The 72,089-nt window shown below is 38.8% G+C and overlaps 3 protein-coding genes and 1 non-coding gene across 4 annotated transcripts; 3 read left to right on the plus strand and 1 right to left on the minus strand.

Moving 5' to 3' along the window:
• The first annotated feature begins 16,193 nt into the window (after positions 1 to 16,193).
• MIR159A (microRNA MIR159a) lies at positions 16,194 to 16,362 on the plus strand. Its single transcript, NR_120868.1, has one exon. It is a non-coding gene; the product is annotated as a microRNA MIR159a (primary transcript).
• A 14,553-nt stretch (positions 16,363 to 30,915) lies between these two features.
• On the plus strand, positions 30,916 to 34,294 carry LOC103421086 (BTB/POZ domain-containing protein POB1-like). The gene is made up of 6 exons (XM_029105724.2): positions 30,916 to 31,505; positions 31,947 to 32,072; positions 32,459 to 32,580; positions 32,679 to 32,742; positions 32,865 to 33,144; positions 33,255 to 34,294. The coding sequence occupies exons 1-6, from the start codon at positions 31,241 to 31,243 to the stop codon at positions 34,066 to 34,068; spliced, it is 1,671 nt and encodes a 556-aa protein (XP_028961557.1). The 5' UTR covers positions 30,916 to 31,240; the 3' UTR covers positions 34,069 to 34,294.
• Positions 34,295 to 57,917: 23,623 nt separating this feature from the next.
• LOC103420682 (protein CURVATURE THYLAKOID 1A, chloroplastic-like) lies at positions 57,918 to 60,893 on the minus strand. Its single transcript, XM_008358733.4, has 5 exons — positions 60,274 to 60,893; positions 58,926 to 59,023; positions 58,666 to 58,773; positions 58,436 to 58,507; positions 57,918 to 58,168 (listed from the first exon to the last, which is right to left on the minus strand). Exons 1-5 carry the CDS (start codon positions 60,416 to 60,418, stop codon positions 58,103 to 58,105), a joined length of 489 nt encoding a protein of 162 aa, XP_008356955.3. The 5' UTR covers positions 60,419 to 60,893; the 3' UTR covers positions 57,918 to 58,102.
• Positions 60,894 to 68,684: 7,791 nt separating this feature from the next.
• On the plus strand, positions 68,685 to 69,840 carry LOC103410192 (uncharacterized). The gene has a single exon (XM_008348936.3). The coding sequence runs from the start codon at positions 68,824 to 68,826 to the stop codon at positions 69,724 to 69,726; it is 903 nt and encodes a 300-aa protein (XP_008347158.3). The 5' UTR covers positions 68,685 to 68,823; the 3' UTR covers positions 69,727 to 69,840.
• Positions 69,841 to 72,089: the final 2,249 nt, after the last annotated feature.

Below are 72,089 nucleotides of genomic sequence, written 5' to 3' on the forward strand. Positions count from 1 at the left end.
GCCTAGGCAGTCTAGGTGGGCACCTTAGCAGGTCTAGGCACAATTTCTTAATTTTCAAACATCTAAGCATTAATCGGAACGGTGGCCAACCGCCTAGCTCCTAGGCAGGGGCTTAGGCGGCCCTAGCCAGAGATTTTTAGAACAATGCTTGTAAGTGAAAAGTTATAAATTCGATTCTCGTCAAAAGCAAATTTTGAAACACATTAATATGACTTGTTAATTGTAATGCTTAGCCTACTTTCCCACTCACTTTAATGTAGATACTATTGTTTTTTAAAATGAAAAAAATTATATAAAAAAAAAACTAAAAAATTTCCGTATTTAAGGCTGGAGAAATTGGTCATTGTCACAACTCACATCCAAGAAAAGTAGTACCTTCATATGATTAATATAATAGAAAACTAATGAAAAGGGCTTGAAAACTTTGAGTTTTAATGATAAGGACAAAATAAAGGGTAAAGTGAATAGTACCAGGATTGATTTTTTAGTGTAAAAATGTGGTTTTTCGTTAAAGTGAACAGTACCGGGTGCTTTTCGTTAAAGTTCCCTTAATATAATGTTATAAACATCAAGATAAACAATCACTTAAACCAAACAACGAAATTTCTTGAATGCAAGTGCTATACGCCCATCGTCATGTCAGGCTTTACTCGAAAGAAATACAGAAGGAACTTTTCTAGCTTCGACTTCCAATTATGTCCAGGCCATGGCTGATTTTTCATACGCACGTCTCGATCTGTAGAGTCAGTGACTCAATGCTTAATGAAGTGACAATATGTTTCTGTATTTAGTTAGACAGCTAAATACAAAGCAAAGCAACTCATCAGTAACGTTACATTTACACGACTTTTAACTTGTGAACATATAGATATGCATCTAAATTAAAGATCATGATAGAAAATAAATAATTTTATAAATTATATCATCTTTAAAGTGAGTATAAATGTCCAACAATGAAAATTAAATCACAGTTTACCTCAAAAAATATACCGAAAATATGACTTTAGCTCCTGAAATTTAATTTTCTCCACATAAAACCAATCATAAGTTTTTTATTCAAATAAAACTCATTAACTAGATTTCACATCGGCAAATTCATTAATTATATTTGACTTTACACATTTAAAAAAAATCGATGCCCAAAACACCCATATTTGAATGTTTGATGTACACAATTAGTTCCATATAGATTGCAAGGGATTATTAATTATTTTACGAAAATAATAAATAATAAATTTATTGTCTAATATATAATAACAACAAAACATGCCTAATATATGTAATAATACATGCTTAGTTAAGTCAACAAATTATATTTTACATATAAATGTAGGTAAATTATTTCACACACATATATATAACAAAAAAAAAATATGCCTGGTATACAAAATATATGGTCATTAATGCCATTAATTTGAAAGATATCGTGATATTAAAGAACAAATCTTAGAAGGGGATTTTCTTGTTCAACAAGAGAAGCGTTGATTGATCATCTTTTACTACCTGTTTTTCTATCTTTAGGCTTTTATAAGTAAATTTCCAGAAATCCAAGTAGAATCTAGACGAATAAAGAAGCAAATTTTCCTTGAGTAAACAATAGTAAAAGCAAATATCAGGGGCAGTGACGAAGCTAGGAATTGTCGGGAGGAGGGGCGAATTTTCAAAGGTTAATTAAAAGGTCCCAATAAAACTTAACTAAAAAGAAAGTGTTCTTTACAACAACAGGCACAAGAAATACACAACAACAAAACCAAAAGAAATTATTTTTCCATTTGACTGCCACAAAAAACCAGAAATGCTATTCCCAACAGGGTTCAATGACTAGAGAGTATTGACCAAATGGAGAAGGGCATACAAAAGCTGAAAGATTGGTTTGCTACTAGACCAAGACTTGAATAACAAACATGTGAATACACTTGAAATAAACACATGAAACATGATGAACCATACTTGAAGCATTCGACACTAACTTAAGTTAGTGACTTACGCCAAGGCGTCAACTTCAAGACCCTCAAATGTTCAAGTTTTTCTGAAATGTGAGCCAAAGTTAGAAAATCATCTCCATATGACCTATTCTAAAAATTGAAAAGATTTCATAAATTCTACGTTTCAGATAATCAATCATCAAGTATAACTCTGCAAAATGCATTGCCCATCAACCAAGAGCTTAATAAGTTTCACAAATGAGGAGATTTTGAGATAAATAAAGCCAAATATTCAATGCCAATCTCAACCACCAGTTATAAGATTAAATGAAAGAAAAAAAAATCTCTTTATATGTGGGGTGCTTATTCAAGACAGAGACAAAGACTAAAGAGAGGGTTAACGGTGGAGATCTAATATCAGGCCTCAAAACAAAACGCATGTTTCATTTATTTCTTTTCCATCGGTCTAAAACCACGTCGTTTTGGGTTTAGGTGTTTTAATAAAAATTAAAAACACAACAGCTTCATCGCTGTAGCGTAGCACCCCAACCAAATGAACCCAGATTCCGGCAAAGCAAAGGGGCGAAATTCTTACTCTCAGTGGTGATTTCCAACGAGCGGAGGGGCAAGAACCCCTCCTTGTGCCTCTGTAGCTTCGCCACTGATCAGGGGTACATTTTTGTTCACCCCTTAAAGTGAGGGTGATCTTATATGTCATTAATTCCCGTTAGATTAGATGTATCTAAATAGAATTCATAGAATGTGTCAACAATGTTTTTTATTATATGTATCTTAATAGAATTCATAGAATGTGTCAACAATGTTTTTTATTATATGTATCTAAATAGAATTCATAGAATGTGTCAATAATATTTTTGATTATATGTATCTAAATAGAATTCAGTAGTGTGTCAACATTGTTTTTTATTCTATGTATCTAAATAGAATTCAGTAGAGTCAAGAGAGCCAAAAACTCTTGCCGCATTGAAAGAAGAAGAACTCTAATCGCGTTAGTGGCGAATGACCCGGCCCAATCTACTCCATCCGACGACCCTTCATGGTTGAACTCCTACCATCTCTTTTGTCTCGGTGAGATTTTTATTCTCTTGATTTCTATTGATTCCTTGTCTTCTTAATCATGATGTCATTCATCATTTTTGTCTCTCCTTTGCAATATTTGAGACCACACGTTTGAATCCCGAGCACCAAAATTTTGCGAAAAACAAAGCTAGGACACCACGCGTAGAAGAAAACGGTACGTTTTCTTACTTACTCTGTGAGGCATGGTCTCTAGGTAACTACCCATCTTCAAGGACAACAAGTCTTTTCAAATGTCTATTTATGAACAATTGTGGGACCGTGATTTTTCCAGGACTAGAGTAAGGTGGATTGGAATACGCCTACCTCAGAAATCACGTCATAGACTTAACATCCTCCATTCCAGAGCTAACTAAATGGATTGGTGATGCCACCATCATCTTGTTCTCGAATCAGGTGGCGAAGTTCGTCGATCTCGCTGAGATAGGCCATGCTTATTCCACAAGATTCAGGAACCTAATCCAATAGGAAATCAATAGGTTTCTTATAATCTTAAAGTCCTTACAAACTAAGGATTGGTGTGAGCTACACGTAATCACACTCCTCAAATAATGCAATATATACTTCCTAGATATACCTGAGATTCTTCCGGTTTCATAAGGATTCTACCATCCAAAAAGGTCTTCTCCTCAACTGGTATAAATACATTCTTCTAGGGTTCATCTCTAGTAATACAATATCTGCATACTTATTCTCTTGCCCACTGCTTGAGTCTTAATATCGCTTACTAACTTGACCATCGAAAAACCTTTGATCGGCACACCCCCTCGAAAGTTTTTTATCGTTGGAGTGTCTTTGCATATACTACGACGGTCAAGTTTTTCTTTGGTCGGTTCTCCGACTGACCGACACACCCACCCCTCCCCCCTCCCCCCTCCCCTCTCCCCCTGGAGACCAAGATCGCGTACTTATTCTCTTATCCACTGTATAAGTCTTTTCATCGGTCAAATGCACAATTATCCCCACATTTTTGATCAAAAGTCAAATTTTCCACCAAATAAAATGGTTTGCTTAACGAAATACTATAAAATTTGTTGGGCAAACTTTATTTCCCACAAATTTTTTCATCAAAAATTAAACTGGCCTGACATGTTTAAGTGACCTTTGGTCGACAAAATGTTTTAGTTTGCCTGATGAAATTTTAGGGTTTAGAAACACATGACATAATTTCTAAACCTTTGCTTGATGAAACATTCCACCGGCAAAGGTCCTAGATGTTATAACATAGAGAAAATATATGTACAAGGATAATAAATAATAATTAAAAATTAAACCAATGAGGGTATTGTTGTAAACATTCCTAGTTTAAGTATGATTGTGTAAATCCTAGATAAGATTTGATTCTAGTTATCCTTTCCTATTACAACTTGTATTACTTGGAGAAGAAGGAATATCTTCTCTCCCTTTACTACTATAAATAAAGGCACAATGTAGGAGGGATAACAACACACACATTCCCCTACAATTCTACAAACACACATCTCTCTCCTCTCTCTCTCTCTGCCGCCGGCCCTAGTCCATCTGTCAGATAAAATAGACCACAACACGTTATCAGCACGCTCCTACCACTGCGCTTAGGAATCTGACGTTGGAGATTTTTTCTGCATCAAACCAGTTCATCCATATCATCACGCAATCAGGTTCTTTCCAAACAACGGCTTTTAACTCGATATTTTGCAAGCCCTGATAGCATGAACATTCACCATGATGCATGACCCAACTTTACGTTTTACGTATTTTAGATTCTACGTAAATTATGTATGCTTCATAATCAAAATTGCTACAATTATGTGAATTTGATATTTGTCATGAATTGAATCCTACATATGTACATGCATTGAAACTATTATTTGCATATGCATCAACGTAAATATGTGATTCATTAAAATTATACATGCATATAATATAATTGAATACAAAAAAAAAAAAAAAAAAAAAAAAAAAAAAAAAAAAAACGAAAAAAAAATTTTTAGGGCTGCACACAGCAGCCCATTCCCCTCTTCTCACCCCGTGGGTCTGTAATCCCACCCGAGGGTTCTTGGCCTATATTTTTAGGCCCCGAGATTTTATTATTTAATTTTTTTTTAAATAATATGGGTTTTTATATTTTCACCCACACTTTAATTTGGCCCCGAAGACCAAAAATAAATTAATTCACTTATCATTATACAATATTTCTGCATATATTCTTTGCATATTTGTTTGCATATATATTTGTGTTTGCCTGCAGGAATATATGAACCTGAAGTTCATAATTACTTTGAAACCCGAAGTTTCTTATACACATGCCTTGTTTGAAAACCCGAAGTTTTCACTTAAATATATCACCCATGAAAACCCGAAGTTTTTCATGCAAAATTAAACCAATACATGTCTATTAGAACCTGTATGTTCTACTCCTATGTGAATGGATTGATTTTTCTCCATTACACTAACCACATCTTGTTCATCCATTTTGTGATAGGAACATGTCGAATTTGAACAAACTCGACTTCACCGCTTTGGAGGTTTCTGGAAGGAACTACCTCAAGTGGGTTCAAGATGTGAAGCTCCACCTCACTGCAAAGAACTTGCGTCCTGCTATTGAAGAAGCAACAGATAAACCTGTTGGCGAAGCTGAAAAAGCCACTGCTATGATCTTCATCCGAAGACATATCCATGACGCTCTACAAACTGAGTACCTTGCTGAGGAGGATCCACGTGCATTATGGGTCGCTTTGGCTGATCGTTTCGATCACCAAAAGGACATATTCTTGCCTGAAGCAAGACACGACTGGCAGCACTTGCGCTTCCAAGACTTTAAGTCTGTGAATGAATATAATTCTGAAGTTTGTCGAATCCGATCACTTCTCAAGTTTTGCAATGAAACTTTGACTGAAGAGGATCTCCTGGAGAAGACCTACTCGACCTTCTCTGCTTCTAATATTGTCATGCAGCAACAATATAGAGCTCAGAAGTTCACTAAGTTCTCGGATTTGATCTCTGTTTTACTTCTTGCTGAAAAGCAGAACCAGCTGTTGATGAAGAATCATCAAGCTCGACCTACTGGGGCTACTGCTGTGCCTGAAGCACATTATAGCACTAATCAGCACCCAAAACGCCAAAAGAGGCGTGGTATGGGCTGCCAGAAGCCATCCCACCAAGGTCAACAGAGCCAAGGCCCATCCAAGGGAGGAAACAAAGCCCAGAAGCGCCCAAACCTCGCTCCCAAGGCCCCGAACTTCAAGAATAAGGGCAAAGCACCTGCCACAATGAATGACGATATGTGCTATCGTTGTGGTTCCAAGGACCATTGGTCCCGTATTTGACGTGCTCCCAAGAAGGTTGTGGATGCATATCATTCTCGTCGTACGAAGTTTGAATCAAACTTCCTGCAAGTGGACGAACCAGAGACTACAAAGATGGAGGTTTCTGATTTTCAGGAGGATACCACTCCTATGGAAGATTAGAATCTTAGACATAGACTTATTTTTCAGTTAAAATAAGACAATTGGGGCCGAATTCCACCTTGTGGCCGAACCCCACCTTGTTTTTTGGTTGATTTTGAACAATTTTCCTTTATGTTTTGGATTATTAGTTGGCGATTTATTTTGGATATTAAGTTTTTTCCTTGAATAAATGAAATTATTTTGAATTGATACTTGTTTTTATAAACTTTTATGCATGTGACCGATTCAAATTAATTTTTCATTCTAGGTATGACTAGTGGGAAAGTTAGTTGTCTGGCAGATAGTGCAACCACGCATACTGTTTTGCGTGAACGCATCTATTTCACTAACTTCGTACCTAAGAATGCACCTCTGACAACCCTCTCAGGCCCATCCAACCTGATCGAAGGATACGGTAAGGCACGTATAATGTTGTCCAATGGTACAATTTTGACCATTGCTGAGGCACTCTATTATCCACGTTCCGGAAGAACGTTACTAAGTTTCAAGGACATTAGAGATAACAATTACCACGCTGAAACCCACGTAGAAAACGGAGTTGAATTTCTGTGCGTAACTTCCTACGAATATGGCCAGAAGCGTATTCTAGAGAAGATGGAGCGTAACCCGAGTGGTCTGTATACTACGACCATACGCCCCATAGAATGCCACTATGTGGCCGGCCCTACCACAGGGACCGCGCACGAAATTACACTTTGGCATGATCGTTTGGGACATCCTGGACGAATAGCGATGCGCCGTATCCTCAAAACTTCACACGGGCATCCACTAACCCGAAGCTTAGGTTCGATCCATGAAATTGCATGTCAAACATGTTCTATGGGAAAGCTTATTACTAAGCCTTCTTATGACAAGATTCGTTCGAATCCTCCCATTTTTCTACAACGGATTCAGGGGGACATTTGTGGACCGATTCAACCTCCCTGCGGACCATTTAGATATTTTATGGTTTTGGTTGACGCTTCTACACGTTGGTCACACGTGTGCTTGTTGTCCACAAGGAACGATGCATTCTCCAAACTGTTGGCTCAGGTTATCAAGCTCAGGGCTCACCACCCTGATTATCCGATCAAATCTATTCGATTGGATAATGCTGGAGAATTCACATCTAAAACTTTTGATGACTATTGCATGTCGGTTGGGGTTGAAGTTGAACATCCTGTACCCCATGTTCACACCCAGAACGGCCTGGCAGAGGCTTTCATTAAGCGTTTACAAATGATTGCTCAATCGTTGGTCATACGTACCAAGCTCCCGATCGCTGCTTGGGGCCATGCAATATTGCACGCAGCAAAGTTGGTCCGCCTGAGGCCTGTTTCGACACAACCATTTAGTGCCTTTCAGTTGGTCACCGGATGCGAACCCGACATATCGTATCTGCGCGTTTTTGGTTGTGCGGTCTATGTGCCGATCTCGCCACCCTTACGTACAAAAATGGGGCCTCAGCGAAGGATGGGAACCTATGTCGGATATGATTCTCCTTCGATTATTCGTTACTTGGAACCTTTGACAGGCGATCTGTTTACCGCTCGTTTCGTGGATTGTCACTTCTATGAGACAGTCTTCCCGTCGTTAGGGGGAGATAAGAACGTCAACGTTCCTAATGAACGACGCGAATTATCGTGGACGACTCCCACTTTGTCTCATTTAGATCCCCGCACCGCTCAGTCTGAAGCTGAAGTGCAGCGCATATTAGATCTCCAGAGCATAGCTCAGAGCATGCCAGATGCTTTCACCGATCTAGCGCGCGTGACAAGATCACATATTCCAGCTGCGAATACGCTTGCAAAGATGGATGTACCAAATGTACGACGGACTACCCTCCTGGAAGCCCGGGACGCCAATTCTGGTGATCCACGTACATTAGCGGCTAGCCAATCATCTGCCCCTACACAAAAGCGTGGCAGACCCCTTGGTTCAAAGGATTCACACCCCCGGAAGAGGAAAACCACGGCACAAGGTCCTGAAGAGCCTACCGTGAATCCGACTATCGCTTACTCATTTTACCCAACTCATGAGGAAATTCTAGATTATGGAAGCGTCCTTGAAGAGACGAATCCTCCTCCTGAGAATCGTGAGATTTCGGTCTATTATGCTAGCTTAGATGATGTGTGGCGTAGAAATGAGATGATTGTCGACGATGCATTAGCATTTGCAGTAGCTACTGAGATCATGTTGAGCGATGACATTGAACCGCGTTCCGTTGATGAATGTCGACGTAGAGCTGATTGGTCAAACTGGAAACAAGCAATCCAAGTCGAACTTGATTCACTTGCGAAACGTAAGGTGTTTGGACCTGTAGTTCCTACTCCTCCACATGTGAAGCCCGTTGGCTACAAGTGGGTTTTCGTTCGGAAGCGTAATGAGAAGAACGAAATTGTGCGTTACAAAGCTCGTCTTGTAGCACAAGGTTTCTCACAACGCCCCGGGATTGACTATGACGAAACTTACTCACCCGTTATGGATGTGATTACTTTTCGATACCTTATCAGTTTGGTAGTTTCCGAAAAACTGGATATGCAGCTGATGGACGTAGTAACCGCGTATCTCTATGGGGATCTTGATACGGAAATTTATATGAAAGTTCCCGAAGGACTTACATTGACTGGTTCAAATATTTCCAAACCCCGGAACACGCTCTCAATTCGGCTGAGGCGTTCACTATACGGTTTGAAACAATCCGGAAGAATGTGGTATAACCGTTTAAGTGAGTATTTGACTAGTCAGGGATATGTGAATAACGAACTATGCACTTGTGTGTTCATTAAGAAGTCACATTCCGGATTTGCGATTGTTGCAGTATATGTCGATGACATGAATCTCATCGGAACTCCTGAAGAGCTCACGAGAACTGCTTCGCACCTGAAGTCGGAATTTGAGATGAAAGATCTAGGTAAGACTCGATACTGTCTCGGCCTCGAGATAGAGCATTGTTCGGATGGAATCCTAGTACATCAATCGAACTACACCCAGAAGGTGTTGCGCCGTTTTAATGAGGATAAAGCGAAGCCTTCGAGTACTCCTATGGTCGTTCGTACGCTAGATGCAAAGCGAGATCCCTTCCGTCCGAATGAGGATGATGAAAAGATTTTGGAGCCTGAAGTTCCTTATCTAAGTGCGATAGGCGCTTTATTGTACTTAGCTCAATGCACTAGACCCGACATCTCCTTCGCTGTTAATCTTTTGGCAAGATACAGCAATGCACCAACACGCAGACATTGGACTGGCGTGAAAGACATCTTCCGTTACCTTAAGGGTACTACGGATTTGGGCTTATTCTATCCCTACGAATCCTCGAGTGATGCCGCACCCTATGCTCATCGGGTTGATTCTCGCCTTGTTGGTTATGCCGACGCTGGATACTTATCTGATCCGCACAAGGCGCGTTCTCAAACGGGTTATGTCTTTACCGTTGGAGGCACCGCAATATCTTGGAGGTCAACTAAACAGACCTTAGTTGCCACTTCGTCTAACCATGCTGAAATTCTCGCCTTACATGAAGCAACTCGGGAATGCTTTTGGTTGAGAGCAGTAGTGGGCCATATTCGAAGCTCCTGTGATCTTCATCCCGCCGTTAATGCCCCGACGACGATTTTTTAAGACAACGCAGCTTGCATCGAACAGCTCAAGAAGGGTTACATCAAAGGAGACAACACCAAGCATATTGCGCCGAAGTTCTTCTTTACACATCAACAACAAGAGCATCAGAAGATTGAAGTCACGCAAATCCGATCACAAGACAATCTGGCCGACCTCTTCACCAAATCACTACCGAAGGCGACGTTTCAGAAGCTTGTTCATGGAATTGGTATGCGTAAACTTTCTGAGTTGTAACTTTGCTATTTCTCTTTGGAATTATGTCAAACTCAGGGGGAGTATCTTCTAGATACTTGCTTGATCTTAATGTACTCTTTTTCCCTACGATTAGGAGCATTTTTCCCACTGGGTTTTTGCTACCTAACTAGGTTTTAACGAGGCACCCACCTTGGGCTGGTCATATCCCTGATGACGTCCTGTAGACGTTTCTTTTGCCTTTGCATTTCTCACGCATTTTTCCTTAGACTATGGATTTTGTCCCTACTTGGGTTTTTTGCCATAGCCTTAGGGTTTTTTAGTGAGACTTACTACTTATGCAAGTTCCTACCTTATTAAGAATAAGCGTTGTTCCTTGGAATCAGTGCTAACGAGTCGACTTCCTCAACTTCTGCATGATGCTGAATCTACCTTGAGTATTTACACACTCAAGGGGGAGTGTTGTAAACATTCCTAGTTTAAGTATGATTGTGTAAATCCTAGATAAGATTTGATTCTAGTTATCATTTCCTATTACAACTTGTATTACTTGGAGAAGAAGGAATATCTTCTCTCCCTTTACTACTATAAATAAAGGCACAATGTAGGAGGGATAACAACACACACATTCCCCTACAATTCTACAAACACACATCTCTCTCCTCTCTCTCTCTGCCGCCGGCCCTAGTCCATCTGTCAGATAAAATAGACCACAACAGGTATTACATAAATTAAAAATATTCATTAAGGTTTAACCTCCGCTTTTTAAATAATGAGCTTCTAAAAGCAAATTACATGCTGCTCTTAAACAATGTTTGTTGGAACTCGCTAACCTATAAAAGAACAAACAACGGTTAGAAATGAAAAATCACGATTAAACGGTTATTTTAACTCCGATTTTGATGATACTTTACAACTACACTCCTCGGTCTTAGAAAAATACAATGAACGAACCTAATCATCAATGCAAAACATTTATTGTCACAGCCCGTTCCGGGATTTTATTTATCGAGGACGTGAAATGACGGAATTACCCTTGATGAGTGTTGAGGTATGTGTGTGTGTGACATATTATTTGGACTAAATACACATATTCCATAAACTTTTGGAAAATTATTTAGGTTGGATTAAAATTTGGGTTGTAAATTTGTGTGGTTAGGGAATGAAGTTGTGACTTGTTTTTGGGTGGACCACACAACACACACACGGGACAACCCTCTCCCTTCCCCCGTGCTCTCTCTCTCTCCCTCTCGAAATTGTACGGACAAAGGGCTAAACCCTTGAACTTTAACGGATTGACACCAAAAAGGTAAGGTTCTTCATCCTTTTGACCTCCTGAGTTGAATGGTACCAGTTTTAGAACGGGAAACCTTAGAAATCACGTTGAAAACCCGAGGTCCGATTTGAGTACTGTTCATGCATTCGTGATGTGTTGATTTTCAGGGAATTCTAAGCTTATAGTGAGCTTAGTGAGGTCCTAAGGAAGCTCGGAGTACTTAGTTTGAAGGTTTTGGACGTCAGGATCATTGAGTTCGAAGTTGGCCGGTTTTCTTGGAATTTCTCCGGTGAGATTTCGTAGTTTTTAGAGCCTTAAAGTAGTGTAATGTGAATCTACATGCTTAGGGCTTCATTTTGATATAAAATACGTGAAAAATGGTTGAGAAATGACGGAGAACAAGGAGATTGAAAAATCTCCAGTTTTCTGGCCACCGGAAAAACCACTCTGGCGAGCCCAAGGTAGGAGACGCGTGTGGGGGCGCGTGGACCCGTGCCTGTCCCGGCTCGTGGGGGCACGTGACAAGCCCAAAAATTATTTTAAAAATATGTCGACATCTGTGACGTCGAGTAGGTCACTGTGGTATATTTATATACCCAAATTGAGCATCGTATGAGAAGTTATTACGAATTGTCGGTTATGTGCTTTAAATAACGTTGTTTTAGTTGTTTCGCATATAGGTGATACATATCCCGAGGACGAGCGCATCCAGGGACGTCACGGGGGTTACGACCCTTCGACTTATCAGTGAGTGGGCAGTATTTCTGTTTATACCTATATACTATTGATATTTTTCCCCAGAAATTGAATTTAAATGAAAGTACGTTTTAAAATGTCATGCATGCATATTATGAGATATATGAATTGATAATTGATGCATATATATATGTGAATTGGTGTTGTGGACGCACAAGTGAGTATCAAGTGAGTTTTATGTTATTTATGTGAATTGTGTGGAGAGCTCATAACCTGCACCCCTGGTGTTAGTGCTTATAGTATTCACCGCACCGCACGCTCATCTTGGATCCAAGTAGGTGCATGTCGTACAGACCATGAGAGGGTTCCGACATGCTAGTCATATAGATCACTAGAGGTGGTTCCGACTGGTAGGTGACCTTAGATTATGCGCGCAGATGATTGATGAGAGAAGCACTATAGCGTATTATTTCACCATTCTTGTCGTACAGACTACTTCAGGTAGTTCCGACTTATGTGCAGAGTAGCGTCGTACAGGTCACCATGGTGACTCTGGCTGGGTTGGATATTGAGCTATAGAATTAACCGTACAGGACCAACTGCAGGGTCTCTGGTTGATTTCTTATTTCACCTGTTATATTGATGCATCCATATTCTGTCATTGACATTTATAGCATGGCATACTTACTGGATTTTGATAAAGATTGATGTTTTGAGAGATTTGAACAAATATTATGCTATTATGTTATTTTCTGGGAAAGTATACAGGTTTTACAGTGAGGGGTTAGAAATGTTTTAAATGAAATGTTTTGGAAAACTTTGGTTTTATTGACCTACTCAATTTTGTTTTGCGCCCCTCCAGGTTCTAGTTAGCAGTTGGTGGCTCACGAGGTTTTCTTCGGCGTTCTGACAGACTTTTTGCATGTAGGACTCACCTGCGGGTGTTGTAATTTAATTATAGTCCTACTTGACTGCACCTAGTATTTATGCTCTGAAATTGTGTACTGCACACTTAAACTCACTCTAGCATGCTAGTTGGATATTATTGCTAGTAGTTGGTTTTTATTCCTTTGTATTTCTCATATCTTTTGCTTCCGCATCGCACTTTTGATTACGTCACGCTCACGTGACGGCCAGCACGCCTTGATTCTAGGATCGGGGTGTGCCATTTATAATAGTGGTTACCAAAAAAACTTACATCATACTCAATGGAAGTCCAAAAACAACTCTTAGTGTCTGTTAAATCTATTGTTTTGACGGGATACGTAGTTTATGAAACTAATTTGAATGATCCAATCGACAAACTTGTTTGCCTATACTCCAAGATCACATACACTAAAAATCACAAAAAGAATAATAAAAAAAATTTGACCTTCGGAGAGTGGACGATGTAAACATAGTTTGTCAGGCAAACTTAAATTTTTTTTCGTATTTTTTTATTTAGTTTCAAACGATTAAAAGATCAGCAAATTTGATTATCAGGTCCCTTTAATATGTGATTACTCTCAATTAGCGTCCTTAAAAAAATTAAAATCGCAGCTAAAATAATCGTTAAATTGTGATTTTTCATTTATAACCATCGAGAGAATTTGTCCCTTCACCTAATCCTTGAAAAAAAAAATTTGGTGATTTTTGGCATATGCGATATTTGAGTATATGCACAAGTTGCCGGTTCGACCTTTCAAATTAGTTTCGTAGATTGCAGATCCCGTCAAAACAATAGATTCAACAAACACTCAAAGTTTATTATGTACTTCCATTAAGTAAAACATAAGCTTTTTTGGTAACCACCAGTATAACTATCATTTGCATGGATGATCAGGTTCGTTTCATTGTGATTTTTCATTTCTAACCGCTAAAAAATTTCGTCCCGTTACCTAATCCTTGAAAATTTGTTTTTCATGTGGCGTATGCGGTCTCAGAGTATATATGATAAGTTTGATGGTTGAATCGTTCAAATTAGTTTCATAGACTGCGTATCCTGTCAAAATAAATAGATTCAACAAACATTTAGAATTTATTTTATACCTCTATTAAGTAAAACATAAGATTTTGTAGTAACTACTAGCGAAAATATTTTAAATAGATGATCGGATTTGTTCATTGTAGTCTTCTAGGATCGAGGAGTGTAAATGGGTTAACAAAGTAAAGAATTAACGGAATCATAAATTTGGGGTTTGTTAAGCTATAGGTGTTAATTACGTGTTATGATATTCTTAATTGATGTAAAATCTCTATAATTTAACGCTGCACAATGAAGTTGGTGGTGATATATAAAAGGCTTATTATATTGAAACTCCACATATTGTTAAATACATCTCACATACTTAATATGCTTTACATTTACTTTTTTAATTAAAACGTATTGTAATGCACTCACATTTACTTTCCTATAATATCTTCACATCCCACACTCTCGAGTAATTTTTCCTTATGACCGGAACACAATGTGGTACATCACGTGTCATTATACAAATGGTGAGATATGTGTGTTAAAAAGTTAATAACTTAAAAAATACAATTTCTCACCACTTATAAAAACACATGATGTACAACCCGTGTTCCGGTCATAAGGAAAAATTACTCAAGAGTGTGGGATGTGAAGATATTATGGGAAAGTAAATGAGAGTGTATTACGATAAGTTTTAATTAAAAAAGTAAATGTGAAGTGTATTAAGTATGTGATATGTATTTAACAATATGTGAAGTTTCATTATAATAAACCTTTTATATATCACCACCAGCTTCATTGTGCAGCGTTAAATTATAGAGATTTTACATCAATTAAGAAAATCGTAACACATAATTAACATATATAGCTTAACAAACCCCAAATTTATGATTCCGTTAATTCTTTGCTTTGTTAACCCATTTACTATTATTCACATTAGCAAAAGCTAACTTCTTTTTTATCCCACTTATCTTCTTCTCAATCAGACTTATTCGTTCTATATACTGGGCTCTATTTCTTATTTATAATGTTGCACGTATATAACAACGTTACTTTTTAATTCATCCTATAAAGATTAAATTTGCCAAAAAAAATAAATTATTTAACTATTCGATTTACTTGGGCAAAATTTTAGTGCTTATTTGATTTTTTATTTTTTTTTTATTTTTTGAAAAAGATGACTAGTTAGTGGTTTCGTCATTGTAGTTCATCATTCTAGAAATCGAGAAGACTCATAAAAGTATTTCAACTTTCTCTCACAAAATTTTAGTGCTTATTTGATTTAAGTAACTGTTAAATGGCTACATGATTTTATATTTAGTTGGTTTTTTTTTTATAAAATCTTTAAATACTAAAAAATGATTTAATTAAAAAATAAACAATGACGAGATAGAAATCTCAAACTAAAAGTATTATCTATTTGTAAAGCTAGAATCGGCCTTCTCTTTCAGAATAGCTAAAAGTATTATCTATTGAATCCCTGAGCCAGATTTTTCTGACCTTTATCAAAAGGAGAAATGTAGAAAGATGCCCTTGTCTGCCATGTACCAGTCTCTGTTTCCAAAATCGAGAAAATTTTAATTGTGACGAAAATACAGATAGTACATTACATATTTTTATACAATTGTTATTAACCTTTTAATACATATAACCTATAATTTCTAAAAAACACATATTGTACCACCTAATATAAAAGTAATACTGAAAAATCCCTTCCCAAAACCAACCCAATGCATCCAACTTTGTCAGAAACTAATAAATAGAAAATCTAGCTCTCAGATTTTCTTCAGACCCCCCTTCAATGTCCATATTTACTTCTCAGTCCTCTCCTGTGGTCCTCTTTCACCACCCATCTCTATTTAAAGGCCCTTTAGGACTACCACCCTCCTTCACAACTAGAACTAGGGTTTCTATCTCATTACTCCCATGAGTCCCCTATCTCTTTTAGTATTTGTTTACTATTGGGGTGTTGGAGTTTGTAGATCTGTAAAAAGTGTGAGTAAATGGGAGCTCCTTTTGATTCAAAAGCAGGAGGGAGAGAGGGTTTTACACTGCTGCTGGTTCATGGATGCCCCTGAGGTGCGCACGATAAGGAAACTGCGCAGCTTAAGGGTTTGCATGGCCCAGGAGATGTGAATTCCTTCTCCTCTCCTTTCTTGGATTGAAGGGAGCTCCAATACTATTTGACTGTCCTGTGTCTCTCATATTTTATTTCAATTTATTCTTTTAACTTTATGAAACTTCATTTATTTATATGTATGTATGTATCTATAAATATTTCTGACCTGTAGTGTGCTTTGCGAAGGTTTTTGTGACTGCAGGATTCATCAGAAATTTAACCTGAAATACGTAGAAGAGCATGCATATCCAGATCCGGACGGAGCACATTTTATTTAGTTTCTCATTTTCTTGTGTTAATCTACGAAATCCAGATTTTTCTGTTGTCCAGATATGCCAGGGGAATATTTATGGCGCTTTTTCTGACTGTATAACTCTGTAAATTAATTTAGATAAATAGTAATCATGTTTTAACAAAACACCATATCCATCGTTCAGGTTTTGGATCTGATCCCAGATGACCGTAGAAAAGTACCATCTCTGGCGCATTCTTCTGTTTTCCTTTTTATAAAATGAATATCGGATTTCGCCGCAGTTAATATTTGAATGCGTAGCTACATATATACATATATATATATATATATATATATATATATATATATATATATCTAAGATAGTCACAGCTGCCTGGATAATTTAGTCAATAGCCATTTGCCTGCCTAACTCGATTAAAAAATAAAAAAAATAAAAAAGCCCCTTCATTTTAAAGTAATCACGGGTATACAGTTCATGTGAACTCTTCATACGCATTTTCATCATTCAATCGGAACACAATTTTTGGTCGAGTAATAATGCTGGAGATTAATTTGAAAATAAAATTTACAAATTAAATGATGTGTCATTAATAGCAATAAGTATGTTTATTAATGTTTAAATAATAGATCAATCAATTTTCATGTTTTTTAATTTTTTTAAAATTTTATCATCAAATTTAATTTTTTTAACATTACCTTTTTTTTGGTCTAGACATATATCATCTTTATCTAGATTTTGAGTACCTTGGTCCATGCTTGTGAACGCTGGCCGTCCATCTCTAAATGTGTCCTTTTGCAACCTTTGAGGTAGTCAACGTACCTTTTCCGAATTTTGAATAAAAGGCTCATTTTATTGAATTAATTTATTTCTCTCGTCTAAAGTTTGTAACTAATTTATTCTCGATAAATGATTACCATAAATTATTTTTAATTTTTTTTTAATGCTAGAAAGATTCAATTTGTAGACTAAATTTTAAAAATTAAAAGACATAGAAGTTGATGATTGATTTATTACTTAAGCGTTAATAAATGTGTTCATTTTTATTAATGATCGCATAATTTAGTTTGTAAATTTAGTAACATTACCTTAATTTTTTACGCACTCATGTTTAATTTTGATTTTTGACATCATTTATTTATTCAATTCGACAATCATAAATAAAAAAAAGGTAGAAGTTAAAAAATTATGTGAAGGTCACTTTTTTTAATTTTCTCATTGTAAATGTATTATAACATTTATATTCAGCTCATTGAGTTATAGATTCAAATCATTTCCCCTCTTAAATTAATATAGAATATTACTTGTATAGAAATAAAGAACAATTCACTGTTTCGTGGCATCCTTTCAGCCATCTAACTAAACCGATTGTTGGTCGCCCATTAAACAACGGTAATTAAGCAATTGAAGATTTTTATTTTTATTGTTAAACAATAGATTTTGTTAGATTAGATGTTAGATTAGTTATGGGTTTGAACCCACACTGTTATGTAAGAACTAAACATCTTTCCACCACTGTGATAAAGATAAGAAAATATAAAAAAATTACAATAAAATATAAAAATTATTATCGACACCTTAAATTTAAAATATTTTATTTTCTAAACAAAAATTTTGAAGTGCATAATTATTCTATAACTATTGCATGTAGACCATATTTTTATCATTTCGTGTACAACTTCACACTATCACATCCCGATCCGGGCTCCACCATATCACGGGCTCGATTCTGCCGTAGCACGATATTGTCCATTTTGGGCCCTGACCACGCCATCACAGTTTTGTTTCTAGGAATTTACACGAGAACTTCCCAGTGGATCACCCATATTGGGATTGCTCTCGCTGCAATCTCGCATAACTTCGGAGTTCCTACGAAATCCGAAGTCAGTGAGCTCCCAAAAGGTCTCGTGCTAAAGAAGATGAGCATGTACATATAAGGCATAGAGGATCCACTCCCCTGTGCGATATGAGATCTAACAATTCATTCCCCTTAGAAGCCTGACGTCCTAGTCGACATACTTCCGGCCATGGATTGAATCTAATACCAAATTGTCACATCCCGACCCAGGCTCCACCACATACCGGGCTCGACTCTACCGTAGCACAATATTATCCGCTTTGGGCCCCGACCACGCCCTCACGGTTTTGTTTCTAGGAACTCACACAAGAACTTCTCATTGGATCACCCATCCTAGAATTACATTCGCTGTGATCTCACTTAACTTCGGAGTTCTTACAGAACCCAAAGCTAGTGAACTCCCAAAAGGCCTCATGCTAAAGAAGGTGAGCATGTACATATAAGGCATAGAGGATCCACTCCCCTGGGGCGATGTGGGATCTAACAAAGACTTTATCTACATATCACTAGAATTCGGAAGTGAGAACGGCTTAATTCGACCTTTGAACACTTGCACAATGTTGTGACTAAATCCACAAAATATGTATGGCCTCTCGTAAAGCACAAGTCCAAACCCTAGCATGCACAAAGCATACTTACTTTTAATTCTAATAGTGTTAGATCCCGCGTCGCCCAAGGGAGTGGATCCTCTATGCTTTATATGTACATACCCACCTCCTTTACCACGAGGCATTTTGGGAGCTCACTAGCTTCGGATTCCGTAGGAACTCCGAAGTTAAGCGAGTTCGCGCGAGAGCAATGCCAGGATGGGTGACCCACTGGGTAGTTCTCATGTGAGTTCCCAGAAACAAAGCCGTGAGGGCGTGGTCAGGGCCCAAAGCAGACAATATCGTGCTACGGCGGAGTCGAGCCCGGGCCGGAATGTGACAAATAACATGTTTACGTAGCCGTATCAAATGGCAGAGTTGGATTTCGATTACGAATTACTCTTGCATTTACTAAATATTAGGGAATAAAAAATATCTAGAGTTCACACAAATTTAGGAATTCAATTCCGGGTGAAGCCCGGATAGGGAATCAACTTTTCTTGCCCATTATGCCCTTAAATAATTTCTGAAGTTACAGTTTCCCCGCCCACCGCTTCCCACTACCCAGCACCATTTCGTCTCCATCTCTTTTCTCCCTGCATCAATAATACCATGCCGAGACAAAAAAACTTGTCACGCCCCAGGCTCAAAAATATTAATTTTGGGAAATGATATTGGTGACAGCCTGAAAACTTTGCTTTATTTCGCAAAATTTTAAATCACGATTCTTTATTTAAATTCCTTAACTCCCTTTCAATAAACATAAACATAAACATAAACATAATTAATTTATAAGACATGTGCCTAGGCTTTCTATTTAGTCAAAATTTACTTCTAATAACTCAACTTCTTAACATAAATTAATTCTTGATTATTTAATCTTACTTGTTTTATGGTTGCATCTAACATCTCATTAGACTGCCTACGTACCCTAAACAGGGATCAAGCCATTCATAGTTCACATTTCCAAAATTCAAACCAAATCCGAATATATTCATTCAATCCAACATATACCACAATTGTATTAATATTCAAACCACAGTAGTTAAGTCTCAAAAGCATAATTAGAATAACAAAATTCACATAAAAACACAATACCGGCTCCCTGACCGTACCCCACCGCACTCGATGCACCCGCCGCCCCGGCTCATCTGAAAATTTCAACTATTTTAAAAAATTACCAAATTTTACAAGAAAGTATATCTTAATACGAGGAATAACTATCATACCTGAGCTGAAGCCTAGTTCGAGCGGGAAGTGACTGGAAAAACCCATGAACCGCCGGAAACCCTAGAAATGGATATTCCTCAATTCGTCAAAATCGTAGCTCTGCCGCCCCAAATCTTGTTTGGGCATTGCTCTAGGCCTCAAGAGGAGTTGAACAAGGGCGGTGGTGGACGGTATCACCTGCAAAAACAGCGGAATTCCCGCCAACACCCATAAAATCCCGTTAAGGTGTTTCCCACCAAATAAACCCAAATTTCTTCTAATTTTAGGTGTAAATGGAAGAGGGAATGCTAAGGAGTTGTTTCTAGGTAGTGGTTTAACTTCATTTTCCGGAAAAATGATCGAATTTGGCCATGGTTCTCATCGGGTCACGCGGGTCAAGGGATGACCCGTTTTCCCCCTCTTTTTTTTTTCCTTTCCTCCTTTCCCTCCTTTCCTTTCTCCCATTGGTCACCTTCCCCTCCTTCCTTCTTCCTTCCCTTCCTTTCTTTTCTTTTCTTTCAATCTCAGCCGCCCATCATTTATTTTCCTTTCATCATAGCCACACACGTAGCACAACTTATTGCTCCAGATTTTTAGAGTCTTCTAAATGGAATTAAAATTACCAATATATCTTTGACTTTAGACGTTAATAACTTCTTCATTATAATTTCCGCTTGTTAATGATAAGTGTGGATAGAAATGTTAAAATGTATGGGCAACGATAAATGTGGTTGGAAATGTTAATATTTATGGAAGATATGGTGATTTGTTGAAAGGGGGAATGAAATTATAAACTATGGTTGTGGTTTGCCCGTTGTAATTAGATTGGTGGATGGAGATGAATGAAATTTGAGTTCATTTAATATAAATGATTTTCCAGCTGAGTTTTTTTTTTTTTTTTTTTTTTTTTTTTTTTTTTTTTGTCCGTTTGATGAAAAGAATTGACGAGAAAAGTTTACAATTACAAATTTGATTGGTTTAGTTGGCTATTGACGAATTATGGCATGAAATTATGATATTTTGTTAGCCACAACAATAGTCATGGCTTGGAATTTGACTTTTGATTTGTAAATGTTAGAGGAAATTATTGGACCACTATTAGTTAAAGGAGATTCATTGATGCTCCATTTCCACACAATTTGTTGTCTCTTGACATGCCAAAGTACGTTATGTGGTATCGTGACAAAAACTTTGCAACGCAAATCACTCCAGATTGACGGATGATAGAACCTCTTGTGCTGGTTATGTTATCTTCGAATTTCTTCCCTCTTTAACCAGCCCATAAACAAAAGATTACAAATTTTATAAGTGTTCCAACAAAATCAAGTCTATTAAAAATTAATATTGTCATGTTCCTGATCATAATAATATAATTAATTTACTTTAAAAAAAATCCAATTAATTATTATATAAATAAGGGTATTTTAGTCATCACATTGATATTCATTCCGATTTATGTGAATTAGTAAACTACACAAATGAAATCAATATTATTTTTATTCCGATTTCATAACATTCAAGTAAACAGATTCAACATGAATCTGATTCTGATTCCTCCCCAATTCAATTCTTCCTATTTTGATTATGGTCACTAAACAAGTCCTAAGAGCATTTCACGAAGTAAATGGAAACTACGCAAGTAGCACCACTTTTAGTACTCGTTGTCACTGTTTATATTTCATTTTGGGGATTGGGTGAAAATGAATCTACATATACAATATTTAGCTGGAGTATTGTTGATAGTTTTTTACTTGACGTTTGTAAGAGCAGTTCCACCCTTGTGGATTGCTCGGGGGACAGGCACCAGGAAAGGGCCCGAGGCCTAGTGGACAACCCTCCAGCCTTGGAGAGCCTGAGTGAGGGTGGGAGCCCGAGCACAAGGGGGTGGGTAATTGACAGGCCTGCAGCCTGAGGGCCAGGCATTTTTTTATTTTTTTTGTGTCAGCTCGAAGGCCTACAGCCCCATTTCCATGTTTTTTTCTATTTTATATTATTTAAACAAACAAAAAAAATTAATATTTTATTACCTATTGCCAGGAGGAGGGCTTCAAGGGTGGAGATGCAAAAGGTAATTACTGTTCATTAATGGCAGTTACTATTCATTAAAGGCAGTTACTGTTCAATAGGGTGGATTCAATAGTGAATTGCCGGGGGGGAGGGCTCCAAGGGTGGAGTTGCTCTAATAATATTATTGGACCACAGAAAATGGTCTGGATTTCTTACAGTTTAAACATCTTTAGTACTTGTCTGTATTTTTTTTATTCAACTAATTGTGAGTAGTAGTTAAGCTGTAAAATTCACTTATACGCATTTATCTTTATTTGTAAGTGAGAGGTTTTAGGGTTCGAATATTGTACATGGAAAATTCGATACCAAATTAGATTACCCATATTATGTGGCTTGACCGAACTCCTCCTCTCCTTAATGTAAAATAGATCGTTGTACTCAATAAAAAAAATATCTATGAAATCTTTAATTAAACTACTATAGCCGATATACTACCCATCCTTTAGAATATATTACTATTCCTTTTTGGATTTTGGTCACTTAACTAATATTCTCTTTTATCCTTTTCCCCTCTACATAAGAGAACCCCTTAAAATGGTAATTACAGTTCATTAGCAAACAAAAAACTAAGTTTAACAGAAGAAGATAACCCCTATACCATTACTCTCAGCTATCTAAAATATCAAATTTCTTTCTAGAAAAAGCCTCACCATTTAAAGATGAAACGTAAAACTTGATATAAGTCTAATTTTATGAGCCAATCCCTTTAATTTAGGATTATTTTATTATTAATAATCTCTTTAATGATAAAATTTACTATAAAACTAAATTTTTTTCTTAATTTTCTCTTTAATTATTTCTTCTTCATTTTGTTATTTTGTCTTCATTTTGTTATTTTGTCTTCATTTTGTTATTTTGTCTTTCTTCCTACTTTGAACCTCATTTATAGATTTTTTTTTAATTTTATAATCAGACTATATCACAGATTATTGTGTCTGTTGTGGTCTATTTTATCTGACAGAGGGACTAGGGCCGGCGGCAGAGAGAGAGAGGAGAGAGATGTGTGTTTGTAGAATTGTAGGGGAATGTGTGTGTTGTTATCCCTCCTACATTGTGCCTTTATTTATAGTAGTAAAGGGAGAGAAGATATTCCTTCTTCTCCAAGTAATACAAGTTGTAATAGGAAAGGATAACTAGAATCAAATCTTATCTAGGATTTACACAATCATACTTAAACTAGGAATGTTTACAACACTCCCCCTTGAGTGGGTAAATACTCAAGGTAGATTCAGCATCATGCAGAAGTTGAGGAAGTCGACTCGTCGACATTGATTCCAAGGAACAACGCTTATTCTCAATAAGGTAGGAACTTGCATAAGTAGTAAGTCTCACTAAAAACCCTAAGGCTATGGCAAAAACCCAAGTAGGGACAAAATCCATAGTCTAAGGAAAAATGCGTGAGAAATGCAAAGTCAAAAGAAACGTCTACATGACGTCATCAGGGATATGACCAGCCCAAGGTGGGTGCCTCGTTAAAACCTAGTTAGGTAGCAAAAACCCAGTGGGAAAAATGCTCCTAATCGTAGGGAAAAAGAGTACATTAAGATCAAGCAAGTATCTAGAAGATACTCCCCCTGAGTTTGACATAATTCCAAAGAGAAATAGCAAAGTTACAACTCAGAAAGTTTACGCATACCAATTCCACGAACAAGCTTCTGAAACGTCGCCTTCGGTAGTGATTTGGTGAAGAGGTCGGCCAGATTGTCTTGTGATCGGATTTGCGTGACTTCAATCTTCTGATGCTCTTGTTGTTAATGTGTAAAGAAGAACTTCGGCGCAATATGTTTGGTGTTGTCTCATTTGATGTAACCCTTCTTGAGCTGTTCGATGCAAGCTGCGTTGTCTTAAAAAATCGTCGTCGGGGCATTAACGGCGGGATGAAGATCACAGGAGCTTCGAATATGGCCCACTACTGCTCTCAACCAAAAGCATTCCCGAGTTGCTTCATGTAAGGCGAGAATTTCAGCATGGTTAGACGAAGTGACAACTAAGGTCTGTTTAGTTGACCTCCAAGATATTGCGGTGCCTCCAACGGTAAAGACATAACCCGTTTGAGAACGCGCCTTGTGCGGATCAGATAAGTATCCAGCGTCGGCATAACCAACAAGGCGAGAATCAACCCGATGAGCATAGGGTGCGGCATCACTCGAGGATTCGTAGGGATAGAATAAGCCCAAATCCGTAGTACCCTTAAGGTAACGGAAGATGTCTTTCACGCCAGTCCAATGTCTGCGTGTTGGTGCATTGCTGTATCTTGCCAAAAGATTAACAGCGAAGGAGATGTCGGGTCTAGTGCATTGAGCTAAGTACAATAAAGCGCCTATCGCACTTAGATAAGGAACTTCAGGCTCCAAAATCTCTTCATCATCCTCCTTCGGACGGAAGGGATCTCGCTTTGCATCTAGCGTACGAACGACCATAGGAGTACTCGAAGGCTTCGCTTTATCCTCATTAAAATGACGCAACACCTTCTGGGTGTAGTTCGATTGATGTACTAGGATTCCATCCGAACAATGCTCTATCTCGAGGCCGAGACAATATCGAGTCTTACTTAGATCTTTCATCTCAAATTCCGACTTCAGGTGCGAAGCAGTTCTCGCGAGCTCTTCAGGAGTTCCGATGAGATTCATGTCATCGACATATACTGCAACAATCGCAAATCCGGAATGTGACTTCTTAATGAACACACAAGGGCATAGTTCGTTATTCACATATCCCTGACTAGTCAAATACTCACTTAAACGGTTATACCACATTCTTCCGGATTGTTTCAAACCGTATAGTGAACGCCTCAGCCGAATTGAGAGCGTGTTCCGGGGTTTGGAAATATTTGAACCAGTCAATGTAAGTCCTTCGGGAACTTTCATATAAATTTCCGTATCAAGATCCCCATAGAGATACGCGGTTACTACGTCCATCAGCTGCATATCCAGTTTTTCGGAAACTACCAAACTGATAAGGTATCGAAAAGTAATCACATCCATAACGGGTGAGTAAGTTTCGTCATAGTCAATCCCGGGGCGTTGTGAGAAACCTTGTGCTACAAGACGAGCTTTGTAACGCACAATTTCGTTCTTCTCATTACGCTTCCGAACGAAAACCCACTTGTAGCCAACGGGCTTCACATGTGGAGGAGTAGGAACTACAGGTCCAAACACCTTACGTTTCGCAAGTGAATCAAGTTCGACTTGGATTGCTTGTTTCCAGTTTGACCAATCAGCTCTACGTCGACATTCATCAACGGAACGCGGTTCAATGTCATCGCTCAACATGATCTCAGTAGCTACTGCAAATGCTAATGCATCGTCGACAATCATCTCATTTCTACGCCACACATCATCTAAGCTAGCATAATAGACCGAAATCTCACGATTCTCAGGAGGAGGATTCGTCTCTTCAAGGACGCTTCCATAATCTAGAATTTCCTCATGAGTTGGGTAAAATGAGTAAGCGATAGTCGGATTCACGGTAGGCTCTTCAGGACCTTGTGCCGTGGTTTTCCTCTTCCGGGGGTGTGAATCCTTTGAACCAAGGGGTCTGCCACGCTTTTGTGTAGGGGCAGATGATTGGCTAGCCGCTAATGTACGTGGATCACCAGAATTGGCGTCCCGGGCTTCCAGGAGGGTAGTCCGTCGTACATTTGGTACATCCATCTTTGCAAGCGTATTCGCAGCTGGAATATGTGATCTTGTCACGCGCGCTAGATCGGTGAAAGCATCTGGCATGCTCTGAGCTATGCTCTGGAGATCTAATATGCGCTGCACTTCAGCTTCAGACTGAGCGGTGCGGGGATCTAAATGAGACAAAGTGGGAGTCGTCCACGATAATTCGCGTCGTTCATTAGGAACGTTGACGTTCTTATCTCCCCCTAACGACGGGAAGACTGTCTCATAGAAGTGACAATCCACGAAACGAGCGGTAAACAGATCGCCTATCAAAGGTTCTAAGTAACGAATAATCGAAGGAGAATCATATCCGACATAGATTCCCATCCTTCGCTGAGGCCCCATTTTTGTACGTAAGGGCGGCGAGATCGGCACATAGACCGCACAGCCAAAAACGCGCAGATGCGATATGTCGGGTTCGCATCCGGTGACCAACTGAAGGGCACTAAATGGTTGTGTCGCAACAGGCCTCAGGCAGACCAACTTTGCTGCGTGCAATATTGCATGGCCCCAAACAGCGATCGGGAGCTTGGTACGTATGACCAACGATCGAGCAATCATTTGTAAACGCTTAATGAAAGCCTCTGCCAGGCCGTTCTGGGTGTGAACATGGGGTACAGGATGTTCAACTTCAACCCCAACCGACATGCAATAGTCATCAAAAGTTTTAGATGTGAATTCTCCAGCATTATCCAATCGAATAGATTTGATCGGATAATCAGGGTGGTGAGCCCTGAGCTTGATAACCTGAGCCAACAGTTTGGAGAATGCAGCGTTCCTTGTGGACAACAAGCACACGTGTGACCAACGTGTAGAAGCGTCAACCAAAACCATAAAATATCTAAATGGTCCGCAGGGAGGTTGAATCGGTCCACAAATGTCCCCCTGAATCTGTTGTAGAAAAATGGGAGGATTCGAACGAATCTTGTCATAAGAAGGCTTAGTAATAAGCTTTCCCATAGAACATGTTTGACATGCAATTTCATGGATCGAACCTAAGCTTCGGGTTAGTGGATGCCCCTGTGAAGTTTTGAAGATACGGCGCATCGCTATTCGTCCAGGATGTCCCAAACGATCATGCCAAAGTGTAATTTCGTGCGCGGTCCCTGTGGTAGGGCCGGCCACATAGTGGCATTCTATGGGGCGTATGGTCGTAGTATACAGACCACTCGGGTTACGCTCCATCTTCTCTAGAATACGCTTCTGGCCATATTCGTAGGAAGTTACGCACAGAAATTCAACTTCGTTTTCTACGTGGGTTTCAGCGTGGTAATTGTTATCTCTAATGTCCTTGAAACTTAGTAACGTTCTTCCGGAACGTGGAGAATAGAGTGCCTCAGCAATGGTCAAGATTGTACCATTGGACAACATTATACGTGCCTTACCGTATCCTTCGATCAGGTTGGATGGGCCTGAGAGGGTTGTCAGAGGTGCATTCTTAGGTACGAAGTTAGTGAAATAGATGCGTTCACGCAAAACAGTATGCGTGGTTGCACTATCTGCCAGACAACTAACTTTCCCACTAGTCATACCTAGAATGAAAAATTAATTTGAATCGGTCACATGCATAAAAGTTTATAAAAACAAGTATCAATTCAAAATAATTTCATTTATTCAAGGATTAAAAACTTAATATCCAAAATAAATCGCCAACTAATAATCCAAAACATAAAGGAAAATTGTTCAAAATCAACCAAAAAACAAGGTGGGGTTCGGCCACTAGGTGGAATTCGGCCCCAATTGTCTTATTTTAACTGAAAAATAAGTCTATGTCTAAGATTCTAATCTTCCATAGGAGTGGTATCCTCCTGAAAATCAGAAACCTCCATCTTTGTAGTCTCCGGTTCGTCCACTTGCAGGAAGTTTGATTCAAACTTCGTACGACGAGAATGATATGCATCCACAACCTTCTTGGGAGCACGTCAAATACGGGACCAATGGTCCTTGGAACCACAACGATAGCACATATCGTCATTCATTGTGGCAGGTGCTTTGCCTTTATTCTTGAAGTTCGGGGCCTTGGGAGCGAGGTTTGGGCGCTTCTGGGCTTTGTTTCCTCCCTTGGATGGGTATTGGCTCTGTTGACCTTGGTGGGATGGCTTCTGGCCGCCCTTACCACGCCTCTTTTGGCGTTTTGGGTGCTGATTAGTGCTATAATGTGCTTCAGGCACAGTAGTAGCCCCAGTAGGTCGAGCTTGATGATTCTTCATCAACAGCTGGTTCTGCTTTTCAGCAAGAAGTAAAACAGAGATCAAATCCGAGAACTTAGTGAACTTCTGAGCTCTATATTGTTGCTGCAGGACAATATTAGAAGCAGAGAAGGTCGAGTAGGTATTCTCCAGGAGATCCTCTTCAGTCAAAGTTTCATTGCAAAACTTGAGAAGTGATCGGATTCGACAAACTTCAGAATTATATTCATTCACAGACTTAAAGTCTTGGAAGCGCAAGTGCTGCCAGTCGTGTCTTGCTTCAGGCAAAAATATGTCCTTTTGGTGATCGAAACGATCAGCCAAAGCGACCCATAATGCACGTGGATCCTCCTCAGCAAGGTACTCAGTTTGTAGAGCGTCATGGATATGTCTTCGGATGAAGATCATAGCAGTGGCTTTTTCAGGTTCGCCAACAGGTGCATCCGTTGCTTCTTCAATAGCAGGACGCAAGTTCTTTGCAGTGAGGTGGAGATTCACATCTTGAACCCACTTGAGGTAGTTCCTTCCAGAAACCTCCAAAGCGGTGAAGTCGAGTTTGTTCAAATTCGACATGTTCCTATCACAAAATGGATGAACAAGATGTGGTTAGTGTAATGGAGAAAAATCAATCCATTCACATAGGAGTAGAACATACAGGTTCTAATAGACATGTATTGGTTTAATTTTGCATGAAAAACTTCGGGTTTTCATGGGTGATATGTTTAAGTGAAAACTTCGGGTTTTCAAACAAGGCATGTGTATAAGAAACTTCGGGTTTCAAAGTAATTATGAACTTCAGGTTCATATATTCCTGCAGGCAAACACAAATATATATGCAAACAAATATGCAAAGAATATATGCAGAAATATTGTATAATGATAAGTGAATTAATTTATTTTTGGTCTTCGGGGCCAAATTAAAATGTGGGTGAAAATATAAAAACCCATATTATTTTAAAAAAAATTAAATAATAAAATCTCGGGGCCTAAAAATATAGGCCAAGAACCCTCGGGTGGGATTACAGGCCCACGGGGTGAGAAGAGGGGAATGGGCTGCTGTGTGCAGCCCTAAAAATTTTTTTTTTTTTTTTTCTCGGGCCGTTCCAGGCGAGCCCAAAATTTTTTCTTTTTGTTTTTTAATTAGATGCATATATAATTCAATGAATCACATATTTACTTTGATGCATATGCAAATAATAGTTTCAATGCATGTACATATGTAAGATTCAATTCATGGCAAATATCAAATTCACATAATTGTAGCAATTTTGATTATGAAGCATACACAATTTATGTAGAATCTAAAATACGTTAAACGTAAAGTTGGGTCATGCATCATGGTGAATGTTCATGCTATCAGGGCTTGCAAAATATCGAGTTAAAAGCCGTTGTTTGGAAAGAACCTGATTGCGTGATGATATGGATGAACTGGTTTGATGCAGAAAAAATCTCCAACGTCAGATTCCTAAGCGCAGCGGTAGGAGCGTGCTGATAACGTGTTGTGGTCTATTTTATCTGACAGAGGGACTAGGGCCGGCGGCAGAGAGAGAGAGAGGAGATAGATGTGTGTTTGTAGAATTGTAGGGGAATGTGTGTGTTGTTATCCCTCCTACATTGTGCCTTTATTTATAGTAGTAAAGGGAGAGAAGATATTCCTTCTTCTCCAAGTAATACAAGTTGTAATAGGAAAGGATAACTAGAATCAAATCTTATCTAGGATTTACACAATCATACTTAAACTAGGAATGTTTACAACAGTGTCTTAATTGTAAGTATATTATGTTTTTGTACCTTTTAGTTAGGTTTCATATCTTATTTATGAGCATAATATACATTCATATATTTGTTACTTGAGCTAGGATTGTACTTTTTGTAGGATTTATGTTAGCATAGTAGTTTTTTGTTAGAAGATATTAAATTGATTTATTGGAATTAGAAGGTGCATGAAACTGAAGTATGTGTAATATTTTTCAAAAATATAAAATGAGTATAAAATATAAAAAAACATTACTCGACTTAACCTATTAACATGTTGATTTTTTGGACCCAAATCTAAATGCCCTAAGATAAAATTGCCGGCCGAAAATCTCAAACATCAAAGTTACACACCACAACCGCCACTTAGTACTACGGTCTAGTGGTATTCTTCTTCATTTGTAAGTGAGAGGTCTTAGGTTCAATTCTCGCCAAAAATAAATTTGAACCATGTTACTATTAACTCATTGTAAGGCAACCCACCCCCTCCCCATAATATCGTTAGTAAAAAAAAAAAAAAATTACACACCACAACCTAATTAATGCCATATCACCTTCATATGGCAACAATATTTTTTTTTGTTTTTTGAAGAGAGTAATAATAATATTACCATCCCTATAATTCATCCCAATTTTAAAATAAAAAAAATGATACACATTATACTTGGACAAAATCCTCCATCACTCAGTATCACGGTACAAACATGAGCAAATTGTACCAACCCCTTTTACAACATGCTAAAGAATTTAAACATCTTAATTCACCGAATGTAATTTGGTTTTCGCATCTTCACCCATCAAGTTTGGTCATAACAAAATTTTAACCGTGTGGAATGAACCCAAAGAAACCCAATTTGTTATTAAAGTGAAATTAGTACTCAACATAAGGCAGTAATGGTTATGAAAGTTCTCAAAAATTGGGACAATTTTTTGAAGGGTTTGTATTTATGGCCACCTTAATTGACCTGTCACAACCCCTAATTACATATGTTTACCTTGCTTTAAAACAAAATCTCCACAATAAAATCCAAGTCGGACACAACTCCTACCCAAACGAGAGAAATTTCAGTGAACACTAACTAACAAAACCAAAGAAGCACACAAAAGGAGGTGGAGAGAGAGACACACACACAGGGAAAGTTTAGAGAGAGAGAGAGAGAAGGGTCGCCTGCCGCTTCGGTTTATTATGACGACTTTTATGACCCTCTCCCTCCTCATCTCCTCCTCATCGATCCTCTTCGTTTCTCATTGATTCCATTTCTCTGCTCACCCTCTTTCCTCCCAGATTCTGCCTTCTCACACCCTCATCGGGTCGTCTTCTTCTGTGGGGTTTTAGCTGTTGGGGGTTGGATCATGAAGGAATTGAATACGGATCTATTCGACCCGAGAACTACGCTGATGGAACCCGACTTTTCGCGGGCCGTGACGCCGTTGGCCGACGCTGACGGCGACGATTTCGCCTTCGCCTTTAACGACAGTAACTTCTCCGACCGACAGCTTCGGATCGAGATCATGGGTGACACACCCGAGTCCAGACCCGATTCCGAGGCTTGCACCAGTATCGCTGATTGGGCCCTCCACCGGAAGCGGCGGAGAGAAGACATCAAGAAGGAAAACAGTACGTTCTCTTTTGATTTTTCAATTTGAGTTTTGAATTTTGAATTTTTATGGGCTTTGTTTGGTTTCCGAGAAATTAGGGAAAGTTTGAACATTTGGGGTTTTAGGGTTTCGAATTGGGGGTTACTTTGAAGCATTTTGTTGCTTGTTCAGCTGAAAAGCTTAGAAATTTGGTGTTTATTTATCATAGAAGTGAAATTCGTATTTTGATATTGCTTATCCCCTAATAATTGTGCTTAAAATTCAAATGTAATCATTTGGGCAACTTTTGATTGGTTCCGCTTCTCAGTTGATTTGTTTTTCCCTTGATTGTTTGGGATTGTGATTTCTGTTATCTGGGTATTCATCAGTCACATGCATGGTTCTCACTTCCCATACATTTTATTCATGCACATGATGTGGTGTTATGGTAATGTTGGTTAATGTTTTAAATTTTGTTCAGTTCTGGATCTCGCCGAATGCCCCGAGGAGCAAATCTTGAATGACAACCAGCCTGATATGGATGATTGCGAGGGCTGTGAAAATCAAGATGAGGAACCAGTTGCAATGGTTGAAGAGTCACCTTCAGGTATCTGAATGTGTCTTAAGTGATGTTAGCAAAGCACATAAGATCATGGCTTTACTGGATCTGGATCTGTCCCATATGCGTATTCCTCTGTGTCCTAGAGCTCTATAGGAAGTCATATAAATAAAATAATTACTGCTTAAACATAATTCTTTTTATCTGTTGTGTCTGTGAGGGTTCTGAGTTAGAATGTGTAAATTTATGAGAATAATGTTATCTCAGTGAAACCCTGATACTATCAGTATGAGTCCTTAGAACTTCATTATGTCATATCCTTGTCTTGCCTTGAGTCATGTTTATGGTCGTATTAAGTGATCTGCTTTGTAATTCCTAATTTTATAGTGGTGTCGTGTTTTAAGTGCTCTAAGCTTGAATGGATATTCTTATAGGGGATGAAGCTGCAAACAGCAATGACTCAGACTGGGGAATGGATTGTTCTACAGTTGTGAGAGTTAAAACATTGCACATTAGCTCTCCAATTTTGGCAGCCAAGAGTCCTTTTTTCTATAAGGTAATTGTCCTCTGGTTCTATATATTCCTTTTTTTTTTTTGCTTGTTATCATCAGAGGATGGTTTTTCTCATTTTTGTCCTTTTGTATTATTATGCAGCTCTTTTCAAATGGGATGAGGGAGTCTGAACAGCGACATGTAACCTTGCGAATCAGTGCGTCTGGTAAGAAAAAATATTAGAAGCTTACTGTTCCTGAAATGTTTGCTTCCATGGAAACTATTAGTTTACAAGTTTGATCGTGAAGAAGTTACCTGACAAGTATTGTTTTGTTTCGCCGAGTGCAGAAGAAGCTGCCCTCATGGAGCTCCTAAATTTTATGTACAGCAATACCTTATCCACCACCACAGCTCCTGCTCTACTGGACGTGTTGATGGCTGCTGACAAATTTGAGGTAGCTTCATGCATGAGGTATTGCAGCCGGCTACTGAGGAATATGCCCATGACACCTGAATCTGCGTTGCTTTATCTAGAGCTTCCTTCTAGTGTCTTAATGGCTGAAGCAGTCCAGGCGTTGACTGATGCTGCAAAGCAGTACCTCGCTGTCCGTTACAAGGACATAAGCAAGTAAATTTCCGTGTGACTCGCAGTTGGACTTGATCTGACTAAATTCTCGTTCGTTAAAGTTGTTTCAAATTTTAGGAGTTATATTTCTTACAGTCGGTTCTTTCAACCAGGTTTTTTGAAGAGGTGATGGCCTTACCCCTAGCTGGAATAGAGGCAATTATATCCAGTGATGAACTCCAGGTTGCATCAGAGGATGCTGTGTATGACTTTGTGTTGAAATGGTCTAGGACTCACTACCCTAAGTTGGAGGAAAGGCGAGAAATCTTGGGTGCTCGACTTGCACGCTACATTCGCTTCCCATACATGACTTGTCGAAAGCTGAAAAAGGTCTTAACCTGTAATGATTTTGACCACGAAGCTGCATCCAAGCTTGTCCTCGAGTCTCTTTTCTTCAAGGCCGAGGCTCCGCACAGGCAGCGAATTCTGGCAGCAGAAGAGTCTGCTACCTTGAATCGTCGGTTTGTGGAGCGGGCATACAAGTATCGCCCTGTTAAGGTGGTGGAATTTGATCTTCCCAGACAGCAGTGTGTGGTGTACCTGGACTTGAAGCGAGAGGAGTGTGCAAATTTATTCCCATCCGGACGGGTATATTCTCAGGCATTCCACTTGGGTGGGCAAGGGTTCTTCCTCTCTGCGCATTGCAACATGGACCAGCAGAGTTCTTTCCATTGTTTTGGGCTGTTTTTGGGGATGCAGGAAAAAGGGTCTGTGAGTTTTGCAGTGGACTACGAATTTGCAGCGAGATCAAAGCCGACTGAGGAATTCATTAGCAAATACAAAGGCAACTACACATTTACAGGGGGCAAGGCAGTAGGGTACCGTAACTTATTTGCCATACCATGGACTTCATTCACGGCCGAGGATAGTCCTTTCTTCATAAATGGCGTCCTTCATCTTCGAGCGGAGCTTACCATCAAACACTGACTTCTGTGTTCAGCCGATTGTCGAAGCGGTAGTTTGATTATCTACCCCCGCGACCATTTTCGTTTTGTTTGTATGTGTTTGCGTTTTACCATCCTTGTCCAAACTTGGAGAAGGCATTGTAATAACTAGACACGATGTAGCGCTCTCCGTTTGGGGGCTTAAACATGAAAGGTCTAATGGCTGTACCATACTTGGAAAGGTCTAATAGCTCAGTTTTTATTGGCCATGGTTGTTTCATTTCGTATGGTATTGGCCGTGGCTGACTCTATTTTCTTCCGGTGTGGGTGCTTATGGTTTTAGTGGTGTTTTGAGTGGTTGTGACTTGGAACTTTTGGATTAAAGAAAACCACAAAGATCAAATTTGATAGAAACATGACGGAATCATATCGTCTTTGATAAAAGTAATAAATAAGCTAGTGATTTGTCAAAAGGATTTTTAACGAAAAGCTCCTGGTACTGTTTACTTTAATGAAAAATCACACTTTTACACTAAAAAGTCAATCCTGGTACTATTCACTTTACCCTTTATTTTGTCCTTATCATTAAAACTCAAAGTTTTCAAGCCCTTTTCATTAGTTTTCCTTTTGTCAAATTCTTTACTCCATATTGTTCCATTAATCTTGGGCGTTAGCGACACAAGAACACAATCGCATCCCTTAACTTTTTTATTTTTTGAAGAAACGATATTATCTACACTAAGAGGTTGGGAGAGTGAACTAAGCCTTACACGACTAGCCATAATAATGTGGTAATCTCGTCCATTAACTTTGCAACACAAATTTTACATGGTTGTAGAAGTCCAAGTCACTTATGAATCCGATTGTTGTATCCACCTTGGTCCTTGAATGAATTGACGAACAAAAATGAAATTAACCCCTCTTTTCATTTAGATATTAATTTTTATATTTTTCTGCTCATGAGGTTGTAACTTGTAAGTAACATTCTTTCAAAGTGAACTCTCAATCTGTAAGTTGATCGATTTAATTAGATGATCCCTTGATCGACACCTCCCCTGATTACAATAAACTTGGATTAACTAGCTTGTCATCAAGCCTATGTGTTGATGCAATTCTTGAACTTCTGAAATGAAAACTTTGACACATAGTTGGTAAGGTTGTGTGTCATATTAGCATTAAACATGTTTCTCAAGCTTCCATTACTAATTCTTTATGTGAGCAATCTTTATGCACGTTAGACAGAGATTCAAAATTTTCTTGCCCAATAAGACCATGGTTATTAGTGAGTTCATCAAAATAGAACAAGTACGTGTCCATAATTTCTTAAAAAATGTGATATCTGATACATTGTATTGTGCCAAATACAATAAGGCACATACTTCACTAAGATAGGTTCTTCTAGACCAAGTATCGATCATCATTTAACTTACGATGATGAATGATCTTAGTATCTAAATATTGGTTAATCATTTGTGTGCTCAACCAATGATCTTCATCCATAATCCTATTGATGGATAAGAATCACATTGGCGTATTACTCAATATGCAGCTTGAGACAATATTTGTCTTTCAATACTTTATGATCTTCCTAAACTCCTCACCACTTGACGTGGAAGAAACTCAATCTAATATCAACTAATGATCTTCTACCATAAACCTTCCAGGGCTTGCTTTTAAATCCTTCAGAGATTTTCTACACTTTAGACATTGTACTTTAGGAATTTAAATAGAGCTGATTCTATGTGTACTTCAAAGAATTACTTATGGACAAATGCTTCGAGCACATGTTATTGTCAAAAAGGTCTAATGAGTTGGTTGTTCAAGACTCTTTGGCTTTCAGTGTTCAATGTGCGAGTTATGTATCCAACATGAGCCAAATTCTACTTGCTCGAACTCGCCAAGTTGAATCATTAACCGCTGAAGTGGTGAGTCTTAGACAAGAGATTAGAGGACCCAAGCATGAGAATAAAGAGTTGCACAGACTTGCAACTAATTACTTGGCTAACATGAGAAGAAAGCTTGACCAATTGCAAGAATCGCAAAGTCGATTCAAAATGACCACCAGAGGTCATGGCTAGATTCCGAAGGCACTCGGTGCCTCTCTCTCCAGGAGTTTTGTCAAATACTCGGGCTTTACACGACCAACCTTCGTGAAAGCTCCATTATTGTAGCTATAACTCATGTATATGCACATGTATAGAAAAATTTCCTCTCTTTTATTGAACTTATTATCATTTATTTATATATGCTTGAAATTTCTGGTTCAACTTGATAGATATATTGATCATGAAAACTTCTAATTTTGACTAAAATGTACAAATGAGCTTTTAAGTCAAAATCAAATTATACAATCAATGATTGAGAGCCTCAAGTCATCCTACGAGGTCTCTCCTAATATCATCCGCTTAATTATATGAATTCTTTGGCATTTGGAATCCATGAAAGGCATTACATGCCCAAGATCTCGATAGTAACCAAATCGAGTTTTGATAAGTTCACCATTTTCTTATTCCAAAAAAAAAAATAAGGGTATGAGAGAACTTCTGATAATCAATTCATTCCATATAAATATATGTCCACTCAAAGTGTTAGAACTTCAAGTTTGCAACATTATTTATATTTTGAACTTCGTGTCAAAATATTATACATATGTACATGAAGTTTGTTGATGCACAAAATCAGTGAAGACTTTGGTACAACAGAAAGTGTTAAGTTTGTGACATTCACTAAATTGCTCTGGTCACTAGTGTGGATAAGTATGTAAATGGATAGGGACAGGGAAGCAAACACAAGATTTGCGTGGTTCACCCAAATTGGCTACGTCCACGGAGTAGAGAAGTTCTCATTAATTGTGAAGGGTTTACACAAGTACATAAGTTCAAGCTTTCCTTTAGTGAGTACTAATGAATGATTTAGTACAAATGACATTAGGAAATATTGTAAGAGAATGATCTCTATTTATAGAAGAGAGTTTCTAGTTTCATTCTGACATTGACACATGTTGTGTTGTGATTGGCTTCTGATGTTGACACGTGTCGCGCTATGATTGGCTTCTGATGTCGACACGTGTCGTGCTGTGATTGGCCTCCTGGTTAGAGGGAAACTCTTCTGAATCCTTAACGGTATAACGTTGACTGGTGCTTAGTAGTTTCGGGATTGGTCAAGTATGGTACAAACAGTGCTCCCCTAAGTTCCTGAGTGAGGGAAGCTTCTCGGTTGGGGACTTGCAAGATCCAAGCCATTGAGTAATCACGAAACTTCTAAGTACCGAAATGTGATATCATTTTCACTTGCCTTATCAGTCTCATATGTAGATGTGGCATCTTCTCTGAAAGTACTTTTCCTCCATCCAGGGTGGTATCTTTAACCGATGAAGATGCACAAGGTAATGTATCAATTTCACTTGAAGCTTACTTGTAGTTTCGGGCTTGGTCAAGTGCGATACAAACCCTATAGTAGGAGTACCCCAAGTCGCCGAGCTAGGAGATTTACCGAATGAGGTAACAGATAAGGTAAGCAATCAGACTTCCAAGCAAGCAACCTAGATCGGAGGTTCGACTTCGGCTTCCGGTTGATTGTTCTCCTTCTCCTTGTGTCATAAACAGCAGCAAGGATAAGGAAAAGCAAATGGAGAAGAGATGATATGAGATACTTTTGCTTTTGAAGAAGTAACTTTTCACAGATTTATTCTTGAACTGGGCTGAAGGGTTTTCTATTTTCTAGTTTCCTCTGGAGTATAAGGCCGACTTAAGAATTTGTGGGTCAAAACAAGTCCATCAAATCTAGAGTACGTTCAACCCTGATGATATGGGATACTTTTGTTGTTGACAAAGTAGTAGATGTATTGGCACGTGTTCTGTTACGCTTATCTCCACATGCTTCCTTGTATCATTCTCACTTGCCCTATTTGTTCCACAGGCAGATGTGGTATCTTCTCTGGAAGCATAAAATGTTGAAGATGAGTACTCGAGAGCAATGACATGTAAGTAATCAGGCAAGGGGTTCCAGGCAGTCAGTTATTGACTGGAAGCTTGATTCCAAGTGCTGACTGATTGCTTTCTTTCTCCTTGTCTTGTAGGTAAGAACAAGGCCAAAGGAAAAGATAGGGAAAAAGCATGATATGGGATACTCTTGCTTTTAACCTTGATGATATGAAATACTCGTGCTCTGGTGTGGCTTGTTTGCAGAGGTATTTTCGGGGGAAAAGAAGCAGAGTATTTCGAGAGACTCTGCTGAGAGTGCCCTTTCGGATGTGAAGAAAAGTTTAGCATTTTTTTTATTTACAGGTCTGCCTGGTTGTGGAGGATGAAGGTCGACATATATAGGAATTGTCCCAAAAGCGAGTGGTAACGCTGTTCATTTACCCTTCTCGGTCATAGCAATGTAATGAGAGCTGCAAGATTCACATGTTTTAACTTTGTCAGAGCACTTTGAAAAAGTGGTCTGTGGTATCTGAAAAGCTGATGTTGCGTGTGAAGATTGCAAATAAGCTTTATCCAAGGAAATCTGGCTCTCGAAGTTCAGAGAGTAGTGCCTTTTCAATTTTTGAACAAGCAATCCTATCGGGGACCTAGCTCTCGAGATTCGGAGAATGATGTCTCTTCAATTTTTGAGAAAGCAATCATGTTGGGAGTCTGTCTTTCGAGATTCGGAGAGTTGTGCCTCTTCGACTTTTGAGAAAGTAATCCTGTTGGGAGTCTGGCTCTTGAGATTCTGAGGGCGGTGCCTTTTCGATTTTTGAGCAAGCAATCTTGTTGGGAGTGTTTTCTCGAATGTGAGTAAAGGTTGGGCATTTTTGCCAATCTGCCTTGCCACGAAGCACGGAGGTTGACACACACAGGGACTTTCCAGTTATCAAGCAAGGGTGTTGTTTCTTTACCCTTGTGGGTAATGGTAAGGTAGCTGGACCTTCAAAATTTATGTGTCTAAACTTTGTTAGAGATCTTTGGCAAAGTTATCTGTGGTACCCGAGGAGCTGATGTTACGTGTGGGGATTGTCGACATATTTTACTCAGGAAAATCTGCTTCTCGAAATCCAGAGAGTGGTGCCTCTTTGATTTTTGAACCAACGCCCTGTTGCCCTTTCTTTTATAGGGGCACCAATTGTGTGCAAGAAATACGTTCAGAGAGTTATTGCTTGCAGGAATTTCCCCCTTATTTTTGTACTTCAGAGATTTATTACACCTCATTTCTCCTTCATCATTTCTGAGAATGTCTGGCGCATCTGACCGTCGTTTTGACTTGAACTTTGGTGAAGAGGCAGCCATGCCTTCTCAAGACAACATATGGCACTCATCCTTCTTATCCCATACTAGTCCTCTTACCATTGGGGACTTTGTGATGAAGAATGATATGACCGCTGCGGTGGTGGCCAGGAACCTTCTCATTCCCAAAGATAACAGACTACTTTCCAAATGGTCTGATGAGTTAGCTGTTAAGGATTCTCTGGCTCTCAGTGTTCAGTGTGTAGGTTCTGTGTCTAATATGGCCCAACGCCTATTTGCTCGAACCCGCCAAGTTGAATCATTGGCGGTTGAAGTGATAAGTCTCAAACAAGAGATCAGAGGGCTCAAGCATGAGAATAAACAGTTGCACAGGCTTGCACATAACTATGCTACAAACATGAAGAGGAAACTCGACTAGCTGCAGGAATCTGATGGTCAAATTTTACTTGATCATCAGAGGTTTGTGGGTTTGTTCCGAAGGCATTTATTGCCTTCGTCTTCTGGGGCTGTACCGCATAATAAAGCTCCAAATGATCAACCTTCGATGTCTCCTCCTTCTGGGGTTCTGCCTAGTACTGAGGCTCTGAATAATCACCCTCTGGTGCCTCTTCTTTCTGAGGCTCTGCCGACTGCTGAGACTTCTCCTGAGTAACCTTTGTGAAGGCTCCCTCTTGTTTGTTTATTTTGATTCATGTATATGTACATATTTGTAACTTATCGGAGATATCAATAAACAAGCTTTGCTTCATTTCAACGTATTGTGTTAAATACACCAAGGCCTTCTTCACTAAGTTCTTTGAATTTTTTCTTTTGTTGAAGCTTTGAGACTTGAAACATCCAAGTTACTGAGTGGTCGTGATACTTGCGAGTATCAAGGTGCAGTAGTATATGGTAGGAGTCCCCCCAAGTCTCTGGTTGAGGGAGTTGACGAATGAGGCATTTCCTTTCTAAGTGGTAGCCCAAAACTCCTCCTTCATATATATTTGTTATGAAAGTTGTTAGGCCCAAAGAAGAGGAGGCCTAGGCAATTTTTTTTTTTTTGAATTTTTGAATTTCCGAAAAAATATATATATATATATATATATTTTTTTTTAAGCTTTGTAGGTGAAGCTTTGTAGGTTAAGTTTTGAGGTTGAAGCTTTGTTGGGTACCATGAATTGATTTTGCTTCACACTATCTTGATCAAGATAGTGTGAAGCTTTTGTAGGTGAAGCTTTTGTGGTGGGTGAAGCTTTTGTGGGTGAATCTTTTGTGGTGGGTGAAGCTTTTGTGGGTGAAGCTTTTATGGGTGAAGTTTTTGGGGGTGAAGCTTTTGTGTTGAAGCTTTGTAGGTAAAGCTTTGGAGTTAAAGCTTTGTAAGTGAAGCTTTGGAGTTGAAGCTTTGTAGGTGAAGTTTTGGAGCTGAAGCTTTTGTTAGGTACCATGAATTGATTTTGCTTCACACTATCTTGATCAAGATAGTGTGAAGCTTTTGAGAATTTGTAGTTGTCCTCCATTGATGAAGCTTTTGTTGGTGAAGCTTTTGCTGGCGAAGCTTTTGTGGTGAAGCTTTGTTGGATACCATGAATTGATTTTGCTTCACACTATCTTGATCAAGATAGTGTGAAGCTTTTAAGAATTTGTAGTTGTCCTCCATTGATGAAGCTTTGTTGAATTTCCCATTTTTTTGTTTTGGGAAACTAGAAATTTGAAAATGTGGGATAGACAACATATACAAATTTTGCTTCCACACTGTTGAGCAAGAGATTGTGATGCAAGCCACACCTTGTAGCAGTCGAAGGTTTGGATGAACCATATAAATTGAATTTTCTTTGAACAGTCTTGATCAAGAGTGTGTGAAGCTTTCTACGAGTTGTAGTTGCCCTTCATTGATGAAGCTTTTGTTGGCACCATAAGTTGGTTTTGCTTCACACTGTCTTGATCAAGAGTGTGTGAAGCTTTTGAGAATTGTGGTTGAACTCCTTTGATGAAGCTCTTGTTGGCACCATAAATTGGTTTTGCTTCACAGTGTCTTGATCAAGAGTGTGTGAAGCTTTTGAGAATTGTGGTTGCCCTCCATTGATGAAGCTCTTGTTGGCACCATAAATTGGTTTTGCTTCACATTGTCTTGATTAAGAGTGTGAAGTTTTTGAGAATTGTGGTTGAGCTCTTTTGATGAAGCTCTTGTTGGCACCATAAATTGGTTTTGCTTCACACTGTTTAGATCAAGAGTGTGTGAAGCTTTTGAGAATTATGGTTGCTCTCCATTGATGAAGCTCTTATTGGCACCATAAATTGGTTTTGCTTCACACTGTCTTGATCAAGAGTGTGTGAAGCTTTTGAGAATTGTGGTTGCCGTCCATTGATGAAGCTCTTGTTAGCACCATAAATTGGTTTTGCTTCACACTGTCTTGATCAAGAGTGTGTGAAGATTTCTACGAGTTGTAGTGTTTGCATTGTTACAGAGGAGAAATGTCTGAAGCAGATGCAAAAGGGCTGAATAGCTTGATCTTCGTATGCCATACATTGAAGTTGTTGTTGGCTTGCAATAAGACTTTGTTGGTGACTATATATCTTGTTGGGAATAAGTGCTCCCTTAGTTGAGTTGTCAAGTTTGAGGGTTTTTTATTATTTGTGAATGTTATGAGTTCACATGTACAAGTTGTACCACTCATCTTCTGGTAGGTGGAATGAATGGTGAATTGCTTTCATCACTTGGTTGGTGGTACGAAGGTAAGTTCCTTCATCACCTTTCATCACATTTCATCACCTGGTTGGTGGCACGAAGATGAGTTCCTTCTTCACCTGGTTGGTGGCATGAATGGTAAGTTGCCAAATGATATTAGAGTACGGGTTGTACATTTCATCACCTGGTTGGTGGTATAAAGATGAGTTCCTTCTTCACCTGGTTGGTGGCATGAGTGGCAAGTTGCCAAATGATATTAGAGTACGAGTTGTACATTTCATCACCTGGTTGGTGGCATGAAGAAAAGTACGGGTTGTAGATTTCATCACCTGGTTGGTGGCATGAAGATGAGTTCCTTCTTCACATTTCATCACCTGGTTGGTGAGAATCAAGGTATAAAATATCGATGATATCGGAAATATCGATAGTCCAAAAACACGGATATATTGATGGAAATATCGGGATATTATCGATATCGATAAAAATAATATGGAAACCACGGAAATTGTAAGAAAAACTTAGAAATTTTTATTGAAACTTTGCAGGATGTTTATTTAGTTAATTATTTATTAGTTTATCATAAAAAATTGGAAGGAAATGCATTGCATGATGAATTTAACTGATTTAAGTTGATTATATAGCGAGCTGGCAAACATTGTGAGTGTAGAAAATATGTAGTAATTAATGAAAGAAGTTTAAACACCATAATCATTTATATATAATGAATTAGTATAATATTTTACACTTTATACATTGCATGGTAAGATACATGAATTAGGACACAATTGCCCATATGTATTGGATTAATAAACAATTTTAATTTTTGTTGTTCACATAGGAAAGTTAAGGAAGCAGACAAATAAATAAAAAAGAGACTGGGCAGGTAAAAGATGAGAAAAAGCAGAGTAAAAAAAACTGGGAATATTCGTCAAATGAGACACACAAACCCATAGGCTTATTCATTTCACAAAAATTCCGTCTTCCAAAACGCACAAAAATAGGTCCCCCACTCCCCACCCTCCTCCTCCTCCCTCCGCATTACCCACCCCTCCCCACCCTCTATATCCATCGCCACCCTCCTCCTCCTCCCTCCACATTACCCACCCCTTTCTCTCCACACACCCCCACAGCTCATACGATTTGGGCTTTGGGTTTTCCGATTACCCAACAAATCTTCCCAAAATTACTTTAAAACCTCCGATTGTAAGCGATCGATAGGAAGATTCAGACTGGTGGGTTGTAATCGTTCGATGAAGAGAGCATCATCGGGGGACTATTCGATTCGGTGGGGAAAGGATGAGGTGAATCTGTCGCTCTCGGTTTTCTCGATTCGGTTTTACGAGAAGATGAACTACATTCGGTGGGTTTTTCCCTAAATTTCCCTACTTTGGATATGTAATTCTTGTTAGATCTTGAAGCTTTTTGTGTAAATTAAGGTAATTTTTGAATCATTATGCACTGTAATTCCATAATTTGATCTATTGGAATTTGGGTTTGCTTCAACTTCGTGTTTGTTTCTGGGGATTTGGGGGAATTTCGGCGATGGTGATTGTGATTGGCGGTCCGGAGGATTCGATTGGCAAATACGAACGGCGTCGTGCGTGAGCAAGCAATGGCACAAGACGGCGGAGGACGAGCGACTCTGGGAGCTGATATGCACCAGGCACTGGGCCAACATCGGCTGCGGCAACTAACAACTGAGATCTGTGGTCCTCGCACTCGGCGGATTCTGACGGCTCCACTCCCTCTCCACCGTTCAGTAAGCTCTCTCCGCCTCTTCCAGCTCCGATCCTTCTTCTTCCTCGTCGGGCGTGTCCTCCTCGTAAAAATATCGCGATATTATCGATAATATCGAAAATATCACGATATTTTGACGATAATTAAGTGGATATATGTAAAAATATCGTTATCTAAAAAAAACGATATTATCGGCGAAATATCGCCGATAATATCGATATTTTAATCCTTGGTGAGAAAAAGGGCAAGGTGTTGAGGCACATTGTAACAAGTGTCGAATGACACAAAGTATGTTGAACCCTTTTGAAGCATAGTTGGCTTATGTATGAATGTGTTAGAATGTATGATTGAACGAATATACTGTGAAGCTGTTCGTTTAGTTGTATAGTCTTGTTGACATATACTTAGAATTTCTTTCATGTTGGAAACATTCATGTTGAAGCTTTGAACCTGAGTGTTTCATTGCTAGGAATGTAAGAGGATTAGGACCGAGTTGTCTAAATCACCTCTTTATTGAATTCATGCTAAATAGTCTTCGTTACATAGGATGCCGAACGGCTGGAGTTTAACACTTGTACAATGTGAGTTTACTTGTAATAGTACTTCAAGTGATCAGCGTTCCATGAATGACCAAGGGTCTTGCCATCGGAGCTTCTAAGCTTGTAGGAGCCAGGGCGACTGATGCTAATAACTTCAAACGGTCCATCCCAGTTTGGACTAAGTGTTCCTTCACTCGGGACTCTGTCACATAGTAATCTTTTCTTCAATACCCAGTCCCTCACTTTGAAAGAACAAGGTTTGACCCTTGAGCCATAGTAGTTGGAGATGCGCTGCTTGTAGGCGACATTCTTCAAGTGAGCCTGGGTTCTGTGTTCCTCGACTAGATCTAAGTTGAAGGTAAGTTGTTTGTCATTTTCGCTTTACACGTAGTTTAGGACTCGGAATGTTGCTTGCTCAAGCTCAACGGGGACAACTGCCTCTGTACCAAAGGCAAGTGAGAATGCGGTTTCTCCTGTTAATGTCTGATACGAAGTACGGTATGACCAAAGAACTTGGGGTACAAATTCTGGCCAACAACCTTTAGCCTTGTCCAAGCTGGTTTTCAAAGTTCGCTTGATTATTTTGTTGATGGCTTCAACTTGTCCATTAGACTGGGGATGAGCTGGGGAGGCAAAACATAAGTTGATGTTGAACTTAGAGCAGAACATCCTGAACTTATTGTTGTCGAACTGTTGCCTGTTGTTAGTGTATCGCATTGGGAATGCCAAATCTACAAAGGATGTTCTTCCATAGGAAATCTTCTATTTTTGCCTCAGTAATGGTTGCCAAGGGTTCTACTTCAACCCACTTTATGAAGTAGTCAACTACAATGATTGCATAGTGGACCTTACCCTTCCCTGTAAACTCCTTCATGTATTTTCCGAAAAATAATTTCCGCCTCCGCGGGCGTAAGGCATTCTATCATTTGGGAGGGTGCCATGCGCAAGGAATTTATAAATCGGGGTAATCCAACCATCCCCTTGTTGTAAGTTGTACACTTCCGCTGCCATGGTGCTTGGTGCTGCCAACAATTGGACCTGAATTTTTCTCCCAATTTTGTCTTCCATTGCTGAGGCGAGGCCAACCAAAGCGTCTGCATGATTGTTTGCCGCTCGAGGAATTTGGGTGATCTGTTAGTGGAAGTGCTTGAGCAACAATTGTGTTTGTGCTAGATATGCTGCCATTGAGCTATCCTTAGCGTCAAAGTTGTTGGTGACTTGGTTAACCATCAATTGGGAGTCACTGAAAATATCAATTCATTTAACCCTAAGATGTTTGGCCAAACATAAGCCTGCTAAGAAGGCTTCATATTCGGCCTCATTGTTCAACGCCTTTAATTTGAAATTAAGAGCATACTTCATTGCCACTTTGTTAGGGGTCATAAGGACTAGTCCTGCTCCACAACCTTATTGGTTGGACGAGCCATCAACATATAAACTCCATGCTGGGGCTGTTGGTTTTATTTTCTAAGCTTCCGAGGGTAATGAAACCACTTCTCTAGGCGTAGAAACAATGTCAACATGATATGTGAAGTTGGCGATGAAGTCTACCACTGCTTGGCCCTTCTCAGCTGGCTTTGGTTAGTATGAGATGTCAAACTCACCCAATGTTATCGCCCATTTGATCATTCGCCTCGTAGTGTCAGGACTTTGGAGTATTTGTCGAAGAGGATGATTGGTAAGCACGATGATTCTTGGAAGTAAGGGTGAAGTTTTCGAGCAGACATAACCAATGCTAGAGCCAATTTCTCAATGTTAGAGTATCGTGTCTCTGCATCTTGTAAGGCCTTGCTAGCATAGTAGACAGGCCGTTTAACATTACCATTCTTTCGAATGAGAACGAAACTTACTGCTGAAGTCGATACCGATAGATAGATAATGAGAGTGTCACGGCTTTACTCATGTAGTCATTGAGGTTCTTGAATGCCTCGGCACATTCATCAGTTCATGTAATGTACTTCTTACTTCCCTTAAGTGCTTTAAAGAAATGAGCACATCCGTCTGTGGCCTTGGAGATGAACCTAGTTAAGGTTGCTACTTTGCTAGTAAGGCTCTGGATGTCTTTTGAAGTTACCGGTTCCTTCATGTCAAGGATTGCTTTGATCTTCTCGGGATTAGCCTTATGAAGGAAATTTTGTGAAAAACATGTTCATTTGAGCAACATCTATAGCATGCAATTAACAAATTAAAGGCGGAATCATGCTTGCATGCACTCAAAACAAAACATTACCCATTAAATTCAAAGCCTAGTAGTTAGGTGAACCAAGACTCAACTCAAAACAGAGTGAGTTAAGAAATTATACCTTTGTTGATTCCTCTTTGCATAAGCAAAGGATAATCACCCAAGAGATAGGGCCTTCATTCCTTGCTTCTTAGATCCATGGATTTGGATGGAAGAATAGGTTTCTCCAAGTTCTCAAAATTGAGAATCTCTAAGTCTCCACACCAAGGTAAGATTTTAGGAAGAAATGAGTGACCTAGAGGAAGTAAGATTACTAGCTATTTTCCTCTAGGGTGGCCGGCCTCTTTAGAGAGAAAAGGGAGTTTGTGTTCTCATCTTTTCTCCAAAAGAAACCCCCAATGAATTTTGGCTATAAAGTCATATTTATACCTACATTCATTGGAGTGGCAAACTTGTAATTAAGTCCAAAATCCACTCCTTTATCTATATGGCCGGCCATAGGGTTTCATTGGGCTTTTTAGGCCTTTGTGAATTATTTGTCATTAAGTTGTCATACAACTTAAGTCAATGGGCTTGACGTTCGAAGCCCATTGGGCCTTGAGGCCTAAAACTAACCCGTGGTCTTTTAACGAACTTTATTCGTTTGATTAATTAACATATTAATTAATCCTTGCCATAAATAATTAAACCATTTAATTATCCTTACTCATTCCCTTTGTTTCTTCAATCTCTACCTTACACGGTGTACGATCCATTAGGTTCCTTTTAGCGAGGCAGTGGGCGATTAGAACTCTTTCAAATCGATTGTGAATTGAAACTTACTTTCAATTCTCCCTTTAGTGATTATACACGTTTAGGGTTTCCACAAACCATGAGTGACACCTAGCAGTATGTCATGGTTACCCAAGCTAATCAGAAGAGGTGGAGAACCTATTCAATTTAGGATTACAATGCAATACGGTCTTTCTCTAATACAATACTCTTGACTACATTGTTTGGTTTGATAGTTTATTCATGTCTACTATCCAATGTGATTCATTTACTTATATGATTACCTTGAATGTGATTTGGAATGACTTCCTAAATCTCATTCATACTCTGGCCAGAGATTCTTAATCATGTCATAGAGTATTCTCCCTCAAACGGTTTGAAGGTTAGAGATCCCTTGTTGCGCATTCACTTGCCTCCATGGCTAAGTGGCTTAACCCCAACTATGTCGTGGACACCCGCGAATGGAGTGACTTTGACATAATCAAAGATCAAGGACCTAACCACAAGACAACTATGATGCCTCAGGTCAAAGGACTACTTTGTATTATCCCAACCATGAGTTCTCATGTGACATGAGTATGAGAACTCTTCGTTGATCATGTTCAGTGAACTCATTCCTTATTGAGCACCTACGTACTTGTCTTGGTGTCAGTCACACCAATGACTCGAGACCAGTCACTCTCACTAAGAGAAGACATAACACATACTGATCTTAACGGACTGTCAATGCCTAATTGGCAATCCTATGATCAGGAATGTTTAGGATATGTATACGAAAGAGAATGGTCTCATGAATCTAACTTCTTTAAATTACATTCTCCTAATTACATATTCCTTGGACTCATCGTTTAAGCATATAACATTTATATGAGACAGCTTAAAACAATAATCTATGCCCTTGATATTAAACTAGATTAGTTTAACATGTGAAATGTTCGTAAAGTATCATCATATGATTGGTTTTAGGGCACATTTCCAACACCTTAATGCCTCGTTGGCTTATCATGAAGCCTAAGAATTTTCCAGAGCCTACGCCGAAGGCACATTTGTTAGGGTTCAACCTTATTCGATACCTCTTCATAATGGTGAAAGTTTCAGATAGGTTGGTGATGTGTTGGTCAGCATGTTTGCTCTTGATTAGCATATCATCAACGTAAACTTCCATGCTCTTCTCAATCTGGTCGGTGGACATTAAATTGACTAGTCTCTAATAAGTTACTCCTACATTCTTTAGGCCGAAGGGCATGACTTTATAGCAATATAGTCCCCTGTCAGTAATGAAGGCTGTGTGTTCTTGGTCCAGAGGGTTCATGAGGATTTGGTTGTATCCTGAGTAAGCATCCATGAAGCTCAAGAGTTCACACCCTGCCGTAAAGTCTATAAGTCTGTCAATGAGGGGAAGAGGAAAGCTATCATTCGGGCATCCTTTATTTAAGTAGGTGTAGTTGACACACATTCTCCACAAGACCTTTTGGAGCAGGAAACTTTCTTTGGTCGGATTTTTCTTAACAAGGACCACATTTGCTACCCATGTTGGGTAATTGACTTCGCGGATGAAGCCTATGCCTTTGAGTTTTTCAACTTTTACCTTTATTGCTTCGTATCGTTCAGCGTTATAAGATCTTCGCTTCTGTCTCATTGGCTTGGTCTTGGGGTCAATACTCAAGCGATGACATATGATATCGGGAGAGATGCCTGGCATGTCCTTGTATGACCAGGCAAAGACCTCAGTGTTCTCTTGCAAAAAAAAAGATCAATGCCAACCGAATGGGTGGTGACAAGGTGATGCCAATCTTCATTATGCGATCTGGATAATCTTTTGAGATAGAAACCTTCTCCAACTCTTCAGCAGGTTGTGCTTGTTGGGTGAAAGAGTTGTCTCGAGGATCGTCAAGTTGACTGTTGCCACCGTGAAGATCCAAGTTGGCTTCATCTAGGCTGATCTTTATGACTTTGTCATATATAGAAAGGGTTTCCTTGGGCACATGCAGGTGTTATTGCTTGACTGAAGTGTTGTAACATGACCGTGCACTAACTTGATCTCCTCTGATGTAACCATTGCCATAGGGGGTTGGAAATTTCATCAACAACATATGTGTGGATACCATGGCCTTGAGATCATTGATGCCCGTGCGTCCAAAGATGACATTGTATGTCGTTGGGCAATCAACCACCAGGAAGTTAGTGGTAATGGTAGCTATGTAAGGGCCTATACCAATGGTGAAAGGTAAGTGTATGCTTCATAAAGGTTGCACGATATCACCGGAGAAGCTTATCAGAGGAGAAATCGAGCGATCGAGCAAGTGTTCAGCTACATTAAGTGCCCTGAAAGCTTCACCAAACATGATATTGACCGAAGCCCCCGTGTCTACCAGGATTCGTCGTACTTCAAAGTTGGCTATGTGAGCTTCCATGATCAGTGGGTCATTGTGAGGGTATATGATACCTCTTTCTTCCTCAGGGTAGAAACATATTGGATCCAGTTAGGCTTTTGACACTTGCCTCCCTTGATGTCTTTCACGTGAAACACTTGGTGACCATGCCTTAAAGCTTGTTCGTTGTTTTTCATGGCTCTGTTAGAAGATTCAGATATGGGTGTGCCGCCGCTTATGGAATATATCATATTCACTTGGCGTTGGTTACGGTTATCCCTTGAAGGGTGAAGGAGGAATTGATCAATTTTTCCTTCACGCGCCAAGGCTTCAATATGATCACGAAGGGTGATACACTTCTTGCCGTCATGGCCATTATGCTCGTGGTAGCAGCAAAACGTGCCCGTGTTCTTCGTGGGCTTGTAACCTGATTGCCTCGGCATTGGCTTCAGTATCAGGCGTGTTATGCTGGGGTAAATGGCCACGCATGTGGCGTTCAAAGGTGTGCATATCTCATACCTCAAGGTAGGGCCTGTCCTAACACGTGCTTGGCCCACTGTGTTGACTGCCTGGGGACGGAGATTATCATGGTGATACCCTTGGTTATTGCGATAGTGTCCCTTACTCCTTTTACTAAAATGAGACTGGTGAGGATGAAAATCTTTACTTTTGCCCTGAGATTGATATGTTTGTTGACTTGGCAAAGTATTAAGTAAGGCAGGGGGAGGCACCGCTGCCATTTGGAAGGTTGAGGTCTTCTCATTTGGGTGGGTCTGGCTTCTACTCCCTACTTGCTGATAAGGGATGGTTGTTGGGGGTTTCTCTTTGTTGCGAAAATTAACTTAACACACAAATTAAACCCTCTTTTGACAATTGTAGTATATGTATAAGTAGGGATCGTTCTAGGCCGGGGATTAGGAGGGATTGCTAATTGACTCTAAACTGACTCAAAGACACAAAAACAAACTTAAAAGGGTTAGGATAGATTCGAAAGACTCAAAACTAGTTCACAAGACACAAAATAAGCTAAGAACACTCAAAACTGTCTAAAACACCAACTAGGCAGTTTCTGACACTAACCACATTTTTGGACAAAAATAAAGTTTGGGCTTGACTCAAAACACTTAAAACACAAACAAAACAAGTTTAAAACAATTTGAAACAAGAAAGTAACGGGGGGTTGTATTTTGGACGAACTTAGAATAACAAAACAAATTGTAACTTAAAAACAGGTTTGAAAACAAATTTAGGAAATTAGATGGATGATGGGATAGCTAGAGGCTTTTTCTACATACATGACATGTATGCAAACAACTCGATTTCCAGTTACTACTTCATTGAATTATGAACGACAATGCCCCAAATTAACCGTGACATCACTAGTTAACTCTCAGATTTTCCTTGTTTTATTGGATTGGATGACATCATTCGACAACCCAAAACATTCTTCAAAAGTTCCCTACATGACATCATAATAGAGATACAATCAAAGATCATTACGTTTAATGAAAATCATAAGCATTGACAAAGCACTTGCAACTATGACATCATGTCACTCATGCTAGGAATTAAACTTAACGCGATCGTTTATAAGCGACCTCCACTACTTGTAAATATAAGTTTGTAATGATTATGTGAAACTTTCTTATATTCTAGCAATGGATTTATGCATGCCAATTAAGTGTCGACCCTTAATCAACAAATACAAATAAGTTATCAATCAAATAGTTAAGCCAATTGCATTCACGATTCAAGAACTCATAACTGGAATTTATCAAATCATATTGCACACGTAATCATGACTTTGAAATCACCCCTAGCCAAGAGGGGTTTAGCCACTCATGTTCATAACAAAACAAAAGAAAATGAATTTAAACATTGTAAGTATAGAACGAATTACCCTCGAATGCTTTAACAATCAAGCTTGAACATCCAAGAGTTCTTCCTTCTTTCTTCACTCACGGCACAAGGTTTGGTGTAAGGTTTGGGTGGTGAGTTGTATGGAAGAATGGCTGAATGTGTTTGTGATGTAGTGTAGTGTTGAAATGGTGATGAATGATCTAACCAAATCTGAACTCTATGGCTGTTACACACACTTCCTTTTATAGAGGAAGTGCATGGCATTTGTAGGAGAAAATGGAGTGGTGTGTGCAGCAATTATTCAATGAAGTGGTGCTAGAATGATTCAAAGGTGAAATTGAGTAATGATGCACGGCATGGGGGGTTAAAGTGAGGGATGGTGCATCAATGATTCAATGGTTTGGACAAGAATATTATGAGTGGAATGGTGCAGAAATCTGGTGCATGAAGGGGACAAGGGTGATGATGCACGGCATGGATGGAAAGGTGAAGGAATGGTGCATCAATGAGTGCAAGGAGTGGATAAGAATGAGTGCATGGCATGGGCAAGGAAAGTGATGAAATGGTGCAGCAATCTGGTAGGGAACATGGATGAGTGTGCATGGCATGGGGAAGAAAAGGTGAGGGATGGTGCATCAATGAGTGCAAGGAGTGGACACGAATATTATGCATGGTAGACAAAGGAAATGAAGTGGAATGTTGTTGCAACAATTGAACATGGATGGAGTGCACGGCATGGGTGGATTTCTGCACTCTTTGCCTTGTGTTCCAGCTCATTTCCACATGTCCTAGCTGGTAGACAACTTTCACACACATGTTTTGCATCATTTCATCTTGCAAACACCAACTTTTGGCCACTTTACACCTCTTCACACATGCACCTGCTACTAGATACTTTCACACACATGCTATGCATCATTTCAGCTTGCAATTATGTTTTTAGTTGCTGGAAATGTGAATACAACTTGTAAAGCAATCCAACAAATGACATCTTTTACTTCTTTTCCTTTCAAATTGTTCCTTAAGTGTATGTATCTGCACACTTCCACACTTCAACTTCATTATTCAGATTTTTGCATATGTTGAAACCCTTTTTAAAACACGAAAAACGTCCATCCAACTTGCTCCATATGCATGCAATCCATTTTAGCCCAAAATTGCTCCAAAATGCACCAAAATGCACTTTCTTGCCAACTTTGTTATTAGGACCTACAAACACACGAAAATAGCTTAAAATACATAATTAACTAAGAAATAACAACATAAATGCATGAGAACAAGCTAACTCAGTCGCATAAATATGCTCCTATCACTCTTGGTATATCCTTGCCTCGGCGGAGGCATGGTTATAAGCCTACGCCATCACCTCAGAATAAGTCTTCCAAGTGTTGGCATTGATCATGTACTCAAAGAAACAGTCACGTAGGCTTACTGTGAAGGCTTTGAGGGCAGTCTTGTGGTCTGCCTCGGCACAACGGGAATACTTATGGCTGAAGCGGCCAGTATACATACGTAATGACTCGTCTGGCTTCTGGTGAATAGTGTACAAGTCATCCGCAGAGTGTAAGCGATTGATCTGGAAAATGTGTTGAGAAATAAACAGTTTCCTCAAATGAGTCTATAGTCTCAGGTGGAAAATGGCAATACCAGTTTAGAGTTCCACCAGAGAGGGTGGAGGGGAAAAGAAGACATCGTTCTTCGTCGGTGTGCATCCGGTATGCCATGGTGGACTCAAAGAGGTTAAGGTGTTCAATCGGGTCCTCCTTTCCAGTATAGAGTTGCAAGCCAAGCTTTTGCTTTGTCTTTGCTTGGAGGGGGTGTCGAGGATCCTCTTTGTAAGAGAGCCAGGCCTAGGTTAGTTCCAATCAGGTATCTCAGCTTGTCATTCGGCCTTCAACTTATTTACTTCCTTAAGGAGTTATAGGAAAAGAGGGTCCTGAGTGGAGTCATGTACCACTGGAGCTTTCTTTCGTAAATCTTCATCTCCTCTTGGAAGTAGGAAGGTTTGATCAAGAGCATGTGATTTTTCCCTGGACTCGCCGTACTGACTTTCAAGGTATATCTGTCGGAACATCTATAAGTCCCCTATACTTTCGTGTTTCTCTATGACTTGTTGGACCTTCCCCAAATTGGTAGCCGGCCTGGGACATGGGAGGGGATCGAGTCTTTCAGAGACCCTTGGGTCATTGATCTTCGAGCTTACCTGGATGGGATTGTCTCGACGTTGCTTTAGGAAGTCTCAACAGTTGTGAAAGATAGTTTTCGATCCTTCCACTTCTTCTGTAAGAAGGTACCTTCCTCCACGCCTCATGCTTCGGGTTGAAGCAGCTAGGTTGAGAGAAGTCTCATGTTGGTCGCCATTTCGATGGGTAGCTCGCTCCTCAACAGGAATACCCATGTCAAGAGCAAATAACCATCTGTGTTGGAGGGCACCCAGTTGATGGTTGACTTCCACAAAAGTGATGAGCTCGTGTGTTTTAGTATATCTAGCCTCGTGGAGCATCTCAAAGACCTTTTCATACTGCTCTTGGAGGATCTCATTCTTCATCGCTATCTTGTTGTTCTGAGCCTCCAGCTTATCGACTTTAGCCTGAAGATCAAACTTCTTTTGTTCCTTCTTTCATTGCTTCGCACCAGGTGCAAGAGGGGTGTCATTCTGTGAGTTATGGCTTCCTTCGCTCCCCATGTTGGAAAGGGATGCCTGGTAAAAAAAGAGTGTACGAATGGTGGAAACCAGCTTAACAAAGCTGAAGAAAGTGGGAATAAGTGTCGTTCCCACATACGGCGCCAAATGTTGATGCACAAAATCAGTGAGGACTTTGGTACAACAGAAAGTGTTAAGTTTGTGACCTTCGCTAGATTGCTCCGGTCACTAGTGTGGATAAGTATGTAAATGGATATGGACAGGGAAGCAAACACAAGATGTACGTGGTTCACCCAGATTGGCTACGTATACAGAGTAGATAAGTTCTCATTAATTGTGAAGGGTTTACATAAGTACATAGGTTCAAGCTCTCCTTTAGTGAGTACTAGTTAATGATTTAGTACAGATGACATTAGGAAATATTGTGAGAGAATGATCTCTATTTATAGAAGACAGTTTCTAGTTTCATTCTTACATTGACATGTGTCGTGTTGTGATTGGCTTTTGATGTTGACACGTGTCGTGCTATGATTGGCTTCTGATGTCAACACGTGTCGCGCTGTGATTGGCCTCCTAGTTGGAGGGAAACTCTTCTGAGTCCTTGACGGTATAACGTTGACCGGTGCTCAGTAGTTTTGGGATTGATCAAGTATGGTACAAACAAAGTTTATTCCTGAGATCTACATTATTAGAACCTTTAAGTTCATATTTCTGAAATTCTTTCCCATATTTAATTATACATGGATTAAGGAACTCATAGTCCTCATTTACATGAATCAAGAAACTTATGTCCTTTATTTAATAGAATATATGGATTGAGGTGCTTATAGCTGTCATTTAATTAAGTTGAGGAATTGTTGCTCTCTCAATTGATTAAAAAAAATCATGCTTTATTGATCAAGGAACTTCGGGTTCGATCTTTTTATATGATGAGGATCAAGGAATTTCAAGTAGGGGTGGGCATAAAAACTGTGGAACCGCTAAACCGAATCGAATCACGACAAAATAAATCGTAAAAAATAATGTTGATAAAAAAAAGTCAACTTAGGTTCAAGAACCAAGCTGAACTATTTATACTAGTTCCCGGTTCTGGTTTTCATTTTGACAGAATAACTTAGAACCGGATGGAACCATGAATATAATAATCACTTAAATTAAATAGTTGAATTGGATGTTTATTGTTTCACGTAGTTTATGTTAGCTCAGATTTGTTGAATTTTGGTTTACTTTGTGCGTTTAAGAAGATTGGGTTCTCTCTTGTTGCAGAGACTCAGTGATCTTAGGGTTTGAGTATTTTTTGTTTGCTTGGACTTTGAACGGTTAATGTATTTTACTTAAAAACTCGGTACCTAAAAAGATAAACAAGGGAAATGAACAAATAGAGTAGGTAGGTAACTCATAATTCTACATCACAACAAAGGACTGCAGATTTTTAATTTATTATTTGCAAAGGACATTTTGTTTGCTTGGTGCAAAGGACATTTGCATTTTGATTTAGTATTTGCAAATGATTTGTTTTGTTTGTAACTTTGTATAACCATTTTAGAAAACATATTTGAATGCAAGCATGCAAAAATCAAGAAAAAAGAAACAAGTAAACTTGAAAATACCATTTGATTTGTATTCAAATAATTTCGTATTTGGAACCGTAAACCTGCAAAAACTGAACCGGAATCTGTGTAAACCGAACCGTACGATTCTAGTAATAAATTAAGTTGAACCGCACTGAACCAAACCGTTGATATTTCCTGGATCCAGTTCCGATTCCAATTTGAGGGTGGAACCGCTCCGAACACACCATGCCCAAACCTAACTCCAAGTTCTATTATATAACCATCATAACAAAATGTAGTACACTAAATAAATCATTGCAAATGGCGATATATAATTTCACCCACTATAGATAAATTGCTTTAAATAATAAAATTTGTGACAAGGAATTTAATCCAGCACCATTCACATAATCATCAAAACTTAAAAATAATGACTGTTATGATGCGAAGGGCGACAATGCCGCACCATATATATATATATATATATATATATATATAATATATATAATGAGTGATAATACCGCACCAATCACATTAATAACAAAATTAATATATATAATAAAACAAAGACAAAGAGTAGGAAATTGTCTCCTCTTTTTTCTTCTCCTTGGTCACGGATGAGGATCCTCTCCGGATTTTCTTTGTAAGGATCCTAATAATCCTCACATCATATCAGTTTATTGTCCATTGTGTGGCTAGCTTTCATTAATTACAATTTTGTGTTTAATTTTAAATAAAAATTTTAAAATAATTTTTAACCAAAAAATGGGGATGGAATCCAAATCCCTAAATCACTACCCAAATTTTGTTTCTTCCTTTCTAGTTGGTCAAACAAGTACCAACTCTCCCTTTTCCGCCTTTTGCCGACACTATGATTCACAATCTTGTATTCTTTCTTTTCTTCTTCATCATTGAATGTTGCATTATCTTTTTAAGTTGGTGTTGCATCACTATTCGTCATTCTTTTTGCAACAAGTAGAGGTCAATACATTTGCACCTATTAATTAGAAATAGGGGCAAAAATTGAGGATTTTCGCACCTAATAGTTAGGAGTGGCGAATATTGCAATTACACCTACTATTAATAAAGGGGTGTGCTATCCACACATTCCAAATTACTTCTCACACACCCTTGTTAATTTCTATCCGTTGATCTTCTTCTATTCATCCGATCTGACGACCGAAAATTAGAAGGGTGTGTGAGAAGTAAAATGGGGTGTGTGGATATCACACCCCTTAATAAATAGGGGCAAATAAGCACTTATTTCCGCCCCTAATAGTAACACTAATAGGGGCATTTATTGTTTCGCCTCTATTACAATCACTAGAGACAAATCTATATTTCTGCCCCTAATAAAGATTAATAGGGACAAATCTTTATATCCGCATCTAATCCACCGCCCCTAATAATCACTATTCTTGAAGTGATGTTTGTGCTATTTTTAAAATTAAGAAAATTAGTCATATTGAGATATGAAGATAAATATTTTCTTATCTGTGAAATTTCAGAGTTATGAGAGGCAGAGAGTGCTTTATTGGATTCATGACGTTGTGCTTCCAATTACATGAGAGCTTACTGTACTGATAACGTACTGCAAAACAGATGATATATGTATAGTGGCATATAAAGTAAACAAGGCACTTACAAGGTTCAAACAAGTGTGCCTACGTCCTCGGGATATCAACAGCAGTTTCTTGAAATTATATAAAATAATAGGAGCATAAAGATAACTCTAACTATTTTTCTCTATTCTCTCTAGCCTTGATACAGTTTACATGAATTTCTCTATTGGGTTGTGTTATCTCTGGAACATTTACTTGAGATGGTTTTATAAGCAAATAGATGAGCTAGTATGGCTCACCACCATCCCAGGCTTTGGTGTTTTTCATGCATGAATCCAATATCATTATTTGGAGACATCCACATACAACAAAAGGTTCATTCATGGCAGTTTAACAAAACCCATTTATTTGACAAAATACAAATAAAAATTTCGAGAAAAACAACCCATTTCTTTGACCAAAATGAGATGCTCGGTTTCGTTGAGATGTGTTTCAGTTATCTCGTTTGAAAGTGCTTCTAAAATGATTGAAAGCGCTTTTGGCAAAAGTGCTTTTTCGAAATTCAATTGCAACATTACCAAAGATTGGTTCCGAAAGCACTTTCATGAAAAGCGCTTTTGATCGTTTTAAAAGCACTTTCAAACAAGTCATTCTTACTGAAGCCTCTTATGACATCAATTTTCAATTTAAACACAGCTCACAATTTTTAAGTAATGACCAACAATTTTGAAAGAAGTAAAAATCTAATTAGAAGTGCTAGAACCAATTCCAACAGACCCACAGACATAAAATTGCCAAATCTTATTTCAAAGGTGAAGTGGGAGCACATTAACATGACTACAACAATAAATCAAATATAAACCTATTTTTGATTACAGGACACAAATGCCTCTCACAGTGGACATACATGAATCAGAACGAAAGGATGGCGACCATAAATGTACTTTTGACACCGCGTCATGTGGATCTATTCAGTTCCAGCAATCTTTTTCTTCAGTGCTTCAATGTCTGTAGCTAGTTCTTTTCTGCTTGACTGAGGGTGATACCAAATACAAAATGCGCTTGTTAGAATGATCGAGTGCTTAGATGCAGAAAGAAAATATGTTGTTATAACCATTAAAATCATTGATGGATGGACGGGGGAATTGCGTGAATGACATGACCAAGAGAAAACAGGGTACAAGATCCTATAACGGGGCGAATATGAAAAGAAAAACAGATCTTATTTCCTGTAAAGGAATGCATCCTGCTTGTAGAAAACAGAAATAGGTCAACTTTCCGTTGGGAGTTTTAAACTAACCTTGAAGAGTAGGTAACGGTAGACAAACCATCCAGTGTATCCTAGCCCTACCAATTCCAGGACCTTTGGAAGCTGAAGGCCAATTCAGAGTAGTTCAATTAATTTCCAAAGAGGAGGTAATTCAATGACACGCACAAAGTTGTAGTTGAAAAATAGATTCATCATTTTCCATCAAATGGACTCAAAATTGAAAAACCTAGAGGTATGTGGTTTCCAGAGAAATCACTTACAAGTGGCACTGAATTGACGGCGCCAACAACTATTGAGGACAACCACACAGCGACTATCGCCCCACCTCCATATACAAGTACTGTAGACTTATTTTCAACTGCATCCCACTGGTAAGGAGAACATAAAGGCAATCATTTTTAAACCAACTATTGGATTCACTTCATCAAGGAAAGTCGTAACTAAATAGCTGTAAGTAGCGGAAACTTAGAAAATGATTGTCATAAGATTCAATACAAAGGAGACAAAAAGCTTTTCTTACCTTCTCCTTCAAGTCTGATAAAAGTTCACCAGTGTCGACGGATGTGGATGTCTCGTCGGAAGATGAAGCTCTGACCGGAAGAGAAAGCCTCTGGGACCCTTTGAAAGAAAAACAATCATTGCTTAAGCTTATAATTAACACATTCTTAACAGTTTATATAAAGAGTGAAAAAGTAATAGAAAATCTAAGTATATCAATGATTTCCTCTAAGCTTAATCAATTATTTTTATCTTTCAAACGGTCTGCCAAACCGGAAAGACAAAAATTCACTCCATAAGTTTTTTAAAATATCATCTTTGCTTGCGTGTGTTGGATTGCGCATAAGTGCTCCAGAGTTGCAGCAAATTTGGAGCAATATATGAGATCGGTCAATTACTACTTTACTATATGACTGTTGCCTTTTCACAGAACGGCGTACTTGAGTCCCACAACCTATATCAACAACTATCAAATAAACATGACATGCGTCAAACTTGGCTGCGAAGGCATTATTTCCGCTTCACAGTTTGAGCACTAAGGTTCCCTTCTCCTACCATTTGATCAAAGCTATGAAAGGTATTGAAGTGGAATTGGAGCCTGGAAGCCAAAAATAGCGGTTTTAAGTTCATTTACTTCGAATGCAGTCAATGAACCAATCAGCTACAAGCCTAAATGCTTGGATACCTAAATACGTGTTAAAAACCAAAAACATCTGACACTCATTCCCAACCTTAAATTCTATTGAGACTAGTTCCGTATGAAACTAAAGACAGAATCTTGGAGCCCCATTCTAAAGTAAGTTACTATCGCAATAATCCAACTTAACCAACTAAGGTACATCCATTCCTTCTCGTAACTTCTGCATACCTAGTATATCCACCAGATTCCTCCTAATCAATGCCTCTCAAATAAAACTTGAAGCACCAGCACAGGAATGCAGGACAGTTATCTTAGTCTCAATCAACACCCTACTTTGAAAAAATCGAAACAGCAAGGTTCAAAACATCTGCTTTAAGAACCAGAACCAAGACTTTACCTTTCCTCTACATCTATTAGCTGGAGAAATATAGAAAAATAACTGAATAAAAATTCTTCCTTCATGAATTACTACAATTTCCAAAACATTAACAACTAAAAGCAGGGAACATACTAGCAGATAATTCCATTGAGACCCACACAACAATATCCAAAATAAATAAAAATCACAAACAAATGTCCCTCCCACCCACATTTCCTCAGCAACCCAAAAGTGCAAGTGAAAGAACGCACATAAAAAAACACAAAATTGGAGAAAACCCCACCAAAAAAAAAAAAACCATATTGGTTAAGAAATAAACTCAAAAAAATACAAGCTTGATAAGTAGCTCACCTGAGAAGGATTTAAGAGGGAAGGAAGAAGGGGAGGAGGAGCGGCGAGGAGGGAGGTAAGGCAAGGCGGAGTAGCAGGTGGGTTTGGTGGGGAAACGTGGGATGAAGACGGCGGTGGCCGCCATGGTTGAGGCTGTCGCTGCCATGAGTATCGAGTCGTATCGTCAGCTGCTTGACTTTGTTGATTGCTTCGGTTGCTTGCAACGATTTGTTTATTTTTCTCTCGAAGTGTGGGGTGTTGGGTGTTGGGTGTTGGTTCGCTCGTTATCCTCGTAGGGTACCTCAGTCTCATTGGAAAGCTTGACACGTGGCATAATAATCCTTTTTGATTGGGTGGTTCCCTATCTGAAATCCACGTTTAATTGTCAAAGCTCAAAACAAAATACCCTCTCTTTTGCTTGAAATGCCTTTTTTTTTCTGGTTAATGTTATGAAAGAGCAAAGATGCTAAATTTTGAGATTCTTGGATGCCACACAAGTTGTGTGCAGCTATATGCTTGTCTCTCTTATTATGCAATTAGATATGTTGTTGAGCTAACAACTCTAAGACCGAGATAATATGTAAGTCAAATTTAAATAAGTTCGACATGTGAGCCACCTGGATTTCGGCAACCTCGACGAGGAGTACTCATAAACCCATTAGATTATGCATTTGAACTATAATGTATGACATTATAATAAATTCATAAGTTTATGTACAACATTGTAATGTTTTAAATTTGAGGTATTCAAACTTGAAGGTATAAACTGAACTTTAGATAAAAGGTATTTCGGATTTCCCAAGACACACTTAAAAGATAATCCCAAAACTAAAAATGCTAGGTCATGTTTAATTATTTTATATCATCCTTTTTAAGTTGAAGGGCATTGAGTTCAAGTTGAAACCTCTCTAACAATAAAAAGTTCAAAAAATATTACTAAACTAATAACTAATCGGTAAGTATAGTTAAGTTGTCCTATGTTTTTACGCAAGATTATCATGATATTATTCAATTTAATCATAATAGTTCACCCTAAAAAATTTAACTATTATTCAATCTAGCTATAATAATCTAGTTACATATTGTGTTCGAATCAAATACTGAGTATTAGAGAACGTGAAAATGCTCACTTAGGCACCTAAGTTGCGCGTAAGACCAATTAATACAATGTATCTCCACCATATGACAGTACAATAACGAGACATTATTTATACATTATGAATATAGTTAAGTTGTCAATATACTATCTACCCGGTCTTGCACAAACCATGTCCATACTGGAGGTGCGGGTGAGCAAAGCTCTAAGAGAACGTCGAATATGTGTGTGAGAAAAAAAAGTAAAGCGCAAGGTTTGAAGTGATTGTTTAGGTTTTTGTTTCTTAAAAACCAACCCAATTCAAGAAAGTATATGGGCTTCTTTGAGAGGCTTGGGCTGTTAATGAGCCACTACATAGGCCCAATTGAGTCCTTTTTTTTTGTCGAAGCCCAATTGAGTCATTGAGACACCTCAAAAATATGTCTTGACAACAGAAGCAACAATTTTAAATCGTAATCAAGGACGACCCAGTTATGATTAGTGACCTTATTAAAGAAATATAATGAAAAAGACTGCCATGCTGGCAGTGAGCAGTTTTTCTGCAAGACTACAAGCTAATTTCATGTGTTGAGGTTTTTTAATATAAATGAAAAACACAAAATTGGATCATTGGTTAGCCAATAACTCTCAACTCAAATGGTACTTTACGAAGGTGGTACAACAATTGTTCAAAACTAATTTTAATGCACCGATGACTTCTAATTAACAAGCGTGATTCTAAATGACACGTGGTAGGCTGAGGTTTAGCACCTCGACAGATTTAAGTGAATTTATCATATAAATAAATGTTAATTTATACCCTTTTTCAGTACAATGATATATTTTACACTAGAGGTATACTAAGTGACAGTGCCTATTTATACTTTTAAAAAAAAATACTTGTATTAGGAATAAACAAAGATAAAAATGGAATAAAAGCCAATAAGCTTAGTAACCAAATATACAATTCAAAAGCCAAAAGCCAATAAGCTAAGTTAGCAAATTAACAAATTACAAATATAAGGAAGAGTTTTCACAACTACTTATTCTAATTCATAAGCCTCCTTATTTTGATTTAGTAGGCATTAATTATTTAATTAGAAAAAACTTAATCAGTTAATTAAAAAAAACTTGAAACCGCCTAGCATGTTGACTAGACTACCTAGCGGCCACCTAAACCGCCTGGACCGTCTAAGTTGCTGCTAGTCCTTCTGATTTTAGTAACTATTTTGTACAGAATCACCACAGACTCTCACCATTCAACACCTAAGTGCCGCTTAGGCCTATTTTTAAAACACTTTTAACAAGTACCTCTTGACCTTCATCCCTTTGATGTTGTTATTAAACAGTTGACTAAGCCAATTCTTTTGGCAATAAAATTGGAAATGGAAAAGGACTTTTGTATTAAGGATAAAAATGTAATTACACCTTCAAGGGATAATACTTAGAGGCTAAGGAATGTTTAGTCTGTTAGTTTAGTTACACTTTCTGTTAGTTGTAATGACAACTGTGATGATTGTGATAGTTGTGTATAAATACTCATATTGTAAAAGTTATTTTTAATTAATGAGAATATTTCTCCTAATATGGTATCACTCGCCCTCAGTCTCACGACGTCTCCTCTTCGATCCTCTTTTCCTGCTTTTCTCTGCACCGCTTCATCTTCTTCGATCCATTGATCGTGTTCTTGATCTTGATCGTGTCTTGTTGTTCTTGATCGTGCTTTGTTCTTCTCGATCGTGATTTCTCTCTTAATCCGGCTATGGTGACTGCTACATCTTCTTCCTTCGAGTTCACCGATCCACATCCTAACCCTAATTCTGCGATTTCTTCCTCCATTACAATCCAAAATATTGGATCTATGGTTCCGATCAAGCTTACCACCACAAATTACCTGACCTGGAGTGCCTTATTTGCTCCAATTCTTCGTCGCTACAATCTTACCGGTCTTATTGATGGATCCATGGCGGCGCCGCCCAAATATCTCCTTGATTCTTCTGGCAATTGCACCGCGACTCTCAATCCTGCTTACGTTACTTGGTTTGAGAATGATCAGAACATTCTCATCTGGATCAATTCCACTCTGTCTGAATCTTTGATTCCTTACACAGTTGGCGTCACTTCTGCTCGCGAACTTTGGGCGAAATTGGAATCGCGTCTCGCCACTGCATCTCAGTTTCACATCCATGAGCTTCGTTCTCGTCTTCGCAGTCTTGTTAAAGGTGATTTGACTGCTGCTCAATATCTCCAGCAAATTGAAGAAATTGCCGATGCCCTAGCAAGTGCTGGTGCTCCTGTTGACGATTCCGATCTCATCTCAGTCACACTTCATGGCTTACCTCCTGAATTTGACTCCTTTGTGGATGCTATTCAGTTTCGTCTTGGTTCCACGACTATTGATGAATTACACGGATTACTTCTCAGTAAGGAGATTCAACTCAACAATCGGAAGAAATCTGTCTCAACTGCACCATTTCAGGCATATAATTCCTCGGCTGGTATTCTTCCCTTGCCTGCTCCCTCTATCTCTCAAGCATTTACTGCTTAGCATCCTTCTCAGTTCTCCAATCACAGTCGTAATGTGGATCGCAATTATTCGGGTCCAAATCGGGGCAATTTTCAGAATCGTGGAAATTCCAGATTCAACAATGGCAGAAATACCTACTATCGTCCTAATCAGCGATTCAATCGTGGAGCTCGCAATAACTACTCTTCCACTCGAAAACTTTTCTGTCAGATTTGTCGACAACCAGACCATGAGGCTTGTGATTGTCCTCATTGCATGGATCAAAACTACAATGGCAAATCTTCTCATTCTGCAATGGTTGCTGGTACCTCTCCTTCTCCTCCTACCTGGATTGTTGACTCTGGTGCTAGTTCTCATATGAAAAACTCGTATGCCAACCTTCAGAATCCAGAAGCCTACACTGGTCCTGAGCAAGTGTATATTGGAGATGGCAAAGGTTTGCCTATTCTCCATTCTGGCTCATCCTCTTTGCATACTTCTACTGATTCTTTTGCTTTAAAGCATGTTTTACATGTTCCTGCTTTAAAGCACAATCTTCTCTCTGCTAATCAATTTCTTCTTGACAATTCTTGTTCTATGCATCTTTATCCTTTTCACTTCACTGTGAAGGATCTTTCTTCGGGGAGAATGCTTTTTAAAGGACCAGTTCAACATGGCTTCTATCCTTTTCACTCATCCTTCTCTCCTGCGAATTCTCATCAAGCTTTAGCTGCCTCTGTCAAAGCTCCAAAGCATCTTTGGCATCAAAGACTGGGCCATCCTTCTGTAAAGATCATAAATAAGTTGGTTTCTCAATCCTGTATTTCTGTTCTTGATGTTTCAAATAAAGCTTTTTGCTCCGATTGTGCACTAGGAAAATGTTCTAAACTTCCTTTTTCTAGTACTACTTGTACGACCCGAAAGCCTTTAGAGCTTATCCATACGGATGTTTGGGGACCCTCACCCATACTGTCTCATCATGGTTTTCGGTATTATGTCATTTTCATAGATGACTATACCAGATATTGTTGGTTCTATCCTTTAAGGTGTAAATCTGATGTACTCTCCACCTTTATGCAATGGAAATCACTTGTTGAGAATTCTCTGTGTACAAACGTTATTACATTACGTTCAGATTCTGGTGGTGAATTTGTTAGCACTGCATTCTCTCAGTTCTTAGCTCGCCATGGCATTCATCATCAGCTCACTTATCCTCATACCCCCGAGCAAAATGGGTGTGCCGAACGTAAGCATCGGCATATTGTTGAGACCTCTCGAACTCTCTTGGCAGCATCTAAAGTGCCTCATACTTATTGGGTTGAGGCTTTTGCTACCTCTGTTTATCTCATCAATCAGCTACCCACAATATCTCGATCCTCTCCTTGGCAGTCTCTTTTCCAGAAAGACCCTGACTATAAATCTCTCAAGGTTTTTGGTTGTCGCTGTTTCCCTTGGTTGAAACCATACACATCCTCCAAACTTGATCCTAGAAGCACACCCTGTGTCTTCCTGGGTTATAGCTTAAATCACAAGGGCTATCTATGTCTACATCCATCTACTAACCGGTTGTATATTTCAAGGCATGTTATCTTTGATGAGTCCACTTTCCCCTTTCATACCTTACATTCTTCTTCATCCCAACCTGTCTCCTCCTCTCCCTTATACCCATCCTCTATTCCCTCATCACTCACATTTCATTCTATCTCTACCCCACCTACACCCTCTGTCCCTTTTCCAACCCCGGTTCCCACCTTTGCAGAATCTTCAAATCTGCTCCAACCATCTGCAGCTTCCCCCAATCCCTGCTCCCAGCCTATATTACCTATCAACACCCACCAAATGCAAACTCGATCAAAATCTGGCATATTCAAACCCAAAGCCCTAGCTGCAACCAAACACCCTATTCCTTCCCATCTTGTAGTTGATTATGTTCCTTCAACCTACCTACAAGCTTCTAAATACTCTCATTGGCGCAAGGCAATGCAAGAGGAGTTCAATGCCCTTGCCTCTACTGGTACATGGTCACTTGTACCTCCTTCTTCCTCTCATAATCTTGTGGGATGTAAGTGGGTGTTTCGGATCAAACGGAAACCCGATGGTTCTATTGACAGGTACAAAGCCCGTTTGGTTGCTAAGGGTTTTCACCAACAAGAGGGTCTTGACTACACTGAAACATTCAGTCCCGTGGCCAAACCAGTGACTATTCGTCTCCTGCTCACTCTTGCTGCTCAGTTTGATTGGTTCCTCAATCAATTAGATGTCAGCAATGCCTTTCTCTATGGCACCCTTACTGAATCAGTGTTTATGCAACAGCCCACTGGCTTTGAAGATCCAACCAACCCGCATCATGTTTGTCATCTCCACAGATCCCTTTATGGTTTGAAACAGGCTCCTCGAGCCTGGTATGACAAGCTTCATCATGCTCTGCACTCTCTTGGTTTTAAAGGCTCCCAAAGTGATCATTCTCTGTTTATAAAGAGTTCTCCTACTCCGGTATTCATCCTCGTCTATGTCGATGACATCTTAGTCACCGGGCCCTCTTCTGTAGCTTGTCAACAAGTCATCACTCAACTCAGTGATCTGTTTCCCATCAAGGATCTTGGTGCTCTTCATTACTTTCTTGGTATTGAAGTTAAACGATCATCTTCTGGTCTTTTCATCTCTCAAACCAAGTATATTTTGGATCTATTGGCAAAAGCAAAAATGGAAGGTGCCAAGCCCTGCAGCACCCCTCTCAGTACCACCAAGCTGGATCACTTGTCTCCACTGCTCGATAATGCTTCTGAATATCAATCTCTTGTTGGAGCTCTTCAGTACTTGACTTGGACTCGACCTGATCTTAGTTTTGCTGTGAATTTGGTATGTCAGTTTATGCATCGACCCCGCCTTTCCCATCTGCAAGCAGTAAAACGTATTCTCCGCTATCTTAAAGGTTCTCTTGATCTTGGATTATGGTTCTCCAAGTCCTCTCAAGTTCCATCTATTCAAGCCTTTTCTGATGCCGATTGGGCGGGCTGTTCCTTGGACAGAAGATTTACAGGTGGATACTGTGTCTATTTTGGCAACTCTCTCATTAGTTGGAGTGCCAAGAAGCAACCTACTGTTGCTCGTTCCTCCACTGAAGCGGAATATCGCTCTCTTGCAAATACAGCTGCAGAAATCACATGGATATGTAAACTGCTTGCTGACCTCTCTTATTCTCTGCCTCATTCTCCCACGATCTGGTGTGACAATCTCTCTGCCATTTCCTTAGCGAAAAATCCTATTTTTCATGCTCGAACAAAGCATGTCGAGCTTGATTACCATTATATTCGTGAAAAGGTTCTAGCCAATCAAATTTCTGTGCAGTTTATTTGTACCCAGGATCAGGTGGCAGATATTTGCACCAAATCTCTGTCACAACCTCGGTTCATCCTTCTCCGTGCCAAACTCCAACTGCGATTACCCCAGTTTCGTTTGCGGGGGGATATTAAGGATAAAAATGTAATTACACCTTCAAGGGATAATACTTAGAGGCTAAGGAATGTTTAGTCTGTTAGTTTAGTTACACTTTCTGTTAGTTGTAATGACAACTGTGATGGTTGTGATAGTTGTGTATAAATACTCATATTGTAAAAGTTATTTTTAATTAATGAGAATATTTCTCCTAATATTTTGGACCTCTTACTAACATGCTTGATTAAATATATGAAATGGAGTGACAACTATATTCTATAAAAAAAATTGCAATTTAGTAAATTTTCCACAGATTAAATCTTTATTATTGCCCTATTTATTTATTCATTGTTGTAGTTGGATATTGGAATCTTTACCTATTTCTTAATTTTAAGTATGGGATATGACATTTGAACCAAACCACTACAAAGGCCAACTCAAATCATGGGCAGATTCCCTTCTATAGTTTTATTAAACTATGCTAAATCTCTTTACATAAAATTATAAAAAGTCTGGTGGAGAAAAAGAGAGAGAAAAGAAAGAAATATGCAGCTGTATGCACTATGAAATATGAAATCAAGGGACTACATTTTTGTTTCTCAATGCATAACTAAAAACTCACATAAAAAGTGATATACGTAAACCCTGTAATAAGTAAATTCTTCTGCTTTGCTTGCCCTTCCTTTTATTCTTTCCCCTTTTTTATCTTAATTTTTTTCTTTTTTGAGTTTCTTTGTGGCAAGAGGGTCACAAGTCAGTTGCCTAAAATAATGCTCAACTGTAGACTTTAAAAGGTCCAGAGCTTCTGTCTTGTATTGTGGAACTATAACCCTCCAAAGCATTTGCTAGCACAAGCAACCAAGCCACTCCCTCTCTTTCCTTCATCAACTAATTCAACCAACTAGGAATTTAAAAGAAACAAAAACAAAAAACAAAAATTGACAATTGTAATAGTAAAATAACATCTTTTTTTATGATCAACAATTAAAATAACATCTTAAACAACTCATCCATTGGACACCTTCTTATTTGGTGCCCAACTAGCATGGACTTTCCATATGCATAGAATAAATTTCACAAACAACAACCAGAACTCTTCCAAATCCCATATGTTCCTCTCCCCCATTTCTCCTCCCTCAACCTCTCCAATACATCCCCAACGCCTGCCCTCTATTTCCTAGGAAAAACTCCAAAAACATCACGACGAAACGAGTACATTTTTGGAGAATTCAGACTCATACAGCAGGCTGTCATTTTGCAGAATATTCATTTGGTGATGTGATTTTGGTTTACCTTCTAAAAACCTAAGTCAACATTACATATCTCTTAATTTCTTGGGCATATTCTGCAGACACCTAACACCTCTTTCATTTCACCATGCAAATTGTTTATTGCCTTTGAAATTGTGGAGTTTTTATAGATTCTTTATGAATTGTGGAAGTTTTGTATAATAGGAGCTTTCATGGATGTGGAATACAGATGGATACATGTGATTTCAATCCAAGAAGAATTTAACAACAAAATCACAAGGAGACTTTCAGGGTTGCATTGATTGATGGAGTTCTTCAACCGGTACATAATCTGGCTGATGATCTTATTTTCTCTGTCATTGCCATCACCGTCATTCATGCAAGCCTCCAATGGCTATGATCCTTTGTCCTTGACAAATTTTCTCCATGATTATGCAAATGCAAGCCTAAGGAACCCGCACACCGGCACGCTGTACAATATTTCTCTCCCGGCTAATTTTTCTGGCATGGAAGCTTCATTTGTTAGGATCCTTAGCGCAAAGTTTTGGAGTAGAGGCGCAAACTTCAGTTCATTTTATATCCCACCAAAGGTTATACCAATACCTTCTGGCAGAAGGTTAGCTATAGTGTTTGAAAATTTAGGCAATTGGTCTTCACTTTACTACAAAGTATCAAATTACACATTGGTTGCTCCTGTTGTTGGATTCATGGCTTATGATTCTCCAAATGGAACTGTAATTGGCAACCAGAAGCTCACGTTCACTGCCGACGGTGACCCCATCACAATCCGGTTTCCTCACATTGATGCTGCGCAAGGGGAAAATATGACACAAAAATGTGTCCAATTTGGTGATTGGAGGACCTTTGAGATCACGAACATGACTAGTGAAAATGAGTGCATTACACATGGTATAGGGCATTTTAGCATTGTTGTTGCATCCCCGCCAGCACCAGCACCAGCACCGGCGCCAGTGAAGAAAAAGAGGAACCGGAAATGGTTTGTGGTTGGAATTGTGTTTGGGTTAGCATTTTTAGGGTTGGTAATGATAGTCACATTCAAGTTACTGACGAGGAGGAAACTTAAATCTATGGAGAAGCAGTCCGAAAAAGATGTGGCGTTTGATACATTTTGGGTTGGGAGAAGTAAAATGCCTTCTGCATCCATGACTAGAACTCAACCCTACCTTGAACATGAATATGTTCCTTGACCCAAGTTTTATTTTTACTTCCTTTCCCTTTGTGTGCTTCTTTCCTTTCCATACAAATTTGTAATAGCGAAGTTAAATTAATTTATGAACTTTAGAACGATGACAGAAACATTATTTCCAAGTTTGTAAGGTCGTACCAATGTGGCTGTTGCATCTCTACCTTTGAAGAGAATCTGCCTCGGAACTGGTTGTATATCCTCTTTCATTCTTATTTCTCTTATCACATGACTAACAAGTGAGAGGCACCACGGTTTACTTTGCTGCCAAATATATATGGGCTTCTGCAAAATTTGGTAAGTACTTTTTTAAGTTCAATTGAATCCAAAAATTGCACGCATGTATGCTTAATTACTTGGCTAGGTTTTAGAGAAGGGACGGCACCTGGCTTTTGTGCCTATAACATTCATCAGATAAAATGTAGAAGACAAATTTAAAGGGTTGTTTGAGCAGAATATAATTTGTAGTTTGCAGTCTTTGAAATTGTAAAAGAACTATTCTATATAAACCAGCAACCCAATCAATCACCATCGAATAATTTTCGTTGTTTAATGAGAAAATGACCTGGTTTAGCATATAGCTTTATGGCCTATCGTATTCATGATCAGTGAATAGTGAAATAAAAAAAATACCAAGATTCCAGACGGCGTTTTCAAGAATAACCTCATTGTCAACCCACAAAACGCTGGGTCGGCACCTTAATTATACTTTTTTTACGTTACATTTCCATGCATTGTTAGATATATATAGGAGAAACGATGCAGATGTGGGTTAGGTTTAGTTGGACGTGGAAATATGTCCGTCATTTTGCACTTAAGTTTGCATTTTTTTATTATAAATTATAGTAGCTTAGAAAAATATATAATAATAAAAATTGTAGGAAAAAAAAGACAATTTTGGTTTTGTGGTTTTTTGTTTTTGTTTTTTTGTTTTTTGTTTTTTGTTTTTTGTTTTTTGATTTTTGTTTTTTTAACAAACGATATTGTCTACAATATGAGGGTGGGAAGTGAGCTAAACCTCACAATGGGCTAGTACTAATATGGTTCAAATTCGTCTTTGACAAGAATCGAATCTAAGACCTCTCATTTACAATTGAAAAGAAATATCATTAGACCGTAGTACTAAATAAAAAATTAGAGTACCAAACAGATGAACAAAAAAAGTATGAAACTAAGAATATTATTGACAGGAAAACAATAAACAAGAATGTCGAAACAGTTACAAATTAAGACTACATCTTGACTAACTTTTACTTCTCAAACTAAATTACAAGCTATATTTATAGAGACATAAACTATAATCTCTAATCTTAATGGACTAGGCTCAAATCCAAAATTAAACCTAAATACTATTCTTTCCCAACATTTATGTTAGGATAGGAGAATTCGGTTAGGATTCTATTGGGCTAGGTTATGTACTTCTATGTGAGCTTAGGTTTACTTGTACACCAAGTCACTTGACTTGTATATATTTATACCTTGTGTTATCAATCAAAACAGTTATGATTCTATGTTATTCCTCGTTTAGGTTTCCCTTACCTAACAAAAACCCTAGTCTTATTTTCCCTTAGACATTCCCCCTCCTAAAACACTTTTCTTAAACTTCTTTTTCCTTACACTTCTTTTTGTCATGCCTAGTCTCACTCATGGCCACTCAGGCCTCTTCCTCTTCTACCTCCACTGGACCCTTTCTCTCTGGTGTTGCTCACTTTCTCAAACTCATTGATTCCAACTACGTCCTTTAGCTTAGTCAGATGAAGCCGTTTTTTTTTTGTCATAATTTATTTGGTTAGGTGGATGGCACAATTCAGGCTCATGCCATTACTCTTTCTGCGAATTCGGATTTCGCTTTGTGGTTTCAAACTGATCAGCTGGTCGTCAGCTATTTAACTTCCATTATTTTCAAACTTGCAAAACCTATTCTCGGGCGATTTGGGAGTGTCTTCATGCACACTTTTCTTTGGATTCTCTTGCCAATGCCACCAATCTCCAGTTTCAACTCTTGGCACTTACAAAGGGCTCACATGCCATCTCGGACTGTCTTCAACAGGCTAAGTTTATCGTTGACTCTCTTACTGCTATTAATCAACCTGTCTTTAATACTGATTTGGTGAGCTCTGTTCTCAAAGGCCTTGGACCTGACAACTCAATGTGTGTGATCCCTGTAATTAATTCTCATCTCTTGCTGTAATTCCCTAACCTTTGATCTCGTCTCTTGCAATTTGAGTCCCAAATTCGAATTGAGCCAACTGCCCATGTTTTATTTGAACTTGCTCATACGTAAGCCTAACTGTAGCCTTTGGCCCATTGCCACATCAGGCTTTCACACTACAACAGCAGCCTACTGCGTACCAGGCCTAAGGCCCA

The sequence above is a fragment of the Malus domestica genome, chromosome 07 (assembly GCF_042453785.1).
Source record: "Malus domestica chromosome 07, GDT2T_hap1".
Lineage (NCBI taxonomy): Eukaryota > Viridiplantae > Streptophyta > Magnoliopsida > Rosales > Rosaceae > Malus > Malus domestica.

Excerpts from the sequence above, each read along its gene's own strand:
- LOC103421086 (XM_029105724.2), top strand. The coding sequence starts at position 31,241 with ATGAAGGAATTGAATACGGATCTATTCGACCCGAGAACTACGCTGATG. Across the intron at positions 32,581-32,678 it reads AGAGTCCTTTTTTCTATAAG|CTCTTTTCAAATGGGATGAG; the intron begins GTAATTGTCCTC and ends ATTATTATGCAG. Across the intron at positions 32,743-32,864 it reads CTTGCGAATCAGTGCGTCTG|AAGAAGCTGCCCTCATGGAG; the intron begins GTAAGAAAAAAT and ends CGCCGAGTGCAG.
- LOC103420682 (XM_008358733.4), bottom strand. The coding sequence starts at position 60,418 with ATGGCAGCGACAGCCTCAACCATGGCGGCCACCGCCGTCTTCATCCCA. Across the intron at positions 58,774-58,925 it reads TATCAGACTTGAAGGAGAAG|TGGGATGCAGTTGAAAATAA; the intron begins GTAAGAAAAGCT and ends TCTCCTTACCAG. Across the intron at positions 58,508-58,665 it reads CCGTCAATTCAGTGCCACTT|CTTCCAAAGGTCCTGGAATT; the intron begins GTAAGTGATTTC and ends ATTGGCCTTCAG.
- LOC103410192 (XM_008348936.3), top strand. The coding sequence starts at position 68,824 with ATGGAGTTCTTCAACCGGTACATAATCTGGCTGATGATCTTATTTTCT.